Genomic DNA, 65,047 nt, shown 5'->3' with positions numbered 1-65,047 from the left:
CATATGACCCAGCAATCCCACTCCTGGGCATACACACTGAGGAAACCAGACCTGAACGAGACACGTGTACCCCAATGTTCATCGCAGCACTGTTTATAATAGCCAGGACATGGAAGAAACCTGGATGCCCAACAGCAGATGAATGGCTAAGAAAGCTGTGGTACATATACACCATGGAATATTACTCAGCCATTAAAAAGAATACATTTTAATCAGTTCTAATGAGATGGATGAAACTGGAGCCCATTATACAGAGTGAAGTAAGCCAGAAAGATAAAGACCAATACATTATACTAATGCATATATATGGAATTTAGAAAGATGGTAACGATAACCCTATATGCAAAACAGAAAAAGAGACACAGATGTATAGAACAGACTTTTGGACTCTATGGGAGAAGGCGAGGGTGGGATGATCTGAGAGAACAGCATCGAAACATGTATATTCCAGTATCCCAAGTTGTGAAATAGATCACGCAGTCCGGTGGGTGCCAGTCCAGGTTGGATGCATGAGACAAGTGCTCAGGGCTGGTGCACTGGGATGACCCAGAGGGATGGGATGGGGAGGGAGGTGGGAGGAGGGTTCAGGATGGGGAACACATGTAAATCCATGGCTGATTCATGTCAGTGTATGGCAAAAACCACTACAATATTGTAAAGTAATTAGCCTCCAACTAATAAAAATAAATGAAAAAAAGAATAATTCAGCTATTAGGAAGCTATTATATGGACTATTTTCTTCATCTCTGCTTTTTTTTCCCCCCCTCAAGAAAAGGTGTAAAACTGCTTTAATTAAAAAGAATCCAAAAACTTAGGGATAGCTATAATCACTGTTTTCAATATTACTTTTTATTTTAATAAGCACAAATTTATACTGATGTGAAAAGGCAGTATGTTATGAGTCAAGTGATTTATTTTCAGTATTTTTAATATCAGTGCATTATTTTCTTTCACTACTTTTATGTTTATATACCACTGCTATTACTCAGGTAAACAGGACATTGTAAAGGAGTAGGTATTTAAGTTAAACCAATGGCTGTTTCATATACCTTTATTTGCAAGTAAAATTATTATGTTTTTATAATTAAACCAATGTTAAAAAGAAGAGAATATATCTATTCTTGGTCTCACATTGTTCAGATTTCATGATCAATCATTTCTAATACTCTTGACATATTTTACTCTATTCCTATTCAAAAATAAAAATAAAAAACTAAAAAAAGAAAAAAAAAAAAGCACCCTAAGGCCTTGTATAAATACAGGGAAGGAGGGAAATAAAAGAGGCAGGGGACAAAGGGTCCAGGAGACTCCCTAAATTAATCCACAAGTGAATATCCAGCCAGCAATTACTAAGCCATTTTGAATTTCCATGTTATCTTGAAAAATCAAAAGCTGTGGTAAAACTGAATCATGCATTTCCACAAGGCCACATTTAACAAGCATCAAATAGAAGGGCCTCTCTTTAGAACCTCGCTCCCCAGTTTGCAGTCCCCATGACTCTCAGTCATCACTCCTGGCTGGCTCTGAATTGCCTATCTGTAGTTTCCTGGAGGCATTTGGCTTGACCAATCCTCATCTAGTTCAACTTCTCCAACCCCCATTCAGAAAAGTAACCTTAGTATCAGAGAGTTTAAGTGAAATCAGGTTGCAATTTAGGAACAGAATAATGTATCATATAAATGGTAGCTACTATTATAATATTATTCATTAAAAGAAAAAATAATTTGGGCCAGGATGTTAGTTTTTGAGATGCTTTCTGTATTATGGTTCTGCATATTTTTTCTTTTGTGACTATCCTTGATATGCATTTTTATCAGATTCCTCTCATATCAGAATGCTCTTTGGAAAAGGGAGACACAATGTGATTTGCTGAGTTTCACAGTGAACAATCAAAAAGGCCAACAATTATGCTCTAGCGCTAACTGCATTCCATCTTGGTATTAGATAGTCAGAGCATCTCCTTTCTAACAAATACCATGAAATTACACTTGTAAATGGTGTGCTTATGTCTGTGCAGAAAGACAAGATGTTTCTAATGTATTTGTAATGTGGATATTTAAAGTTTCCCAGGTGATTCCATGTATGCAAGCAGTTTTAGGAAACACTGATTTGTGAAGCCCCAACATAATCCAAGTATCCTCCCTCTGACACCCCTAACAGATGACATGGCCATTTTTTTAATGTCCTGAAACTAATCTAATTATTGGAAAATCCTTGCTTATGGAATTGAAATCCACTACCTGCAGTGACTGTTTTCTACCTGTTTCCCTTTGAAAGCTCTTTGGGGACATTTTACACATCCCACTCAATAGTACCTCAACTGACCTTTGAATTATCTTGTTTCTGAATTGAGATCTATTGTGGCCACCATCCTTAGCAGTTATATAAGATTCATCACTTATGAAACCCTTACTCTGTGTCAGACATAGGACTAAGAACTTTGGATCCTTACTTTCAAATTCTCAACAAACCAGAAAACTGGATTCTGTCACCTACTCTTCAAGTGGCAAAGCCAGAACTGGGACCAAGGCAGCCATGCTAGTGAAAGCTTTGTCACTGTTCATCCACTAAGTCAAGTCCAGCTCTCAGCAACCCCATGGACTGCAGCTCACTAGGCTCCGCTGTCCTGCACTGTCTCCTTGAGTTAGCAAACTCATGTCCATTGAGTGGGTGATGCTATCCAGCCATCTCATCATCTGCTGTCCCCATCTCCTCCTGTCCTCAATCTTTCCTTTACAGGCCTGGAAACTTTCAGTGGCCACTAGTGGTGCTGGTTTAGACTCTTAGTCATGTTCGACTCTTGTGAGCCCGTGGACTGTAGACCGCCAGGCTCCTCTGTCCACGGGATTTTCCAAGCAAGAATACTGGAGTGGTTTGACATTTCATTGGCCAGATCTGGGCATAATATTTTTTTTAATTGGGAGATTCTTGGTCTAAAATGCTATATTTTCATGTCTAAGGTTAATAAGTAAAGCATTGCATAATCTGGTTTAGACTCAGTCTTTTATCTGACTGGTTGAAGATGCACCTTGGGAGATGCCAGGAGCAGCTTGCTAAAGGTATAATCCACTGCACACATCCCCTGAAAACACAGGTGTTGGGAGATTACCTTGTCAGATTTTTAAACACAAGAGTCCTAGCAGAATAGGGGGAATGACAGCCTTCAAGAGGAGCTGGTAGCAGACACTACACATGAGCTTTGATCATTAAAATGAGGGTTGCATTTGGGAATATTAAAAAAAAAAAAAAGTAGGGGGAGGGAAAAGAGCCTAGATTATTCTGTTTGTTATTTTTGGTTTAGGCTTCAATTTTGTTTTGTTTTTGCTAGTCCCTGTGTTCCAGCCATTCTTCATCCATCTTTGTTCTAAATATAGTGATAACCAAATGTAATTTCAATTTTAAACAGAACATAGCCCATAATTCCAATGAGTACCCCTCAAAATAAAGGATGAGAATTATAGGGTGGTCTGGTGTGTTCAACTAGTTTTCATCTTCTTTTTGAATCTTATCTTATATGAGAGGGGCTTCCCAGGTGGCGCTAGTGGTAAAGAACCCAGCTGCCAATGCAGGAGATGTAAGAGATGTGGGTTTGGTCCCTGGGTCAGGAAGATCCCCTGGAGGAGGGCGTGGCAACCTACTCCAGTGTTCTTGCCTGGAGAACCCCATGGACAGAGGAGCCGGGTGGGCTGCAGTCCATAGGATCACAAGAGTCAGACATGACTGAAGTGACTTGGCACATCTTATAATTGAGACGTTGTGAGACCTTATTCACTCCGGATATGCGTTTGGAGTTCTGTGTCTCTTTGTCAATGTACAGACAAGTTAGCCTCAGAGACCTCACAGATTTCTGCATCTTTGGGGAGTGTAATTTTATTGGAAAAGGATTTCTGAGATGTGAATTTTCACTATTTGGAGAAAAGAGTCAAGCTTGTTGAGCACTTGCCTTCCATTGTAGATACTATTTAAAATTCTGTCCAATGACTGAAGAGAAAATTAAATATGAACTCCAATTTGTGGTTTTATTTTTAAATAGCTTACACAAATTGATTCCTTTTTAATTGAAAGTTATTTGGTTTGATTATGCAACCTCCATAACAATAACAAAGTCAGTTTGCAATCACTTGTTTTAGTTCATGTTTTGCCACTCTGCCATTATTGAATTAATTCACCTTCTAATAAAAGTAATTCCTAATGTTGAGAAAATACAGACAAGTACAGAAAAGCTTTATTAAGATCATTGTATTAAAACTAAATCCTTTTTTCTCATTAAAGAAGTTACAGTCAATTTAATTAATTCACATTAATCCCTAGTTGACACTAAATTCATCTAAAAATATACACTCATATAGATTATTAACACTAAGGCATAAAAATGTTTTAAGTGATTAATATATAGAAGAAATACATTTCTAAAGATTCAAGTGATTATATTTTAAAATGTTCCATAGCTGAACTAATCTTTTGAGGCCATATTTTCAGTTTTCCAAATATTTTTGATTTAGAAAAATAAGAAACCAGAAAGATACCTTTCCCAAAGAGAAAAATTAGAAAAATTTTACTAAGATGTTGGTTTAGAACTTATATTTCCTCCTAAATTAATGTAAAGTGATCACAGCCTAAAAATTGAGCCCCCAATTATCTTTATATTCACATCATTAAAATTCTTATTTTGAGAAATAGCTCTATTTTGTGAAACTTCCTGATATTTTATTCCTTTACTCTTCTAGAAAAGGGAAATTATTATAAGGCAATCAATAGTCCACCTCCAGCATTTTTAATCATTCTAGATTGTAAAGCTATTTTACTTTAAAACATCATTATGTATGAACTTATTTTAATTGAAGTTTTACTTAATTATAAGTACTGGATGTCAGAAAGCATATTTTTATTCTGGCTTTATCAATCTGTTTTCAGGCTCTAGGTCACTTCATAAAGAAAGTCATCATGCTATGTTAACACTAATTTCAGACTGAGTTCTCATCTCAAGTCTATGCAGATCAACCTTCTAAAAGTTTAACTTCAATTCATCAACTCCTTTATACAGAGCTCAAAATTTCTACCAGGGCAAGGCAAGCCAAGCAAAATAACTGTCCTTCCAAAGTACACTTGACTTAAAGAACTGAACTTTCACATCAAATAACAACAACAAGAAATAGACTTGTATTTTATCCAGCTTTTCAATTTAATGATAAGCTCTAGACCTAATTAATAGACTACAAGATGCCAATTTTCTTTATTTACCTTTTTTGTCTCGATAAACATGAGTGTGCTTGAATGGACACCTCTATTTTCCTTGGGGTTTTAAAGCTTCCTTTCATGTGTGTGAAAAATGGCTAAACATGTCAGGGTTTATCAAACAGAGCCCTGCTTTTTTGGCTGGTCCCCTTCGCCTTATCTAGCAAACACATTACCCTCTCCATCAAAATGTGGCCGTGCAAACACTGCAGTAGGCCGGCACACAGAACCAGAGCTACCTTTAAACAGCCTCCAGGCTCTTTAAACTCAGCTAGAAAGCTGATTAGGTCCCAGATCTTGGGCATTATCTTATTTTTGATAGCTGTGCTATGAAACACCAATAAAGAAAAAGCTGTCTAATAGGAAGGCAAGTTAAAGTGTCTGCTTACTTAAGAGCTGCACTTAAAAGGAAGGCTAAAAAAAGGAGAACTGTGCAAACTAGTTTAACTATTTGCAAATCTCAAAGGGAGCAATGTTTAAAATAGAACGTATATTTTCCCTTAAATTTCAGCATTCACATACAGGAAATCACAGATCACTGTGATGTGTTTTCCTTTCTGGGGACATTCTAATATCTTTGCTTAGTACCTTTTAGGCAACTTTGAAGCTATTATTAGTCCAAATGTGAGAAAACCAAAGTATCCTTCTAGCCCTGTAGAATGGTCATGAAAAGAGATATTGGAAGTTATGTTTATTTCACTAAAGTTACCTTTCTCTGACCTAAGAGAGTAAACTAATTAAAATGTGAAGATGCTTAACACTGAAGCTGAGTTTAAACATGTGAGATTCATTATTTTAATTAAATAGGTCGATGACACATGCCATTTAAGAGTAAATATTTTAGTGGATGAGCAAAGTACATACCTGTTTATTGGACTCTTCGTGAAAAGTTCGGCTGCCGGAATTTCATGGATTCTCAGTGTGTATAGGGTGGGAAAAGACTGTCTTACACTATGGAAAAGGTTGAAAAGAAAAGATATGAAAGGGATGTGGAACGGTGATTTAGGGAATTGAGGGGTGTGGTTCTAAGTGGCAAGGTCAATGTTAACATATGTAAGAAAACATTAGCTCCTGTCTGCCTTGTTTGCATGATTTAGTTTGGGGAGTGACATAAATGAAAACTATTCATATCTGAGGTTCTGTGATCTAACAGTAACAAAGGCCAGTCATATTCTGTCTCCATGTGGGGTAACCTAAAGAGTAGGTGGGGGGGCATGCTGTTAGCAGCCTTTCAAGCACTCTGGTTTCACTTTAGCTCTGATCTCAAGTTACTCTCTGAAGCGGCAATAGATTAACTCAAAACCAAAAAGTCAGATATTCCACAATGCAGGTAATGTTGATGCTATTCCCCATTGAAATTGGTTTTGTCTAAATTTCAGAAGTTGACGTGGATAAATTCACCACCACCCCCCGCCCCCGCCCCGGAATTTTATTATTTAATTCCATTCACCTTCTTGATCAAGATTCTAGTTTTTAATCAGTATCCTAACCTAGTATGGGGAAACATCACTTTCTGTTTGTCTTCCACAGTCAAACGGAGGACAGTGACCCACACGTACAAAAACCATATCCTGAAACCCAGAGGATATTAACATATGTTATGAAGGGCTTAGATATGTAAGATAAAATGAGGAAGGGCATGCTGACAGCCTTAGCAGGGTAGCTGGAGAGATGTTTTCCTTTTTACAGACTTTTGGTGGAATCTTCTTGTTATTCGATGTACAAACACTTCAGTGGCTGTACCCACCATGCCCTGGAGTGGCACTTTAGCTTGGCATTTGTGTGAAAGGCTACTAAGTATGTTTGGGGCCTAGGGAGACAGGGAGAAACACAGTAATCAATTTGCTCATTCTGGGACCATTTTGCACTTCAGTACAATGCAGATTTGAACACAATGCCTTAGAAGAACCACTTTAAATGTGGAGGAGAGTCAAAACAATCCAGGTGACCATGAGTAAAACTATTGTTTTCAGTAATGATGTTAGTAAGACACTAACACATACTATGGGCTATAATAATAGCAGATGCAAATCTAGATATAAGTATGTGGGGGGTACTGCTTTTAAGAGCTTCTTCACACATGTCAACACACTCCTTACAGCAATCCCTCAGGCAGGTACTATTATAATTTCTCCAGATGAGGAAACTGAGGGACAGAGAAATGAAGTGACTTGTCTGGTGCTACAGAGCTAAGAAGTGACTAAACTTCAAAGAAATTCTTTTGTACTAATATATGTGTCTGTCTGTGAGTGTGTGAGCATGGTTAAAAGGGCCCCTTGAAAAGAAATAGGACCCAATTTATTTGAGTCCCCAGGAGACAGCCAACATGTGAAAGTAGTTTCTTCCTTGTTAGGAGTAATGTACCCTCTATTAAAGAAACATGGTGGTAGATGGCTTTAAAAGATTTATTTTCAATGCAAAACAAACATTTTGGAAACATGGCTCCAAGCTGATTCACAAGGTATCTCAAAACTCCTTAGCTCAAGTGATTAAAATGTGTAGATTTGGTTCATCACAAACAAATTGGCCTTTTCTTCACCTTGCTTGATCTGCCTTCCTACCCCCTGGCTGCCGCTGAGTCAGAGATTAATATTTCTTTATCAGCCTGCCCTTTCTCCTACTCTCCGGATATTGTGTCTGTACTGACTTTTGATAACGGCTGTTTTTCTCAGCAGAAAGATGCATCTCCTGGAGTTTTGTAAATATTTTGGTTTTTGTCATCAAGCGTCAACTAAGGATAAATAGCAACATCTAGGGATAAAAATACATTGCTGAATATGATGCTATCAGCAAGGATGATTTACCATTAGGGTCTCCTAAACCTGTTCCAAATAAAAGGGACATTCGATAAAAGAAAATACTAACTGGAATGGGAAGTGTGGATCACACTGGTTAATTTCTTTACCATCATTATAAAGTATACAATCAAGCCAAAAGGTACACTTTGTGAATAATCATATTTAAGAATGAGGAAAACTGAAGGATGGATGCATGCATGATGGATGGATAGATGGATGGGGAAGAAAGTGTTAATTATAAATGTTGGAATCCCTGCCATCACCAGATACATAATTTTTCCCCAATGTTAACCTAAGAGCTGAAGGGGAAAAACACTTTAAATGCATTGCGTTATTGAGGGGCAACTATCCACTTGACATCTTTTTTAAATCCTACCCCCACCCCAGCAGTGCAGCAGTATGTAAATATGCAGTAAACCACTTTGGTAAAAATCTTCTCATCTGATCTAGAACAACAAAATGAGACTCTAAAGGACAAAGAGATACAGTGCTAAGATTGCCTTTCCAGGCTTTGGGAGTAATTCCAAGAGTTTCTAAAGGACAAATGTAAAAATAGCAAGCATAACAAACAACATCTCTATTACTAGAAAATAGCACACATTTTGAAATTTTGCTTTTACATATACACACAAAACCATTGCTAACCAGAATATAAAAATCCAAGAAGATGCACAAAAAATATGTCCCATTTCATTGTAGCAAAACATATACATTGTTTTTCAAGGTTAGTTTAGTTAGTACACATATACGTGTGCTCTGTTGCTGTTAGTTTAAAAAGAAGTCAAGGGGAAGTCTCCTTTTTATAAGAAACCACATAGGAAGTAATTATTCATGTGTCCTTCAATAGGCAATGCTAACTTCAGATCAAAAATTTCAGAACCACTAGGATGTACCCAGATCATTGGGATTATTTATTTGAAAAGACACAAATACTAAGAAGTTTATTCCATACATTGAACAGGACATCACTTATTTAAAAATCTTGCCTTAACCACAGGGTACAACGGGGGCATTTAGAGGTAGTCTACTGCCAAAAGATGCTATGAACTCATTCCCAAAGCAGCCTCAGGAGACTGTGCAAAAGAGCCACTTCGTCTGTCTTTCTACTGCTTCCACATCTCAAACCTGTTATTGAAAGAAAGAGAGCCAAAGAGAAGAAAAGAAAAGCCCACACTCTCTGACATTTCCACAACCACCACCCCACTTCCCGTGCCACCCACAGTTAAGGAAATGTTGGTCCAGCTACAAATTAAAATGAATAATCTGATCACACTTAGGGAACCAGGGTAAATAAAGGTTGTGTGCCCTGTAATTATACCAACTGAACCATCTCAGGAGGTATTTAAAATATTTGGGGGTTGCAGGTGGAGAAAGGTTTCTTGGCGGTAGTTGTTCATTGAAATCTCTTACAGGATTTTTTGTTGTTGTTGAAACCTAGTCTGTGATGCAAAACCTGCTGTGCTAAATTATGAACCAAAGGCTTTGGGGTGGGAACAATCAATCAAAATACCTGGAGTAGTGTGTAATGTGCATGCTCTTGTCAGCGTGAACAGGCGGCCCCTGAACACAGCCCCCAGCAGGTTAAATAAATATGATACTATAGACAAACCGACAGGATCATAGGGCTGCATCAATCAGCTGCTGATAAAATACAATCTTCCTTTAATACACGCTGAGAAAGTTATTTAACACTTACAAAACCTATATCCATTTCTGGTCTTTTTTTTTTTTTTTTTTAATCTTCTTTTAAAGTGCAACTCTTTTAAGGGCAAGAGGGAAAAGATGTACTATCCTGGAGGAAGGAAGAAGATTTAAGAAGAGAAACAGGCAAGGCTATTTAACTTGGTGGGGTAGGGGTGAGGGGGAGCGGGGGTGATACAAGGAACAGCGGTTGAGGGTGGGAGGACTGTTCCGAGGCTCGGTGAGAATGCAAACCCCACCTGAAGCTTTTCGATGAATCTGGAAAACGCGGATGCCTTGTTGAAACTATTCCCGCAGTGAAACCCCTGGTGCAAAACCAACCCACGCTATGTCAATTCCGTTCTTATTTCAGTTCATTTCATCTCTGCAGTTTGTTGCATCTGGAGCGCAGGAGAAACTATCCTGGATTAACTGGGGCGGGGCGGGGCGGGGGGGGGGGTGTGGGGAGGATAACTGGAAAGGAAATCATTTAAAAAGGGGGAACGGGAGAGAAACGTGATCCCATAGGGCTGATGGTAAGGGGGGAGGTGATGGAAGACTCCACAGCGATGACACCTGGGGGTCAGTCGAAGGAAAATAGAAAGACAGTTGCCCGGAGTTCTTCGCAGCCAGGGGGTCTCGCCTGCGTGCTTGGTGACTTGAGAACAAACTCCCTGCTCTGATCAAGTCCTCCCCTCTCCCCACTCGCAAACAGGCAAAAAATGATGGGGGTGAAGGTGCCAGGACCCAGGCTCCGCTGTCATTTAAGTCGATTTTGACTTGAACCTTCTTGGGGGCGTCTCGCCCTGCCCCCGTTTAGCCCCGACGTGGACCGGCCACCCCGGGCGCCCGTGTCGGACCCGGCGAGGAGTGTCGGTATTCCGGGGGGGAAGGATGGGGAGTGGTCTTCAGAGAGAGGGAAAGGCCCCGGGCCGACGCTGACAGGCTATCTCTTAACAAGATTAATGTCCCATCTAAAACTAAGCTCTCCGAAGTGCTGTCGGTACACCACAAATACCGGGAGTGAGGAAAGGCGTCGCCTGCCACTCAAAGTACCGATCTCTCCCAGCCTGTTGAAACAACTCGCCGGGGCAGCGGAGGTGTTGACCACGTTTGTCAGCAAGTCGCGCCTCCCCCGACCCTCCTCGGCGGCGACGGCAGCTCGGAACTGATCCAACCCGGGCGCCGGAGGCCGCCGCGATCTCGCCGCTGCTCCGGCGTCCACGCTCTCCCTCCCCGCCGGTTTGCCCAAGGCCCACGCTCGAACCCGGGGGGCAGCACTGGCGACCCAGCTCCTGGAGTCCGAGCGCCCGTAGATCACTACCAACCGCCCCCCTGCACCCCTCGCCCCACCTCGTCGCCGGATCTCCCGGGCGGCCTTTGCCACTCGAGCGCACGTGGGGACACGTCGAGACCCCGGGAACGCGTGGGACCCGAACGCGCGGCCTGGACTGGCTTCCCCGAGTCCCTTTCCAGACGCCCTACCGAGCCCCGGTTCCCTTGCTGAGCCGGGTCCTCTGGGTGGGAGGCGGGGAGGGAACGGGGATGAGGATAGGAGGTGCGGATCCGGCCAACCTTGACCGTGATTTCCATCCCCCCAAACTTGCTTGGGTTCCCTCCATCTCCGGGCGAGGACCTGTCCTGCACTGGCTGCACCCGGGGCTGCCCCTGCTAGAGGAGGCGCTGGGATCCAGTAATCTTTGGGGGTGGCGGGGTGGGGGGGGGCGGCTTGGTGCTTTCCAGAGCTCTTTACCTGAAAAGGACACCCGCAAGCACTCTCCCGGGGCCTGTGGGGCAGACAGGAGTGGCAGGGCCGGGCGGGGGCCTGTTGACGAGACACGGGGACATTTGTCAAGGGTGACCCAGCACCTCGGCTTCTGAGGCCGCGCCGGCGCGGGAAGCCCCGCGCTAATGTCATAAAACGAGCGCGACAAGAGGAAAGGCCCCTCTCGCCCCGGGGCCGCCACTTGCTCGCGGGTTTTACTGCCAGGGCTGGTCGAGGCTGTGGCTTCATTTCATATTCCATTAATATTTACAGCAGCTATTGAATTTCCCATTACAAAGTTCACCATACACACTGCTAATATGAAATTTTAATAGTAGTGCGCCGATTATGAAAAGGCCCACCATTAAGAAGGGAGGTGGGAGGGTCCTAAGAAGTTACCCTGAGAAGTTACCGCCCGCAGAAGCCAGGAAACGCCCCCCCTCCCTCAAGTCGTTAAATGTATTCATTTGCAGCTATTCCCAGAAAGACGTGAACGCGCGGGTATTTTATCAATATCGAAGTCAACAGTGAGGGAGGGAATGGACTGGGTAAAAAGCTCGCTGGTTAAATCGAGTCTGCAAAGTTTTGTGTGTGTGGGTGGGTGTGTCTGTGTGTGTGTCTGTGTGTGTCTGTGTGTGTTGGTGCTCTGCCTTGGCTGGAAGACGCCTCTGTCCAGGTTGGGGAGCAGGGGAGGGAGTTATCAGCAGGAGCCTCCGGGTGATTGCATTGGGTTCTGGCTGCAGCCAGTCCTAGGCGGAGGATGTAGGGTTGGCCCGGGTGTATCTGGGGGGCTCTCTGCTCCTAGCTTGCCCTCCCCACGAGCCCAAAGCCCCAGGCCTTCCCAAAGCTGCAGCGGTGGGGGTGCGGTGGCCCCAGAGAATTAAAAGTCCCGGCAAAGAGCTGAGAGAGTCGCCTGTCTGAGACTTCTCAGGATTGCCACCCTTAAGGTCAGTGGTTTTCCCACTGGCCTGGGAACCGAGCTTCCTTTTCCTCGTGTTTGTGTGTGACCAGGCTGGGGAGGACAAATGCTAATATGGACTGACGAGAGGAAGACAGAAAGGCAGAGGGAGAGGGAGTTTGGCCTGGGCCGTTGGATGTGCTGGTGCACAAACCTGACCCCGGGTCCAGCCGCCTGCAGTGGTCCCGAGAGGCGCCAACCCGAGGCCCGGGCGGCCGCACTGCCTCGCGGGCCGGTTCCGTCCCCGCCCCTGCAGGGCCGCGCGGTGGAGCGGCGGGGGCAGGCGGGCGACAGCGACTGCGCCTTCCACCACCTGCGCGCCTTGCGACCCAGCATCTTCTCCCGCATCCGGGCCCAGTCCCGCCTCGTGGGGCGCCTGGGGCGGGGGTGTGGCGTGGGATATATGCCCACCCCGCCTTGGCCGATTAACCGTAGGTGCCCCAGTGACATCCGCTGAGATTCCCGCTTTATACAACTGCGAGGATAGTCAACTTCCTGGAAGACCCAACTGGTCTCCAAACCTCTGGCCTTTTGCACTTAACATTTGTCCTAGGGTGGATCGTAAAAATGGAAGGGAAAGCATGCCTACTTTTTTAGTTGTGGAGTGGGGCGTGCGATGCAGTTTCCCCAGCCTGCACGGGGCTTTCGCACCCCCGCCCCCCCCCCCACACACACACATACACACACCATCCTCTCCACATACCCCTGGGGTGTAAATTAAGACACTACTTTGAGAGCCAGGGTGGTGCTTAATAAGCTTCATTTCTGCAAAGAGAAGACAATTTCTGAATCTTTAGGTTGCTTTTCAGCTAAAGGAAAATGATAGTGCCAAGAGGTAAAGATGGGTGACATTTCCGCAGGAAGATCTGATGTTGATTTTCCTCCCTGGTTTTAAAAATTATGACCATTATGAGTATCCCCCCCATTTTGTCTGTGTGTGTGTGTTTTTTTACAGCCCCTAAATGTGTCCTGCTTTGTCACATCCTGTGTGTGTGTGTTTAGAGAACATTTGAATAAAAGGCTGGATGCCAGGTATTGGTGACACAGGGGGTGGAATTTTCAGCCGCTCCACAAAGCGTGGGCCGCCTCAATTTGCATAAGGTCAGAGTAGTGCTTCTGATAGAACTTTAGCAGCATCCCTGTCTCTTAGCAACACCCTTGCACTCTTGGTCCCTGCATTAAATTGACTGGTCCCTTCCTTTTCTTCCTTTCACTGGGAGGCTTACAATAAAATGTCACCCTTCCAACCTGTGCCTGTCACCCAGTAGGTCATCTGTATCTCCCCTCCCCCTCCCCTTCACCTCCCCTCCTTTCCCCTCCTCTCCCCTCCTCCTCCCCTTTTCTCTCCAGCTCCAATTAGAGGAGGAGGTGATTCCTTTGGTGGATTCTCCAAACTGTTTCATTTTATTGTGTTAATTAATATTAATACCATCTCTCCCTTTGTTATTAATAAAAAGCCCTCATAAACAGAGGCGAGATAAGGAGCAACTTGCCAGCACCTGCTGAACAATGGGCCTGGAGAGGGGTAATAAGGCGAGTTGGAGAGAGAGAGAGCAAGGTTTGGGTCAGTCTCCCCATCCATTTAGTTGATGCGGGGTTGACCGCAGCCTGCAAGCCCTTGAAGCGCTAGGAATGTGCCAGGCAGCCCTCTTGGCTCTGGGATGGGACACAGTGACAGGATCCAGATGCTGATAGGTGGTGTTAATGGAGGGTCACGTTTGGACAATAGTATCCATCACTTGCCTCCTGGCTCTTCTGTCACGTGGAGTCATTTCTGACTACTCCATCACTCAGATTTGGGATAGATTCAATTATTGCCTTTACCCTGGCAACAGGATACACAAATCTATGCCCAAAGCACTAAGCAATCATTATTATTATTATTTTGACTCCAACTCTCCTCTTGTTCATTTTGAAAGAAGACACCCCTAAGTGTTCAAAAATCCCTTCCTGTTTTAGCCTAACAACAGCTGGCGAGTTACTCAAGCCCCTCAGAATAATGGTTGCCTAATTAGTACAGAGAAACTTTTGTTTGAATGCCTGAAAGATTATTGCTGATTTTTGTAATATCAGTTGCCTAAATTAGATAGTCTCTGGATGTTTTCTAAAGTTTTGAAAGAGTTCAATTCAGGGTCTTTGAGCTATCTTTAAAAGCATATAGAACAATGTTGCTTCCCTTTTGAGAAGTGTTTGCAACAGAGCAAAAACAGGAGTTGTATCCAAAGGGGAGGGGGAGGAGGAAGAAGATTCAGAGGAGAGCTGGTTATGTGATTACTGTTCATAAAGTTAAGACTTCATTTAAATCAGGTTAAATGTAACAAAAATTAAAGTTCTGGGAAGCTCGGCCAGAAGGAACTGAGAACAGAGGGATATAAGGAGGGGCGATGCTGGATTCTTTAAATTTTGTCTTTTTCAGGTTCAGAGAAATTGACTTCTTTTTTGGACTAGGAGTGGTTTGTTGCCTGTAACATAGTACTCATCCCTTAAAGTGACATAAATAGGAAGGTAAAGCATTCTGCTTTTCCCTGATATTTGCACAAAATCCCAGCTTTGCTTCCTCCTCTTTCCCCCCTGCCTGGCACGCCCTGTAATTCTGGCAGTATATGGCTAGATAAACTTGCAGGTAATGGCGTCTGAGAAAGGTAATCAGGGTTAAAAGTCAACTAGCTCCTCTTTAATAATTCACATGTCATATTTCTTCCACTATGTCAGGTTTGCTAAAGAAGATGGACAGGAGCGGAGGCGCGGCCACTTGAATTTATGATTCCAGCCTCAGAAGTGAGGAAAACTGTAGAAAGAGACGCCCCTGCACTTCTCACAAAGGGGCTAAAGCCGCGCCAGCCTCCCTCCGAGTTCCTCATCTCACCTTGCTCGCCTCGCTTTCCAGATCTTCTCCAAGCTGCTAGGGGGATACAAAAAAATATCCCTAGGTAACCTCTTTTTACAAATTTGTCCTCTGTCCCCCATCCCCAGTAACTTCATTCTTATTCACTCCCAAGGAGCGATTCCTCTCTGTTTTCTCCCGACCCCTGGTCACAACACAGAAAACCTCTGCAGGGCAGTTTCACTTACAGGTGACAGCTCTGGTTTTAACTTACTTACAGATGACCTTTCTTATTTTTATAATTTTTTTTTCTGGGGTGTTGCTAGAGACATCTTAATGTTTCTTCTACTTGAATCTCTCTATCCTCTTTCTTTTCAGCAGGGTGTACGGGAAAGTTTGAGATGTGCAGTTTTTCTTTATACCCTCAACAATTTGCTATTTTCAGAAAGGGGGCAGGGGACAGAGCATACAAAAAAGACGAGAACATGTAAAAATCCATGAAGTTTTAAGCATATCTGAGTTTGATTCTGAAAGATGAATTGATATATAACCCCATTCCAGAAAGCAGGAAAGAAGAAAAAAAAGAAACAAGGAGTGATCCTTATCTGTTAAAACTTTGCCAAATGCCAAGAATGGGTGTTGAGCTCAGTTTGCGTTTTTCCTCTCCCTCCAGCATTTTTGTAAGGATTCCTAAATTACATGGACCAAGCCAGGGGGGTGATTTCGTTTACAATTTCTCTTTCCCAATCTTTTTAAAACCAAAACACTAGAGGAAGGTTTTCCATTGTGAGGGCTAAAGTTTTTTTGATATGTTAATATTTTACCAAAAGAGTCCTACAATTCCACAAAACATGTAATTGATGAGTTGCCAATGGACAGTCATTTGAAAAACAAAAATTCTGTTTTTTTTTGTTTTTTTTTTTTTAGTTCTGAAGTTTAAAACAAAAATAGCACAAATAAACAGATCTCTGGGGAAATATGGTTTTATCTTCAAGGTAACTATTATGGCTCATGATGACAGAAAAATGACTAGCATCTCTCATTCTATTAATCTTGTGACTTCATGTCACACAAATTTTCTCTTTTCCAGGGGCCTTTTCCACTCATTTTCAAGGCTCTTTACACTTGATGTAAGTTCTGCATCAGTTCCTCTGCACATGATGAGCACCCAGGGCTTGTTCTGCATGCTCAGCTGTTTTCATATGGACTTTCTCCAACTTCTGTCACAAATTTAAGGTAGAGGTCTGTCTGTGCATCTGAAACAAGTTGTTGGGGGGTGGGGAGGCTTTACTGAGAGTTCCGGGGGAGAGTCAAGAAGCAAAGTCTCTAAAAATCAGGCACACTGACATAAGGAGGAAAAATAGTTCTGCAAGAAACTTCTGGTAAAAGATTGGATCGAGGTGAGAAAAACGAAGTTGGGTTTGCGTGGGTCTGTGGCACAGGGTGGGTACTGGGGCGGGGAGGAGGCATGTATGTTCAAGACCATCACCCCAAGAAACTGCCTCTCCACAATTTTAAGAGATTGTTACATTTATCAGATTGGACCATCAGGCAAGCACTTGAGCTACTTTTCATACAGTTGAGGGGATCCAGCCCTCCATCAGGGGATGGGAAATGGTGACGGATACCAGCTACATATTTGGTATGTATTTATGGTTTATCTGCTCCCTCACCTCCTCAATAACAGAGGTTCAGAGGGTCGTCCACTTCTTATTTCCTTAGATTTTTTTTTTTTTAAGCAGGAGGGGGAAAGGGGAAGAAAAAGATCTGTAAGTTTGTTCATTTTAAATAACTGCCATAGTGTGCTACGTATTTCTGCCAGAAAGTTTCTTGTTTCTGGCTTTGAGTTCAAATCCTGCAAATTACCGCACTTTGTAGGGAGGCTTGCTTCTGAAACTACTAACCACGTCTTCTTTAGATTTGAGTGCTAGAGACGGAATTTAGATAAACTTCTCTCCCATCTGGGAATACCTTGCGCCCCCCCCCCCCACCACTCTTTCCCTCCTGCGATTCTCTAGATAGCTGCCCCTCCTGGAGATCAACCGTCACCCTCAGACCGACCCACATCTGGCAAGCGCCACTTCCATTTGGGGCGCTAGCTTTCTGTTCTGATGGAGGTCCTCCATTCCACGGCGAGTTCAGACCCGGACAAGGCTCTGCACGTCTGAGCACTCGCGGAGACAGAACTATTTTCCACGGGCGATGGCTGATGAAAAGCATCTGAAAGGCGGCCGGGGAGAAAGGGGTTGTGTTCCTCATTCTGCAGAATCAGCTCGGGTCAGCGGGACCCTGAGCAGCAGTTAGGACTGGAGGGCTGACATAAGCAGAAACCCCAAAAGGCGCATCTCCCAGCTGGCAGAAAAAAATAGAACTCTCCGCTTGAGGTCCTTTATTTCTGTTTTAACTAGGTGGGAAGAGAGAAACTCCGAGAAAAACCGAAAGTGGAAGTGTGTATGGAGCATCACACCGGTTCTCAGAGGAACATCCCTGTTCTCCCAGAGGTTCAGAGAGAAACAGAACCCGGGGAGGAGGGGAAAGTGCAGATTTCCCTGCGTGGAGTCGGAAAACGCAAAGTAGCCAAGTTGGGCGGAGCGGCTGGCGCGAACCTCCTGGGAAGGTCGGTCGCAGCAGTCGCTGGACTCCGGGAAGAGGCGGAGGGAGGTCGCAGGGGTCTTGGGCGGCGCGGGAGGCGGGGACCCCGACCTCCCCATCCCCGCGCCGCCCCTCCCGCCCGCCGGCCCCGCAGATTCCATCTCGAGCCCTGCTAACACCTATCATTTGAAGCCATCTCCGCTCTGTCTCCCAAACATCTCTAGCATCTTTGATGCCGCTCGCCGCTCCTCCTTATTGAGTTCTGCGTGTCTCTCGGCAACTTGTCATAACCTGTAATAAAATGCCCTTTCTGGCGGGAGTTAAAGTCCAGAGGGCAGCCGTTCTATTTTCAACTGAGAGCCGAGAGGAGGAACCGCGGCCGCCTCCCTTTTGTCTGCCTCCGGGTTTAACTCCTGCGGGACCGGCCCCGGGACATGGGGCCCCTCGCGGATGCTCCCCGACGACCCGGGTCCCGGGGACCCGCCTTCCCAGCTCCCGGGCTAGGCCCCCCGCGCCTCTGCCGGAAAGTTCTGGATCTGGGGGCTGCGCGCTCACGTGCTGCGAAGGCGTGTTCCTCAAAATGAGAAGAGCCCTGTTGCACTTTGGGGTTCATTTTTTCATGGGAAGGGGGCTTTGCCGAGAGGAACAGAACAGGATGGGAACAGATAGAAGAATGGTACCCAGGTCACTTCAGTCAGCATCCCATGAGCTGTTCACGAGGCTGGTTATGTAACTAGTTGAAATCATATCTCTAATTAGTCAGTCTCCTCTTATAACTGTTTTCAGAAGCCTGAAATCAAAATGGAAAGATTTATTCGAGATTCCCTCTCCAGCCGGTGAACCTGAAGAGTTCACACGCATTGCCATTTCATCTCAGCCATCTCAGCGGAAATGAGGAGCTCCCTAGGACCCAGTTCTGCACCACCCGCCCCCAGCCGCCGCCTCCTGCAAAGGACGGGGGAGTTGGCGTCTCCTGTGTCCCACGCAGGCCCGAGGTCCGTGGAGTTCCAAGCGAGGATGAGCGCCCCTGAAGGAGACCTCTGGCTTCCCATCCTTCCCACATCTCTGGAACAGCCCTCTTTGCCACCATTGTGTGTTTAGAAAGAGCACCTGCCTACCCCCGGAAAGTCACCTGGGAATACCCTCACATGCCGATAGCAGCCAGGGTGTCTTTGAACGTTTTTCATTTCGTCCTGGGAGAAGCAATGGCTGTGATGGCACCCAGGAGGAAAGCCAGTGTGGGGAGGGGGCAGGTACCTGGGAAAGGAGGACGGAACCAGAAACCCAGCAGCTGTCTTCCTGGTGTCTTATTTTGTCCCCAAAGTGTTAGTCACTCTGTCGTGTCTGACTCTTTGTGACCCCATGGACCCTTAGGCTCCTCTGTCTACGGGATTCTCCAGGCACCTCTGCCCATGGAACTCTCCAAGCAAGAACACTGGAGTGGGTTGCTCCAGGGGCTCTTCCCAACCCAGGGATCGAACCTGGGTCTCCTGCATTGCAGGCAGATTCTTCACCAGCTGAGCCACCAGGGAAGCCGTCTTGCCCAGAGTTTGTTTAAACCAGGAAGTAAGGAGTTTCCTCATGGAGATGGCCTCCCCTGTGACCTCTGGGCCCCATGTCCAACCCCAGAACTCCTCTTCAAAGACCCACAACTGGAAAGGGGCTATGAGATTATTCTCGTCCAGTTGTCGAGCAGAAACAACCTATACTTAACTTACCCCAGGTGTGGTACCCTACCTCCTCAGAGCATCCCCAAGAGACTGATACCTTGATTCTCTTGTGTGACTGGGATTCCAGACTTCCTGTGTCCATCTCTCTCCAACTCACGCCCTCTCTGCTAATTTTTTTCTGCACTGAGGATCTAGTAAAACCTTAGAAACAATATCTTAAAACCCAAACCACATTCTGTTCCCTAAAGGAAACCTATGGAAATTGACCAGCTGAACTCTACAAGTGAGCTCCCATTTTTTCCCCTTGGGGTGGAGGTAATGGTGGAGAGTTTGTGTCATCAACTGTGATAAGAGAGGGAAAGTAGAAATATTTGATCTGAGAGTCTGTGTTATTTGATATTCCTCCACACAGAACATTCTGTTCAGTTAAGAAAAAAGAAAAAACAAAATGCATTCCAGTCTTCTGCATCAGAACTTACCGGTGGGACATAGTGGGGAGAAGTTTAATACACATAGGAAAACTTACGCAGTGGCAGCCCTTTATCCCCCAAAGAATAAAAGTTAAGAAAAAAATAGCAAAAATATAGACAAATGCACTTGTTTAGCAATCATTTTAGGAATACTCCAGTGCACTGTTTATTGCAATCTCCCATTTCTCTTTATTTCTCAAGGTTGATCTGTGGGTCTCTCGTATAACCTTTGACACAAACATGTTCAAGTGGTAGTTTGCCGTCAGCCATGCAGGAGCTGTTGCTTTAAGAAGGTGATGATTACTGTCCTTTTTAGTCTCTGGACAGGGCCAGACTCCTTTTCCTTGCATGTCCTACTTTTACAGAGACTATGAGGCCATAGATCCTAGAAACAGTATGGGTTTAAAACCCTGTTCTGAAATCCTCAGGACATATTTGAAGATGCTGACAATTATAGTCCCATTCTCCCCAGTTAGCTCGTGGACTCTATTCAGAAGGAAGCTATTTGAGGGCATGTAAAAGCCAGTAAATTTCCCGATGCACAAAAGAAAATGGTGCTTTCTGCCTACTGCCTCTTTCCACTCGAAAGTGAATAATGCCCCAGTTACCACCAGGCCTGACTTGATTTATCTTGGTTAATAGGATTAACGTGTCAGCCCCTCTCAAGAATTTCCAAATGCAGATCTGGAGTGTCACTGACTCGCTGGTGTCTTTTTTCCTCTCTGATGGGCGTAATGACGTACCTACAAGCAGAGGGCCTTTGTCCAGTGGGAGCAGACAGATTATCTGTCTCCAGTGAAATAAGGCGTGTTGTGGCCACCTCTGCCAAGACTCAAAGCCAGAACCCAGTCACTATAAAATAATTGTGTCACTATCTCACCAGTGCGCTGTTCGTGTTTCATTTATCTTTTGACTGTAATTGAATGGTTGAAAAGCAAAAATGTAGACAAATTCCAGCTGTATTGAGATCTATTTCTTCCTCCAGTACCTCGGCCCATCATTAGATACTTTCCCTCTCTGCACAGGAGGTCAGAGTGTATAAATATAAATTGCATTTTGCATTACTTCTAGATGAGTGAAGCTGTCAAAGCAATAATATGAGCTTTCAGTCCCACATTCTACCACTTCTTTCCCATTTTTTGGCCAGGAGGTCATGTGCAAATTGAACGTGACAACCCAGAAGACATGTCCAACAGACTCGTATTGTTACCCCGCTCAGCCGCCTGGCTCATAACAGCATTAAACCCACATTAGTCTCCAGCCTCCGCCAGGGGAGGAGCTCGTAAACTCGGGACCCAGGCTCCTCCAAAAGTTCACTTCAGTAGTGACATTTCATCTGAAAATCGTAGGCAGCACTAACTGAAAATATTCTGCATCCAGGATTCATGAGGGTGTCGTCCTTAGAGACACCAAGCCAGTGTCTTACAAACTGATAAAGATAAAGATACAAACTGATAAAGAACAAGATAAAGAGCTGAGAGCCCTCCAACACACACACACACACACACACACACACACACACACACACAGGGAAATGTCCATGCTTGTATTTGAAATTATGCAAAATTTCCAGAGTCCAATAGCCATATGGTTAAAAATCACTTTTTTTGTTGTTTGAACAATGAAGATGCCATCATTCAGGCAGTTACCTTAAAATACAGATTGGCCTTTTACCCTTATTTGCAAGTTCTGCTTAGCAGTGTTTTAAAAAGTCTATTGCCCAAGAGAAATTCAAGTTTTAGCAGCTTAGTATCACAGTGATTAAAAGAGAACCCTCTTCAAACTATATTGCAGTGAAGGAATCAGGAACTTTCAGCAATCTGAAGGAAGCTGAATGGCTCAGAGGATTGGTAATTGGCTATCGACGTGACCCATTCATGTCTTGCCCAGATTGCAGTTAGCGGAGAGCTGTTGTTCCCTGACAGGGTGTTTGATGGTTTCTAGGAAATGAGTGGCTGTTTTCATTCCTGTTCCAAATGGACAGGTGTCTACATTAGAATTGGCAACCTGGTTGGCACGCTCAAAGAGTGGCCAAAGAGCGAATTGTTTATGGAGAATAAACTTCCCTCCCGCCTGTGATGCCTGCACTTGCGTGGGTGGGGAGGGGGCAAAATGGAGATGATGGAGGCGGAAAGGTTGATTCAAGTCTGTGAACGTAAGCTGGCTGAAGCCCTTTGGTTCCTAGTGGCGCCATATGCAACGGCGTCTCTTCTGCAGCTTTATCTTGGGCTTTACCGCAGTGTGCTCTAAATGCACAAATAAAAACCCATGAAAGATGCTTAGGATGCTCTTGTCAGTCTCAACAAGTAAAACGAGCCAAGAGTTGTGTTTTTTCACACTGTGTTAAGTAAGCATTACTTTCACATATATTTCTTTTCTCAACAAAACGGATCTTTTTTTTTCACCCCCTCCTCTGTAGGTCAGATGACTTGCATGTGTTTGATACCGAATGTGAGGTAATAGAAACTGCAAGAATCATACCTGGTGATACCTGGTTCAAAGTAGGAAGTATTGCTCTTGTCCTTAGTGGATAATATCATATTTTATTGTATTATACCTAAGTGAAGACTATCAGGCCTATAAAAGTATTTCTGTCTCCTTTCACTTTCACACATAATCCCTACAACCCCAAGCTATTGTTCATGCAAATAATTTCTACTTCCTGAGTGTTATTATAAAATAGTACATGAGTCATATTCTTGAAGAAAAAAACAATCATTGTAATACTTCGAACTCTGATGTTTTTATTGTTTAACCTTTAATTTCACAAATATGAAAGTTAAGGTTTGGTATAAGATTTTTAAAAAAGAAAACAAAAAATAAAATAAAAAAGAAAACAAAAGGTAAAAGACCTCAGACTATGAGACTAAAACAGTCACTGTTGTTGATACTGGAGATTTACATTTAATTTGGGGTAATTTTTATTAGTAAGAATGTTTAATTGTTCCAAACTTTAAAATTTAGGTTTCCAGTTGGAAGATTCTTTAATTCTTTTCCTTGGTTCTAACTTTTCCCTTCTCTTCTTAATGAACTATTTCTGCAAATCTGACATTAATTTTTAGTTCATTTTGACCCATTGCTTTGGGGACAAATTGTACTTGAACTCAAGTCCACCTCTTCTGACTAAGAAAGTGGATGAAATAAAACTCAGGGAAGCTGCCTCACTGATCCAAAATGAGTCTCAAAATCTGAAAGAGATTGTAGAGTTGGAACATATTATTTACTTATGGTTATTATTAATCCACTTCTAGAAATAGAATCAAACCTTTCTGGAGCTTGCACATAAGGATAGACCAGGTGCCATTTAAAGATTTATCTTGAAATAACCCAAAGGAACTCTGAAGCCAGCAGCCTCTAGCAGCTGCAGAAAGAGTCAGGCAGTTCTCAGAAAACTGCCTGAGAAGGAGTCATCAATCCTGGTTTTCTGGGAATATCACATTGAGTCAACGAGTGTTTATGTGCTCAATCGCCCAGTCCTGTCTGACTCTTTGTGACCCCAGGGACTGCAACCTGCCAGGCTCCTCTGTCCATGGGATTCTCCAGGCAAGAATACTGGAGTGGTTGTCATTTCCTCCTCCAGGGGATCTTCCAGACACAGGGATCAAACCTGTGTCTGCTGCATCTCCTGCATTGGCAGGCGGATTCTTTACCACTGGGCCACCTGGGAAGCCCATTGAGTCAATAATTCAATTCTATTAGGGTTTTGGGGGACCCATATATTGAAATAAAATTTCATGTTGGAAATAATATTCCATAGCTTGGGAGATTCCCTTACACCTCAGAGTTCATTGGTATAATCTCCCAGAAAGATGAGGAGTTGGTAAGAATTGGAAATTTCCAATCATAAGTCATTTACCTGTAACACAACTAAATAAAATCCTTGTCCTAGCTGATTCTATATATAAAACCAAACATTCCTTAAATGATTCTATAGAAAACCAGTTTGTTCAGATAGCCCCTATACTTGAATCCTTATATGAGATGTGTGTGTGTGTTTCTACTGTATCAACTGCCCAGTGATATTTAAAACCTCTCATGCCGTTAGTTCAGCAAGGAGCCAAATGGAGTTGGGTTCATTCCATTCTCTCCAAACATAACTGCCTCCTTCTGGAAAGCAAATGACAAAATGTAATGAATAATGAAAATTAAAATGTAGGCAGAGGGAAGTGAGTTCTCCACCCAGAGTCGCCACTGAACACCCACACAAGCAAGAGTTTGGCATTTGCCTGTCATCTGCTTTTCTGACCACAGGGAGCAGCTTGAGTGACAGGCACCCAGATGGATGCCTTGTGTGATTAATGGCATCAACCAGGCCTGGTGGTGAGGATGCTGGAGATGGCGACAGACATGAGCTTTTTGGTTTAACAGTCCTTCCAAGGTTTGAAGTTGAGAGGGATTAGGAAAAATTCCAGCCCCATTCTTTTTTACTAGAAAAACCTGAAGGCACACCTCCTTCTTTCTCCAGCGTCACTTGCCAAGACCAGACCTTTAGTAGGAAGGTATACCAGCCTTCAGAATGGCCCACCAAAATTACATTCTCCTTCCACTTCCTTCCTTAATTTGCTCCTTCCTCTCTCTCTTTGTTTTTTTCTCCTCCCATCCCACTTTTTTTTTTTCCTGCCTCTTTCTCCCATGCATTGTCTCATTTCACCAAGCTCAGGATACAAACTAGCCCAGCAGAATGGGCTCTCCAAAATCTCTGATGAACGTGCAGATTTGAGCAGGGCCAGAGTGGGCGGCATGAAGCCCTATCGTCACTCCCAACCTAAGACCTTCTGACTCTACCCCAGCCACCTTTGGTCCAAGCAGGTGGTTCCAGAGCATGGCTCCTCTGTTGCATCAATAATACAGGAGACCAAGACTCCACCATTCAAAATAGGCCATAGCCCCAGGGTCATACCTAAAGTTGAGAATTCTTTCCTTAGTCACTCAAATGTGTCCAATTCTTTGTGACCCCATGAACTGTAGCCTGCTAGGCTCCTCTGTCCATGGGATTCTCCAGCCCAGTTAGTGGAGTGGGTAGTGATTCCCTTCTCCCCAGGATCTTCCCAACCCGGGAATCGAACCCAGGTCTCCAACATTACAAGTAGGTTCTTTACTGGCTAAGCCACCAGGGAATCCCCTATTCTTTCCTTTACTGGCTTTTAACTTTTGATTTACCTTGAATAGACATGCAAAAGGTAGGACAGGGAAAAACACTCCCTCCTGTCTCCCCGACCCTCCCATCCAAACTCACCACAGTCTTTTGTTTAAATTAGTACATTTTTGGAGGAATTTTAGATTTATAGAAAATTTGAGTGAACTGTATAAAGAGTTTCTGTATATCCCTTCATATCCCTTCCCAACCTTGCCCTCCTATTCCCGTCTTGCTTTGGTGTGGTTCATATGTTGCAACTGACACTCCAACACTGATTCATTATTATTAGCTAAAGATCATGGTTTACATAAGGCTTCACTCAGTGTTGTATGTTCTGTGGGTTTTGGCAAATGCATAAAGACATGTATCCACCATTAGGCATCATAGGGAATAGTCTCACTGCCCTAAATACCCCCTGTGTTTGGACCTCAGTGTTCATTGCAGCACTCCTTACCATAGCTAGGGCATGGAAGCAGCCTAAATGTCCAGCGACAGATGGATAAAGATGCCATGACACATATACACAATGGAATATTACTCAGCCATAAAAAGGGACACATGTGAGTCAGTTCTAGTGAGGTGGGTGAAGCTAGAGCCTATTATACAGAGTGAAGTAAGAGAGACAAATATTGCCTATTAACACATGCATATGGAATCTAGAAAGATGGTACTGATGAACCTATTTGCAGGGCAGTAGTGGAGACGCAGACACAGAGAACAGACTTATGGACATGGGAGGCGGGAAGGAAGGAGAGGGTGGGAGGAATGGAGATGTTGCCATGGAAACATACACATTACCACGTGTGAAATAGATGTCTAGCGGGAATTTGCTCTATGACTCAGGGAACTCAAACCTAGGCTCTGCAACAACCTAGAGGGGTGGGAAGGATGGGAAGAGGGAGGGGACGTATGTCTACCTATGACTGACTTCTGTGGATGTGTGGCAGAAACCAATGCAATATTGCAAAGCAATTATCCTTCAGTTAAAATTAATAAATTTAAAAGTGAGAAAAAATTAAAAAAAAAACAAACAAACTGTGTTCTACCTATTCGCCTTTCTCTCCCCATGAAGCCTCTAGCAACATCTGGGGTTTTTTTTACTGTCTCTGTAGTTTTGCCTTTTCCAGAATGTCATATAGTTGGAATTGTATACAGTACATGTAAGTTTCCTCCATGTCTGTCTACGAGCGCATTTCTTTTTATTGTCTCATGACATTCCACTGTCTGGTTGTGCCATGGTTTGTTTATCCAGTCACTTACTAGGACAACTTGAAAAGTACCAAGTCTTGCCAACGATGAATAAAGTGGCTATATACGCTCATATGCAAAGTTTGGTGTGAACATAAATCTTCAACTCATATGAATAAACATCATTGCTAGATAATACGAGAAGAGTGTGTTTAGTGTTATAAGAAATTGCCAGACTGTCTTTCAACCCATGTGTCTCTTGTAGTTTTAAATGGTATATTAGTTAGGTCCTGTTACATAATAGGTCCTTAAGTAAATACGGAGACCTAGGCACTGCCAACAACTCCTGGTGGACCCGAAGGAAGACGGGTCATCCCCATTTGGAGGAACAAAGAGTCTCTCTTAAGACCATTAACAAAACAAAACAAAAAAAAGATCATGAACTTGATCAAGCTACAGGGCTGTGTGTCTTGCCTTTGTGACTTACTTGCTCTGTGACCTCAGGTAAATTACTTAACCTTTCCAAGCATCTGTTACCTCAACTGAAATTAACTTGGTAATAGTACCCAAATGCTAGGTTCAGAGGATTACCTGAGCTATCTCACGCATGTCTTAGTATCATTTGGTAAAAGTGCTCAATAAATGTTCGTTATTCCTATATCTTATTAGGAAACATAGGGTCTCTTCCATCACTACCACCACCCCCCAGTGTATAGCCAGTATATTCTTTAGTGATGGATTTGTGTAACACTTCAGTCAGGTACACCAAAGACAGAACAGTGAAATCTGGTGAGGGAAAAAAAATGCAGCAGCTAAAATAAAAGGAAACCAAAACTAGAAAGGAAATATCTCTAAGTGCAGAGGTTTTGGTCCACAGAATAAATCCGCTCATTCTTCCCTAGCCCTTGACTCCCAACACTGTCTTGTTGGCTCAGAATCCTCTGGGGTAAGTTCTTGATTATGAAATACCCTTTCTCTGGTGGCCTGCCAAAGCCTGCTCTGCAGACTCCCAGGCTACCCTGGCACTGCTGGTGGTGAGAAGCCTTCTAACCCCGAGGGCCTGACTAATGTGTGTGCATGTTCCTTTCTCAGACAGTTCTGCAGGCAGGCAGGAGGAGGGCCATTAAGCAATCCACGTGGTAATTTCTTTTTTCTATTTCTTTGGGCAGTTCTTCCAGGATGACATAATGATATGTGCTAACAATGAAAAATAAAGGCACTGCAGCTGTATCTCTTCATACTTGGGTTTACTTTGGAAATCAACAAACAAACAAAAAAGAAATTCTCTCCTCTGCTTTCTTGATGAATAATCCATGGCTCCCACAATGCCCTCACACCAGTGGAAATGGAAACATCTGAGGACTTCTACAAGCTGATTTGCCTTCATGATATCAGATAACTAGTTTTCTTGTTTTAACTGCATGAGCAGGGTTTAGGTCGGAGAGCATGGAATTTTTTTTTAAACTTAGGGTAAACAATGAAACCCGATAACTTATTCAGGGCATATGGCTGAAGAACAAGCAGTCACTAATACGAGTCATATCGCATTAATAAAGCATGACTCTAAGGGCATATTTGGATCAAAATATTTCAGAGAAACTGTAAAACTGAAATATGACAACAGAGCTCAGACTCCTACTTAGGAATTACAAAGAGGCAGGTTTGAAAAGTTGAACCGTAGGACATGTGGGTCTGCTGGAGTCTTCCACAGGGATGCCTACAGCCAAGCATTAAGTCTGTTTAGCCCATCAGTCCTGTGGGAAGAACAGGAAGAAGGCAGAAGATCAGAACGCACAGAGTCTTTCTCAGTCGGCCCTCCCACACCCACTCAAGTGTCTTGCAGCACCTGGCAGAGCTTAATAGAGTCATGAGAAAAAGGAAGAACAAAGAAAGAAGGAAAGAATTGGCCCCAAGGAGTGCTCTCCCACTCTAAATTTGCTTTGGATGTTCTGAGGCACAGGGAAATCTTTCTAGATTTTCTAGAACCTTCTGTGCTTTAAGGTCTGGCCTGGTGAGTTTGGAAAATGATTAACAGCATGGTATCAAGAATCACACCATAGAAAACAACTTGAAGTTCTGGTTCCACCCTGCACTAGTCCCATGACACTGAGCCATTCCTCTCTAAGCCTGGGCTTTCTTGGTTGTGAAACAGAAATAATCATTGCAACGTACCTCCTCCAGCTGCTGTAAGGATCACAGAAAATCACAGTGCATGGCACAGTCTCTGATGCATAGTGAGTGCTCAATCTAGGTCATTACTGCTCTGTTGTTGTCATCATTGTTATTTTGAGTCAGCTACCCCAGTTATGGATACTTTTATATCTGGAACAGGAAATAGGCAGGAAAGAAGTTAGTAGTAGCAGGGTTCAGGCATGGACACACGCGCTAAGCATTTCAGCATCCTTAGATGCCACCAGCTGTGCTTGCTCCATTATTTAATTCGGTTCAGCAAGTGTGTTTTGAGTTCCTTCTCTGTAGAAGATTCAGGAAAAAGTTCTAGGAGTATTCTGGGATCCAGGGGACATGGTAATGTTCCTGCCTCACAAAGGGGTATTTCACAAATGTTCAGTTAGTGATGAAATTGGACATAGTCTTTCAAAATATCAGATTGGCCTTTTTGAATCTGAATTAACACACACATGATCCTGACCCCTATCCTCCTTCTCCCCCAAATATAGATAGATAGATATAGATATAGATATAGACATAGTATTAGTATGAAAAGTGAAAGTGTTAGTTGCTCAGTCTTGTCTGACTCTTTGCGACCCCATGGACTATAGCCCCACCCCCAGGCTCCTCTGTCCATGGAATTCTCCAGGCAAGACTACTGGGGTGGGTTGCTGTTCCCTTCTCCAGGGGATCCTCTCAACCCAGAGATCAAACCTGGATCTCCTGCATTGCAGGCAGATTCTTTACCGTTTGCGCCACCAGGAAAGTCCATTAGTATAGTATTAGAATCATAAGTATAGTAGAGTAGGGTATTATAGCTAGTATTAGTATAGTATAAAACAATTTCAGTTTAAAATCCCTTTTAAGTTAAAATTTAAATATCAACTACCTGCATTAAATATGTCTAAGCAAAAGAGTTTTTTTTCCTAAATATCCTTTGAGAAAAACACGGTTCCAAATGTTTAAACACTATATCAACCTAAAGTTTCCCTGGTGGCTCAGACGGTAAAGTGTCTGCCTACAATGTGGGAGACCTGGGTTGGGAAGATCTCCTGGAAAAGGAAATGGCAACCCACTCTAGTACTCTTGCCTGGAAAATACCATGGATGGAGGAGCCTGGTAGGCTACAGTCCATGGGGTCACAAAGAGTCAGACATGACTGAGCGACTTCACTTTCAACCTAAAGCATGAAGACCCTAGTCCAGTTCTGCTTGTCTCTGTACCCAAAGCATTTGTCAGCCTCAGTGAGAACATGGATGAATCATGCCTCTTTAATGATTTGGCATATAACTTCTGCTTCAATTTTTAATTTTTTTGATATGAAAATTTTGGCTTTAATTTTTTTGATATAAAAGAATATTAAGGTCAGAAACTGAATGGTGGTCTAGGACCCTACACTGAGTCTCCCAACCAAATTTCAGAATATATTCTTACATTTGCAGACTAGAACCTGTATCTTAGATATCTCTCCTAACCACTTGCCTTCATTAGGCCAAACAAAAACAAAATTACGGGATCAACTAAGATCAACAAGCAGGTCGGTAAACTGAGATGTTGAACTCATTCATGAAGAGTATATGGAAGATGACGGGGGCTCAAATTGCCTTCCTGATGTCCAGTGAGTCACAATGCCACATGGCAGAACTGTGCTGGGCTCCAAAGAGGCCTAGTCTAGCAAGCTGTCTTTTCCACTTGAAGCTGAATGGCCCTTGGTCTCCTGTCAGTCATGGGGACATGGATGGATGGATGGAGATGCACTGGGCCTTTTTGTCTGCAGGTGCAGTCAGAGCAATTATTTTCTGCACCAATGTGTAGATGGGCAGGGGGATCTTGACTCTGACCTCTATTTTTTAAACTTTATCTTTAATTGGAGGATAATTACAATATTTTGATGGTTTCTGCCACACATCAACATGAATCAGCCACAGGTGTACACACATTCCCTCCCCCCTTGAACCTTCCCCCCCCCACCTCCCTCCCCATCCCACATCTCTAGGTTGTCACAGAGCACCAGCTTCGGGTTCTCAGCAAATTCCCACTGGCTCTCTGTTTTGCATATGGTCGTGTATATGTTTCAGTGCTGCTCCCTCAAATCATCCCACCCTACCCTTCCCCCACTGTGTCCAAAAATCTGCCCTTTATGTCTGCATCTCCTTTGCTGCCTTGCAAGTTGGATCATCAGGGCCATCCTTCTAGATTTTATATATATGTGTTAATATACAATATTGGTCTTTCTCTTTCTGACTTAACGTCACCTGTATGATAGGCTATAGGCTCATCCACCTCATTAGAACTGATTCAAATATGCTACTGACTCTGATCATTAATTTCCACTCATCAAAAGACTGATCCTCCCCCTGTGTGGGAAAGCGAAAACATTAATTTTTATGACTGCTGTGGCTTTTACCAGCAAAAAAAAAAAACAAAAGGTTTGCAAGTTAGAATGAAAAGTACTACATACCTGGAAAGGTGTTTTCTGTGGTATCTCTCAGCTGTATGGGCCTGATGCTGAAAGGAGTGCCTTTAAAGAAAAAAAAAAAATCTCTGCACCAAATGAACCTCTGCTAGTTTCCAGAGAGAGTAAAGTCCATTACACCCAGCTAGTCTGCCCATATCCCATATTGTGGTCCCTATCTAGGGAGGGGGATGCATGGATATAAATGTTTGGTATATTCTTGAATCTCTAATGTCCTCTTTTCTTAAGTTCTGAAGCTACTTCAAAAGACTATTGTAATTATTTGAACTCAAACTAATCTTGATGAGATTTAGGGAAAAGAACACCTTTTCCCCAAATAGCTTCCCAGGTACTGTCTTTCCTTTGTTTCCAAAGCAACAGCTGGCCCCCTGAGCCCTGGTGTCCTTCCTCAGGAGTGAACTCTTCCCTGGAGCTCTGCCCCCCAGCCCTCCCTGCCCTGCAGCACCCCAGCCCTCCTGCCCGCCTGGACTTCCCTCAGCCTGTCTGCCACGCGCTCCGTCTGTTTCACAGATGACCTTTTCTCTTCCAAACTCTGTTTTCTTCCGGCTCGCTTCTGCACATCCCTTGAGCATCAATTTAAAAATGGCTCCCCACAGGAAGTCTTCACATCGTGGACGGTGGCTCTTTACCCATGCTCCCAATTCCTGGACGATGACTTCTCAGGCACTTCATGCAATTGCTCTGTGACTGCAGTTTTCCTGCTCTGTTCAGAGACTATTTCTGTTTTACTATTGCATCCCAGAACCCAGCACCATGTGTACACACGATAGGTGCTCAATAATCTTTGATGGAAATAAAAGAGAGAGAAGATAGGAAGAGAGAGAGAGAGAAAGGAAGGGAAGGAAGAATGTGAGAGAAAGGGCAAAAGAGCATCACTGCAGAGGCATTCCTGCTTTGTCATACCTCTTCTTCTCTCATCTCCTCCTCACGGAACAGCCATTAAGTAAAGCAAAATTAAAATCATCCTTGCCTCAGTATGTACGCCAATTTGATGTTTATTTATTTATTTTTTGACCCTTCTGGGTCTTGCCTCCACGATTTAAATATACAATTTCAAAGCCAATTTACTCAACAAGCACAAAGCATTTTGTCTCTTTCATATACACCTCAGTAAATAAATGACAAAATATGTTTTGTTACGATACAGTTTTTTCACTTAAGGTTTGAAAGTCTTACACAAGTTTTCTTGTCATCAGGTAAGTCCAGCTTGACAGTGGCATTACAAAACTAAGACACTAGAAATAATATTATTTGGGGGTGCAGGTGGAGATGATGTGTATCCTGGCAAAAATCTAGAGAAAAACGTGGAGTTTGAGTAGTTATACATTGTATTATCATTTGATTTGACTAGTAACTAATGCTTGAGGTCTCCATTTATTTAAAGAAATAGATGCCTAGTGTTTTAAACAAAAAGAAAGCTTGGCACCGCCCCCCTCCCTGGCATGGGATGTAGAAATTAGAGCAAAGATGTGTCAAAGTCCCTATAGATCATTCTCTATAGGATTAAAAAAAAAAATCCCAGGGTGTATAATGCTATAAAAGAGAATATTGCACTGTCTGTGGATATGAACTAGATAAAAATTCTTCAAAGCAACTTTTTGTTGTCTTCCATGAATTTCCCTTTTTTGTGTGCAGAGAAGATAGATATGAGCGAGCACAGTGCCACAGCATTGTGGAGGAGAATCATACACGGCCATCTGTGATATTGTCTCTATTTCTCACTTTCTCATCTGCAGGCATGTAGTTCAGGGAAGGCAGAGCGCCAGAGCAGGGCAAGAAACTCAGTGCAGGGTGGATTCACTCATGACGAGAGATTTCAGAAGTTAAAATTACAGAGTCAGGACTGGAAAGTAAGAGAGATTTACTTAGGCATTAAAGATAGGTGCTGGGCAATAAAACTGATAGATCCTTATTACATTGTCCCATAAGAGACTGGGCCACTCGGAGAAGTTAATGCTAAGGAAATTTAAAGCAAGTTAGAGGAAATACTTCTTCACCTTGTAGAATTCATTCTGAGGAATTTGCTGCCAGGGGCAGTCATAAAATCAATCACTGGGTTGCATTTTCCCAAAGGGTAGAATAATATATGGCCCACTCTTCTGACTAGTTGGGGAAGATAAAAGCAATCAATTCACCTGCTTCTAGAAGATCACAGTTGATTACAAGTGGGGTCAGCAAAAAGATGTCCCCCACACTTGATCAGGATAATTAAAGAGTGTTTGCCCATGCTCACATGTCCTAGAAGAAATGTCGAAATAGGATGCAAAGCTCAAATGACCTGATCTAATATGACAAATGTTTGTTGACAGGGACAAAAAATTAAACAGTGAAAAAAAAAACTATTCCAGGAACTAATTATAGATAGTCCTAAAATATTTTTCATAAAAACATTTTTCTGATACTATAAATATGACATGATGTTTTTGTTTTTGAATCTGATTTGCTTGACTAGTACTCTCAGAATAAATCTGCCAAGTTTGAAAACAGTTAGCAAACATGACTTTCTTTTTCCCAATAGAGCATAGTTTAGTCAGAAGTTATACATGCACTGGAAATGTTAGCAAGGCAATGTTAATTCCGAGGTTGTCATGTAAAATATCAATAACAAATCCCCTGGATAAAGGCATCTCAGTTTAAAATTAGCTTCTTTTTTATGGAATCTGCTCCATTTTTTAAACTCTTTTTTTTCCTTGAAATTGTAGTGTATTCTCTAGAAATTCACTTTTTGCTACAACCCATGTATCAAAAGTCGTATTGTACCTTTGACATCCTAACATATGAACTTCTGAACAAGACACCCCAAAAGGCATTGTTGGAAGTATGGCTGGAGCCTGCATTTTCATTTGGGGACAAAAGTGTGTAATAAAATCTAAAAAAAAAAAAAGAGAGAGAGAGAAATTGTGCTAAAAACTGCAAAGTAAAAGAAAATCCTGAATATGTCATAATAAAAGCAGATCTTGAATTTCAACAAAGTGTAGCCATGCTGAAAAGGCAAAGAAAAGTCATCATTGTCACCTCCTGGAAACCAGGAAATGTTACTGACTTTAACAGACAGTGACCTGTCTAGTTTCATTACTCATGTTAAAAAAAAAAAAGCAAAAGTAAAGATAAAAGGTGTCTGGAAGTTCTTTCATGATAAACCTCCATAACTTGCAATAATAGTTATAAGTTGAGCTTAAAAACATCATTATTTTCATAACCAGGTCTTATTAAAACATTGTCCTGACCAAAAATTTCAACAATGAAAGAGTAAATGCTGTATATGAATTTCAGGAGAGCTTTCTAGAGTGGCCATGGCACTGCTGGAAGCTCTAGAGGAATTCCTGAATCAGCTCACGGGACAGCTTACTGCTACAAGCGCTCCTTGTGGAAGGGACATTCCCTGGCGCCAGCCTCCCTCGGATTCAGTCCCAAGGAAGCCTTCAGGTGAGTGCCTTGGGCAGGTCATTTCTCTCCCCTTGTCTCAATATCCTCATCTATAAAGTGGGGACCACAGTAATGCCTGTGCCACAGGATTGTTTAAATAATCTAAAGTAACATGGGGAATTCCATGGACTGCATGGGGTCGCAAACAGGCGGATATGACTGAGCGACTTTGACTTCACTATCTTTCCTCTGGGAGAGAATGGGACATCAGAGGTAATTTCTTCCTTTGTGGAGTTAGGTGTAGGAATGGGGGAAGTTTCCAAGGTTACACTCTCTCCTCATTCTGGTCCCTACCCTTTTTTCTGCCTTCTCTCCTGCCAGTGTGAAAAGTGAAAGTGTTAGTCACTCGGTCCTGTCTGACTCTTTGTGACCCCCACGGACCGTAGCTTGCCAAGTTCCTCTGCCCATGGAATTCTCCAGGCAAGAATACTGGAGTGGGTAGCCACTCCATTCTCCGAGGGATCTTCCTGATGCAGGGATCAAACGTGGGTCTTCTGCATTGCAGGCAGATGCTTTACCCTCTGAGCTGCCAGAGAAGCCAGCTTGCTCCTTAAATTCTGAGCTCCTTAATCCTGATAGATTTGCTCACTCCTCACAGTCCTTGCATCTCCTCTTGGCCCAGAATAGTTGCCTCTTTCCTCCTCCCACCAAATCCTGATGTGGCGGATCCACACTCATCCTCCAGCCCTCTCCTTGGATGTCATCACCCTGGAGAGTCCCCCCCACACCAAATCTGCGCTCGGCGCTCCCGTCCACATGCTCACAGCCCTGCTCTCTTAGTCACCGCCTCTTATTTTCTGCTGACTCTCTGCCTCCACCATTAGACTAGAAACTCCCCTTGGCAGAAAGTTGGCCCCGCCATGGACCAGTGCTCCCGTCACTGAGCTCCAGTTCTGACACCTTGAGATGAAAGAAAGCATCAGGACCAGCAGGAAAGCCTGCCTGCTTCCAAGAACACACTTCCTATTTCCCTTCGCGTTTACTCGACAAAATCACTCGCTGATGAGGCTCTGCTCAAAAGAAATGGATGTTTTGGCTATCATACTCAAAGCCAGGTTACAGAAGAACTATGTTGGGGCTGCATGGAAATAATTGGCCTACCTTTATAAAACAAACACTGGGGAAATCTATAATGCTGCCTGAATTGGGACAAGTTCAAAACAAAGTAAAAGGGGAGAAATGGAGAAATAACTTTCTTTGAGGTTTATTTAGTCTGAAAAACAGGACTCCAATGGGTGGTAGTGTTGTTTACATTAGTCTAAATTGTTTGATCATATTGTAGAATTTATATTTATCTCCTAGAATATGCAGGATAGTATTAACCTTATAATCTGTTGAGTACAAATAACAGATACTTGGCTTTATAGTGGATGATCAGAAAGGCAAAAAAGATAGATCAAGCAATTAGATGCAAGCATGGTGAGAGGGTAAAGCATCTGCCTGCAATGAAGGAGACCCGGGTTCAATCCCTGGGTCGGGAAGATCCCTGGGAGAAGGAAATGGCAACCCACTCCAGTACTCTTGCCTGGAGAATTCCATGGAGGGAGGAGCCTGGTAGGCTCCAGTCCATGGGGTCGCAAAGAGTCCGACATGATTGAGCGACTTCACTATGTCACTATGTCACTATGGTGAGGTAAAAGACTGATTCAGGCAATTTGCTCTCCCGTTTTAGGCATACCTAAAAGATGCAGTTAACAGAGGCATAAGCATGGAGCAATCCAGATGAATGAGTCAAATCTTCACTTCTCTTTGTGAATGAAGGTTAAATAAGCATTTAGAGATATAAGATGAGAACAATACCTGGAATATTGAAGCATGAATTTACATACAGAACCTTTGCTAAGCACTGTCCACGTAATATTTTATTTAATCATCACAAGAATCCTATGAGGTATGGAATTGTTAAAACAATACAGTTGAATAATTTGAGGCTAAATGATTAAGAAACTTGCCCAAAGTCATACAACAATCAGCGGTCAGTCTTAAAACACTTGTTCACTTGACTCCTGAGTTTTTTCTTGAACCTTTCAATGAACACTACAGCCTTCACCCAAATTCAGATGCAAGATGTAGTGGGAAAAACCTGAGATCTGGACTCCAAACCTCACAGTAGTCATCAGTTTGAGCAGATCACTCCATCTCTGTTTCATTAGTTTTGATGGGAGAAAAGTAATATTCTTATCTGTCCTTCCTGCCTTCCAGAGCTCTCATGATGATCAAGTGAGATGGTGTACATGCAAGAACTTAAGAAGCAGGAGTGTGCTATACAAGTATCAGTTGATAGAGTTTATTTACAAGCATAGCCTGTTGATGGATTTGTATCAATTTACTTGGTATTTAAGGAATATTTTATGTATGATGGTTGCAAATGAGTTCCACCAAAACTAGATATGACAGGTAGATGAAAATGATGGACTTTGCCCACAGAGATAAATGGACATGATTTGTAGAAGGAAGTGGTTGTCCCATAACTGCACTCCAGGCTTGGGGCACCAGTAACTGGCATTTTTAGAAAGTTAGAACATCAAAGATAAGCTTCCTCTTCTGAAGGCAGTTGTATTTGGGATCAGCACTGCTTACCAATTAAGCAAAGGTAAATCCAATTGAATAACAGGGAGCCTGGGGATTGAAAAGCTATCTTATCTAAAGAGTAGACCAGCATCTCCAAGTTTATTTACCTGAAGAAGACTGATCACTTACAAACTTTTATTTTTTTTTTCCATTTATTTTTATTAGTTGGAGGCCAATTACTTTACAATATTGTTGTGGTTTTTGCCATACATTGACATGAATCAGCCATGGATTTACATCTTACAAACTTTCAAAATTTTGTTTTATAGCTTATAGACCTTCCCTCCCCCCAAAATATTTTTCTATTAAAAAAATTGTGAAAATTATTATCAACTTCTATTACATGTGTAAAGCTCTGGGAAACTGTAGTGTTAAAGAGAAGAAGGTGACTTGAGACCTGACTTCATCTATCAGATTTTTCCACCTGTCCTTAGCATCCCAGCTCTCTTTGCTTTCAACATAAAATAACACCCTTGGCGGTAATAATCTATGTTTCTCTCCTACATTTGTTGAGTACTCGAGAATATAGTTGAGTACTGGAATAGATATCTGTAATTTTTCTCTGCGCAGCATCCATTCCTTCTTTATGTAATAGAAGCTGGATTTTCTGTTAAGATAACACCTCCTTTCTGTATCTCAGTCCTTAAGGTTTAAATAGAGCTGACTCCACCAACTGGGTGCCGTTGACAGATAACTGAGACCTGACCAATCAAAACGATGGTGACTTTTCCAACACTGGGCATGAGACTCAATCAAACCTATGGTTATTAACCCTGAAATGTTTGATGCAACTACCAAGACAAAAAAAAAGCTAAATTACAAAACTATAATCTTTGAGGTACTAGTGGCCATCTTTGCTGCCACTTCAAAAGAATCTACTTGAGAATGACGTCAACACGAAGAAAAGCAGAATCAAAAGATAAAAAATCATTTCCTAGGGGTATTATTTGCACACTTAGCTTTTCCCTCCTCTTTTCCATTACTGGAGGTAATATATTCTTTTTTTGATCAAGCCAGTTTCTACCCTGGTTCTATTATCTGCAACTGGAAGCAAGCATTATTATTTCTATTAGTTGCAACCATTAGCCCAATGTTCTATTCAGTTCAGTTCAGTCACTCAGTTGTGTCTGACTCTTTTCGACCCCATGAACCACAGCACGCCAGGCCTCCCTGTCCATCACCAACTCCCAGAGTCCACCCAAACCCATGTCCATTGAGTCAGTGATGCCATCCAACCATCTCATCCTCTGTCATCCCCTTCTCCTCTTGCCCTCAATCTTTCAGGGTCTTTTCAAATGAGTCAGCTCTTCGCAGCAGGTGGCCAAAGTATTGGAGTTTCAAGGTTCTATTAGTTTGCAACCTTATTAGCCCAAGGAGATGTATCAGTTGTACAAAATGTCTACGTATGACATATACTGTCTATCAGTACTCTGAAAGCTTCTAAGGAATAGAAAGTAGATATAGAAAGGGAATTTGTAGAGCTGAGTTTACTTCGTTTGTTTCATATTCCTTCTTTTCTCTTGATTATCCCAGAATATTGAGTAATAAGTAACAGCAAACATGCGTATAGTATATGGAATATGAGAGGCATTCTTTTAATCCCATGTCTTAGTTATATTATTATTCCCAGCTAAGGTAAACAGAGCAAAAACAGTCTTTGTATTTCAGAAGAGTATTGGAGACATAAGTTGAGCCTCAATGTAACACCCTCCAGATGTCAGGGTGTGTTATATTTTTCTCAACATAAGAATCTAGAAGAAGCATCCGAGGTTAAGAGTCAAATTATGCTCCTCTTCCTACCACGGAAAAGCTGTTGAAGCTTGGAGAAAGTAACCTATTTATTTTACACCAGGAAATCCACAATGCTAGGAGAAAGGATGGAAGCAAACCAGCTTGTGCTTCAGTGCCAGTTTTGAAAATCACAGCTTTGAATTCTAGTCCCAGGGTCACCACTCACTGGCTGTGTGAGCTTGTATGCGTATTCTCATTGCCTTGGGTATCTGTAAAATTAAGTAAGTGACATGCAACCTCCTTATTTCTCGTACATTATGTGTAAAGCACGTGAGAAAAGATACTTGAAAATGACTTCAGAAGTTTCTGTCTAAGTACATACAGGATATTGTTACTACTTGAGTGTAAAAAAAAAAAAAATCGTTTTTGCTTAAGAAAAAGAAAACTCTCTGCTAGTGAGATATGGCCTGGAACTCCTCTAAGCCACAACAAGAGAATAAGCTTTGCCTGGCATATGATAGAAAAGGATCATTTAGAAAAATCACAGCAAGGTCATCATTCTCCATTCACACCTGATGATTTACTCTACATGCGCTACGTGCTAAGTCACTTCAGTCATGTCTAAATCTTTGCAACCCCACGGACTGTTATCCACCGGGCTCCTCTGTCCATGGAATTCTCCTCCTCCAGGGGCATCCTGAGGGTACCCCTGGATCCTGCCGAGGCTGGACCCCGGCAGAACCCGTGTCTCCTGCGTTGGCAGGCAGGTTCTTTACCAACAGTGCCACCTATCCGTGTGCCATTATTTCCCACAGAGGAAGGAGTTAACTGCTGCAAAAATAACAGCAGAAATAATAGCCGGTACCAAAAGAGCTGAGTTCTAGTACTGACTCTGTCCCTGGATTATTTTGTGACCTAGGACACAGCCCCTGCTAGTCCTTGGTTTTCTTGAAGGGATTAAATTTGTAATGTGGTAGACAACACGGGCACTCACCAATATCTGGCTTTCTGCTGCTTTCCAAAAATAAAAGACTATATTTTCCAGACTCCTGGCAGTTATGCTTAGCCAGACGACTAGTTCTGGTCAACAGGGTATGAGAAGAAAGACCAAATGCTACTTCTGGTCATGAAGCCTTTCAGTAATGTCTTCCCCTGCTGCAGCCACAGAGGATGCCATTGATTCAAGTGAAAGTGTTAGTCGCTCAGTTGTGTCCAATTTTTTACGATCCCATGGACCGTAGCCCGCCAGACTCTTCTGTCCACGGGATTCTCCAGGCAAGAACACTGGAGTGGGTTGCCATTCCCTTCTCCAGGGATTAATTCAGGGTGGTCCAGCAATAGATAGTAAAGCGTCCATCATCTTGGGCTCTGTGTAGGTACGTGGAACAGAATCCCCTTGCCAACCTGCCACTGATATGTAGAAAAAAGTCTTTGTTCTGTTAGATCACTAATACTTTAGTGCTAATTTGTTACAGCAGCATAATCTAGTTTATCCTTACAAATAAAATTATTTCCATGTTTTCTCTAAACTCTCATTGATACAATTGCCATGCCATATGTTTTTAATGCTGAGATAATGGATTTAGAGCAAAAAGAAGCTATGAATCCCACAGATCTTCTAGGATATTTTTCTTTATAAGTTGCAAGGAGAGATAGATTTATAAAGATAAGGAAAGGCTCCATGGAGTTTCTCTACCCCTAGGAGGGGGCATTCTACAGAATTTTCTCGATTATGCTTTCCAATTCCTCCCACCAGGACTTTCAAAAAGTTAAAAGGTGTGTTTTATCTTGCTAAATATCTAAAACAAATGGGAGTCAAACTTGGAAGACACATGTTAATATAAAAGTGAACAGAACAAAAAAACAAACAAAAAATAATGAACAGAACAGAAATGTAGCTTTAATATCATTAGACGTTACATTTAATTTGTTCATCATATTTATTTGCAGATGTGTCCCAAAGGGCTTGAATAATATTCTAGTGGGATCTACCTATAAACTCACTTGTTGGGCAAATTCCAAAGTGCCTCTGCAGCGGAAGCACATAACAGGAGTAAGAAGAGAAGAGAGGAGGAAGCAGCATAGCTCCAGGCCCATTCTGGGTTTCCTTCTCTCCTCCCGGCATTGTCTCTCACTAAAGAGCCTTGAAATCTTCTGGCTGAACTATTTTTGCAATGGCCCAGGTAGCTCAAACCTCAGAATGACCGCTTAGAGATATGCAAGACCAACCATCAAGGTCACACTGATGGTCCAGGAGGAGCCTCCAAATGCATTGGGTCTCTTCAAGAAACCAGTTAAAAGCTAGAACCTAAGAGGAAAGAACACCTAAGCAGAAAGCCACATGGAGCAGAAAGAACAGTAGCACGCGAGTTCAGCATCTTCTGTAGTGTCCATCCTTAAAGACTGTAGATGTGTCCAGGCTCCCATTATCTCATCTTACCAGGCTCCTCCTAGAGTAGCAGATGAATCCAACCATGTCCTAATTATACTCCGTGACGCCACATTTTCAGATGACTTCAACATGTCACACATAGTAAAGAACCTCATAGGGAGGATCATGTGAGCAGGAAAGAGGCCTAACCATGCAGGAGACATGACAATTCATCATAAGAAAAGGAAATAACAATTCTTGAAGGATTTACTACATGCCAGGAAGTAGACTAAACCTTTCACCTGTTTCATCTGTTTTAAAATCCTGCATCATACTCTTTGCTTGCTTAATGTGTGGATGAGATTTCAAAGGATTGAATGAGTTCCTTAAGTTCTCACAACTGGTAAATGGAAGAGGTGGGGTTCTGAGCCAGGTCATCTGACCCAAAAGGCAGCTCAGGGCACACCACACCCCCCTCACTGTCCACACTCACTGTTGAATGTCTCACACTATTTATATCCCTCCGTTCACTGACGGTCTCATTCTCACCTATGAATACCTTGAGTTTGTCAGTGTAGAGATAAATGTTGTCCTCCTCCTAATCCTTCACTTTTCTTGGTGACTTGTGTCTCCCCAACCCCAAACCTAGTTTTCAACTGTTTTAAACAGAGAGCTTCCACAACCACTTCTTTTTAAAAGCTTGGCAGATGCTCCAATGGGCTCACAATATTTCACAGTGAAAGAGTTGTTCATTGACAAACAGTAACAGCCATGAATATTTGTTGAGTGGCTGAACTTTTAATAATTGAAGAGACCCTTCTTAGAAACACTCTGGAGCTAGTTAAAAGGTTGTTAAATAATAGGGAATGCAAGGAAGGATCTAAATTCAACTTTTCATTTATTCATTTTAATTCATGCACTCCACAAATATTTTTTAGGCTCCTAGACAGCACCAGACACTGTGCAAGTTACTTCTGAGTGATGTACAAGCTATCTATTGTTGTATAAAATTAGCCCCAAACTTGGCAAGTTGCACAAACACTTGTGATCTCACACAGTTTCCAAGACTCAGGAATCTGAGAATGGCTTAGTGAAGTGGTTTTGCTTCTGGATCTCTTGTGAGGTTGCAGTCAAGCTATTGGCTGGAGCTCAGGTCATCTTAAGACTGACTGGAGCTGCAGAATCTGGCTCCAAGTTCACTCTCCTACTTGTTGGCAGGCTCAGTGGTTCACTGGCTCTTGGCAGAGACTTCAGTTCCTACCCTTGTAGACCTTTTTGTAAGGCTTCCCAGAGCCAGAGATCCAAAAGAGAGAGAAGCCTGCACCCAAATCAGAAGCCACGATTGCTTTTTATTACCTAATTTCCAAAGCAGTTCTATGTCATTTCTGGGAAATAGGTTCCATCCTTCAAAGACAAGCATCAAAGAATCCATGTATACAATTTGAAAACCATGGAGGGGAGTTGATTAGAAAAGAAATTATTAAAAAGAATTTTTTCATAACTTTTTAATTTTTCTGATTAATTACAATTAACAGATGCTATTTTGTAACTTCAGTTCAGTTTAGTTCAGTCGCTCAGTCATGTCTGACTCTTTGTGACCCCATGGACTGCAGCACGCCAGGCCTCCCTGTCCATCACCAACTCCCGGAGCTTTCTCAAACTCATGTCCATTGAGTCAGTGACGCCACCCAACCATCTCATCCTCTGTCTTCCCTTCTCCTCCTGCCCTCAATCTTTCCCAACATCAGGGTCTTTTCAAATGAGTCAGCTAATTTTCTACTAATAAACTAGATAAAGCCATTAATTTCAACTTTTTCATAGGAGACCAAGAAAGTATCAATCCCACAAGATATCTGGTATCTTCAGATAAGGAATATCATTTTCCATTCATGTGTCAGGAATTACACAGACCCAAAGTTCTAGTTCCTGGAGGATGGCATGGCAACCCACTCCAGTACTCTTGCCAGGAAAATCCCACGAACAGAGGAGCCTGGTGGGCCACAGTCCATGGGTGGCAAAGAGTCAGACGTGTCTGCAGCTACTCAGCATACATGCATGCATCTAAAGTTCTAGTCAGGCACCTCAATAGCTCAAAGAGAATGAGGAAAACTTAAGATGACATAGAAAAAGCTATCAGAAAGATCATCAGGGAACCTAGAAGCTGCCATCTAAATGTATTTCCCAGTGAAATTCATTTAACTTTTCAATGGTCTGATTGTATTTTGACCCACTGCACTCTTTCAAAGATTCAAATTTTCACCATTATCTTCCACGTCAAATAATGAATTCTGAAGCAGAATTTCCATCTGTCGGTTTACAGAATGCTGCATCTCATCTCATCTCTGCATTGAAATCAAGTTCCCCTCACCTTTCAACAGCCAAAGCACCACTTCATCGTCAGCAGTGGGGAAAGCCACAAATCAATTAAACTCACCGTGGATTTGAGAGTACCCATGAATTGCACTTACAGTGGTCGTACAAAAAAAGATGGCAGCACAGGGTTCTCAGCAAAAGCACGCAAGTCAGGCAATGGCACATTTGGGGTCAGTGACACTTTCCCTCTTTGTCCTGTCTGTCACTCGAGCAGAGTTCTTCATTTTTTTTTCCTAGGGCCCACTGCCACATCAACATTGCAACAGTCCACATCGCTTTATTTAAATCTAAGAAGCAAACCACATGCAGGTTTCTGAAGAGCCGCGTGTGGCTAAGAAAGCCTGGTGTTGGAAGGCAGCGCCCGTAATCCCCTCCCAGAGCTAGAGAGGAAGCTACTCCAGAGAGGGTTCCAAACACAACAAATGCCCCTTCGAGCTCAATTTTGCATTTCGTTTTCTTTTAAAATCTCTATTGGCTGCACATCTGAGAAGGCTTAAGAACATAATTTATTCCATATAAAGTTCCCAGTAATTTATGCTCACTAAGTTGGCAGCATGGGAAGAAATTTTTCATTGGCTACCATAGAAGATTATTACAGACCTTCTCGTGGAAGTACAGACAGCACCGGCAGCCATACTTTATTATTTGTCTTCATTTACTTTTTTATTGAAGTTTAGTTGATTTACAGTGCTGTGTTAATTCCTGCCAGACAGCAAAGTGACTTAGTTTTGCACATATATACATTCTTTTTTATGTCATTTCCCATTATGGTTTATCCCGGGATACTGAATATAGTTCCCTGTGCTATCCAGTGAGTTCTCGGTCATTTCAGTTGCATTGGATTCCTTGTGACCCTATGGACTCTAGCCCGTCAGGATCTTGTGCCCATGGGATTCTCTAGGCAAGAATACTGGAGTGGGTTGCCATGCCTTCCTCCAGGAGATCTTCCTGATGCAGAGATGGAACCCAGGCCTCCTGTGTCTTTTGCATTGCAGGCCGATTCTTTACCACTGAGCTACCCAGCACCACTGTGCTATACAGTAGGACCATTCTACATGTAATAGTTTGCACCTTCCGACCCCAAATTCTCAGCCCTTCCTTCCCCCACCCCCCTGCCTTGGCAATCACAAGTCTGCTCTCTATGTCTGTGAGACATAGGTTCACTTGAGGCAGCCATAATTTAAACAAAAGGAAATGTGCTAGCATCTCAAGTTTTAATCAAATGATTTTTATGTTTTTAATCTATAAATTTATAATTTCCCTCCTTATTAGTTCTTAGGAATGCACATTGAGAATAATAAATTGATATGTTAGTTGTAATAATTACTTAGATTCCTCTCTGTAGGGATACGGATGTGAACACAGTTCTCCAAGATGGAAGAGGTTACTATAACATATTGGCTTTCTATCAGAATCTCAGAAGTGAAGTTTCTACTTTCTATAATCTTCACAGAGCCACCAGAATGCCAAGGGCTGGCAACTGATCTAAAATTGAATTTCCCATCCTTTGCATTTGTATCATATAATCCCATCTGAATCTCTCATCATGGGTTCTCTGGAATCATATTTTGATATTGCTAATAGGAGAGTTTGACACTCTCCTTGCCCTGAGAGGTCCACAGCCCTCAAAATTTTGCCTTTGTACGCACAATGTAATCAAGGTTGGATGATACTTGTATTGTACCTCAGCTGACTGGGTACCAAGACACGGTATCACTGAGATGATTATCAAGGATTACATAGCCTCCTCAACTCACAGCAAAACAAAACAAAACAAAACTATAAACTTCTTTACTGAAATATTCTACTGCTCCATTGAGCTAGGAACAACAATGAACATAGTGCTCAAAAATGTATTCTATTTCACTTATGAATTTCTTTGCACTTTGAATTCTAAAAAGAGAATTCACAAGAGAGAAGGTGGTGGGGAGGAATTTTTTTTTTAAAGGAAGAGTGTATTTAGAAAAGAATGAGAAGATGTCTTGCCACTAAGCCAGTGGGAATTTGAAATTACTCCAAGCCAAGGAGCCAATAGACTGGCTAAAACATAAGGTAGAATTCAGAGGGAGCTGATCATGTTTTGATCTCATTTTATGCTTTTCTTCATGCTTGTTTCCAAGATCTAATATGTTGGAAAATGTTAACACAGAGCAGCAGTGCAAAAGAAAGACATCCAAACATCGTATATTAATGCCTCTTCCAACATAGATCTTGCCCTCTCCCTGAGTAAGTGGCCATAAGATATTGACTTTTAAGAACCCAGATGACTGCCATTCCTTGGGTCCTCTAAAAGTTATACAGAAACCTTGGGAAGAAGACGGTATCTTAACCTTTCTTTAGTCCAGCTATGAAAGTATCTTGGCCAATGTACAAGTCATACATGAAATGACAAAAACAACAACAGCAAAACCTATGCCAAAAGTGAGTTTTGGTTGTATAAAAGTTCACCATGACTCTGAATGGTAGGAAGACCAGCTCAGAGAGAACAGTTAAGTCAAACCATCATGCTGAGAATAAGGAGAGCAACAGATTGGACAACGCTGATGTGAAGCCTCTAGTACAGTGGTTTTTCAATTTGTGGCTCTTGAGTGTCTTGTAAGTGAGTGTCCAAGGTCAAGGCAGGGGGTACAGTTTAATAACTATTGTGCTCAAATCTTTTACTTCAACAGACTAGTTCCACCATGAATAAAAACAAGTTATTATCAGAACTAGTTGTTCCAGTGATTACTCTGTGCAATCACAATTAAAAACCCAAAATGATAAACCTAAAAAGATATTCAGAGTCTCCATCATGAACACCAACTAAAAGCCAACATCCTTACACTTGCAGCATTCATTCATTCAGAATGGACTGAGCTCTTTTTATGTGCCTGGCGCTGTGCCAGGAGCTGGGAACGTAAGTGAAACAGTTCTACTCCCAGCCTCCGAGGGGCTTCCAGCCCCAGGGGAGAGAGAGACACACAGAGCTAACCAAAACAGCATGTTTCATCTGTTCCGAGAGAAGTGGAAGCACTGAAGAGGAAGCCGATGGTACCCACACTTCTGGCACTCAATGCAAAGTTAGGAATTCATTCTGGCAGGATTTTTTTTTTTTGTCACTATCCTCCTTATACTAATCTCCTCTGATATTTCCACAACCTTGTCCATGTCTCTGTGTCCTTCTCTCTGTCTTAAACCTTCAGGTAAATGCCCAAGGGACAAGGAGTTCAACTTATTCACTCAATTTATTCACTCCAGAAGGATGTGGCTCATCAGTTAGACTAAAAAGAAAATCATCTCAAATCCACTCCTTTCCTCATGGAAATGAAAGGGAGGCAGAAGACCCACTCTACTTAAGAACTATGGGAGAAACCTCCAGCTTCTTTACACAAGCCCCAGTAATCCAAGGAACAGTACACCTGATTGTCCCCCAGAGAAATAAGAACCCTGGTCTGACCTTCCCTACCTTTACTCTGTGCCTCTTTCCAGCTGAAGTTCCCGTTTCTCTCTCCTCCTTCTCCTTGCTCTGCCCTGCCTCCCATACTTTTTGAATACCAAATGAAATCACCTACACTGGACATCTGTCCCAAGCAGTTATCTTTCAAACTTCCAAAGCTCCTTGTTCACATTGTCAGAGAGTATTATGCCCTGTTCGCTTGCCTCGCTGCCTGCCGCAAACTTAAAACCTCCTCCAGGCCAGGGCCCATGACTTACTAATCTTTGTGTCCACAAGTGCCTCATACCACGCTGGGAACATCCTACCTGCTTAATAAGTGGGTGTTAAGTAAATGCAAAAGTGAGAAAGTTTCCATGGTGAGAAGATAATCACTCTTCCTCCTCCTCCAGGATTCCTGTATTTTCCATGCTACACTCACAGCCCACCCATGCTCCCACCTCCTCCCGACACTCATGACCCACTTCCCAAGGCAGGAAGCACTAAATTCAGGAAACTGTAAATGCAGAAGCCTGCAGTGTCATCACAGAGGCACAGCTGATCCTGACTTAACAATATTCCCCCAGGACTGGCTGACCCAAGCTGACCACCTCCTTCCAAGTAAGTAACACACACGCGGTGGTTCCTTCCTACAAGCTGAAGACGTGAATATTATCTGTCATTTTTCTGTTTTGAATTTTTAAAAAATGACTACCTCAGTACACTGATTTTTTTTCCCACATCGACCTTAAAACTATTGGATGCTTAGACTCATGGAGATGTAACCTGTATATGTGTATGGAAGGAGAGAGAGAGACATTATGGAGAGCATTTCCTTAAATTCACTTCACCCTCATGAGAAAACTGAGAAACAAAAAAAACTGAAAAAAGAAAAGGTGAAGTCAAATACTACCTACACCAATTTGACAGGAAAGTTTACGGTTCTCTATCAACACTACTATGTAAGTTTGTTGTGGTTATGCTTAAAGCATAGTATGCTTTCCTAGATGAAAAAAAATAATCAGTTCTAAAGTCTGATTCCTCATGAAATGCGTGAAAAGAGCATGGAAATAGACTAAAAAGAAAACCAGGGAAGATGCTTTCCTTAGTGACCTGCAGTTGTTCAGTCACTAAATTGTGTGGACTCTGTGACCCCGTGGACTGCAGCACGCCAGGCTTCCCTGTTCTTCACCGTCTCCTGGAGTTTGCCCAAACTCATGTTCATTGAGTCTTAGACAACTCTCTGCTCTACCCTGACAACATTTTCCTGGGATCCCAAGAGGAAATGGGACTTTTTAGTCAGAGGGAAGTTCTCGTGACTGTGTTCACATCACTGTCTTTCCCCATCAGAACAGGGAGCGTATCAGAAAGTTTGAAATGAAACTGTTTATTCTGATGTTGCAAATCGTATTGTTTCCTGCCACCAACCTGTACTCCAACTCCCAAGATGAATATGCCCAAGTACCACAGAGGTTTTTTTTTTTTTTTTCCCTTTTCTCCCCTCCCCGCTCCCCTGACAAATCCAAGTGCTCTTTTAATAAGCTCTTTAAAAGGGATAACGATCCCAAGCTTCTTTTGTGGGCACACATAACATAGCAAGCACCTTTGAAATACAGAAAGTGCTGGGGGCATACTGTCTCCCGTCGCAGGAAGCAGCAGGCTGTGCCTTGAAGGGGAATCGCTGGCCCACCTGCTTGCTACCTCTCAGCTGAGTGGTCCACGGGCTGGAGCCTGCTAGAAAACCCTTTCCTGGCCCCCTGGGCAAGGATACATCACTGGGGGAAGCAGGGCTTTGTCCCGAGAGAAGCTCCATCTACCCTCCAAGTGAGCAGCTTTCTCTCCTAAATCCAGTGTGGAATGGAAGCTGGCTTCCAACAAGTTGGCCCGGTTCGATCCAGGCCTGGTCTGTTGCTAGTGGGCTCAACCTAAGGTTCTTAACTTCCCTGAAGCTCAGTTTCTTTAGCAGCAGAGAGGAGACAAGGGCAGTTCCTAAGTCCGTGGGGAGGTGGGGTGGGGCGGCTTGTGGGAGTGTTAAGGTGGGATGCCTAGCCGCGGGCAGGGCTCAGGGTTTGCTTCAGTCTTATTTCTTCTTCTTCTTCTTCTTTTTTTTTTTTTGGTCCATGACTTTCCCTAAAGAATCTTTCTAGCCGTTGGCAATCGACTTTATTGCGCAAAGGTCAATATCCGGCGAAAATCACTCCTGAGCAATGTCTAGAGATGGGAGGATCAAACCTGTAAAGTAGATGGATTTCAACTGGGCTTCGAGAGCAGATGGAACTGAACAACGCAGCGGAACTCAGTCGCTCACCAGCCCAGCCTTGGCTGCGCTCCCAGGTGAAGGGCAGTCTCGTACCAGCCAGACCACCCCCTTCCCCCGACCTTGCTACCCACCCTGGGCGAGCGGAACGAGCGCCCTTGACGCGCACCCTCTTCCGGCTCGCCTCGAAGCGGAAGGAGGCAGGGGCGCACCTCTTCCGTCTCCAAGATGCGAAGCGCAAACCTAAGAGCCCGTGGCTTTCGGCAGAGAAAAGCGGGTACCGGTTACAGACACAGGAGGTACCCGCTTTTCTCTCCTGCCCTCAACTGAAGCTTGAGTCCATTTACTCCCAACACTCCCGAGCCTCCCCCTCAAGTCACTTTACCGAGTTCTTGCAGATTTTTATCCCTTCCCCAACTCCACCCCAAACTGTGTTCAGCTTCAGGAGGCCATGGAGGACCAAGAGGCAGGGATTCACCCCACCCCATCTCCTGCCCACGCAGGAAAGCCAGAGAACTTGGTTCTGCAGAAAAGCAGAGGTAGGCGGCTAAGGGTTGTGTGTGGCTGGGGGCAGGGTCATGCGAATGCGCCCGCACCTTGCAGGACCACAGAGCACATTCCTGCTTCCAAGGCTGGATGCCTCCAGGAGCAATAGACTTTTGGTTCTGGAGGGAACATTGAGTCTAGCAAGCCCGGGAGGGAGCTGAAGATTTCCCAGGAAAAGAGAAGGTTAACTGGAGCCACAGTGATAAGTGGCCCCTCCCCGACCATGAGTACCTGTCACCATTACACACACACACACACACACACACACACCTGTTCAGTGAATCCCAAACTAAGGCCATAAGGCTTTCCCCACCCAGTGGCTCAGGGCCAGACCCCACAGCATTGCTCCTCCCCGGCAGGAGCAGTTTCTCCTTCTACACTGTTCTGCCCACTGGTTTCAGTCCCGATTCCTCCTGGACAGTTCGTTCAGCCTGATTCCCACCCTGCACAGCACTGGGTGGTTGGGGGGGGGCTAGCGTGACCACTGGCATCTCAGTTTCTCTGGCTGACCTGGGTAGACGAGGCTCAGACCCCTGGGTTAGCAGCCCCGTGCGCTAGTCCCACCCAGCCGCACTGGGCTTACCTCCCAGGGCCTGCTGAAACACAGCCCAGCCTCTAGTTCACGCCTTTCTCTTCTCCTAGTTTCTTTAAGCTAGCCATACAAGTCTTACACGGTGGGTAAGGGTGAGGAGATCCCCTTGCACTCCTTCTACACACACACATACTTAGGCACACTTCTGTCAACCTGTTGCTGCCCAGACCACCGAGCCAAAGGCTGTCCTGGAGCAGAAAGGGGTGGGGAGGAGGAGAGAGGGAAAAACCAATGAATCAAGTTTGCTCTCTCCACCTAGAAAGTTGTGTAGCGTTCAAGAGAGGAGTCAGCCTGGAGGGAAGGGTACCAGGGGAAAGAGTTGGCTGGCCCCGAGGTTTCAGCAAGGCCACTGCTGCGGGGTAGGAGAGATAGGAGAAGGGCTGGAGGGATCCACCTCGGAAGAGGAAGGAGGCCAGGGCTGTTGCCAAGAGACTAGAGGGGGGTGATGAATCCTGGGGCCTCCCAGGCTTTGCCGCAGCCTCACTTGGCCAAAATCGGAGGCTGGGGAGGTCATGGGAGTAGGGTTGGGGGAAACACATGACAGGCTGTCTCAGCACAGGCCCCCAAACTCGGGTGCCTAGCCCTGGACAGGAGATTTTCCTCTTTCTCAAGGCAATCAGGTACCCAGAGATGCCAGGCCAAGGCTGGGGGAAGGGCAGAGGGCAAAGGAGCGCTGTCTGAACCACCCTTAGCTGCAGGCAGCGCCGGGAATCCGAATCCAGTGGAAGAGTGAGGGCAGAGGTCTTGGTGGCGCCCGGATTTCTCTGGATCGCAGGTTGCTTTCACTAGTTTCTACACTTCCAGGTCGTGTCCTCATCTTTTATTCAGACTAGGCTTCGGGCTCTGGCCTCTCGGGGTCCCCGGCAACCTCAGAGTGCTTGCCGGACTGGGGACGTGCCCGCCCTGGGCTGGAGTCATCAGGGCCGGTGTCCCCAGTCCCCGAGGGGCAGCTCTGCCCAACGGGCGGCTGGTGGTAGCAAGAGCAGGAAAGGCAGCCGCAGGCCGTGCACAACTTTTTTTGAAACGCATTGCTGTTCCCCTGAAAGGTGTTATAACAGCAATTCAATTACTGTAAATGGCGCACAGCGTCCTTGCAGCTGGAAAGTCGGTAACGAACTGCGGCCGACCGGTGCAAAGGAATGGGGCTAAACGCACGCTGTTTATTTCCCTCTCCTCTTTCTAATATCCCCTCTTCCAGCCTTTTCTTCGCTGTGTACTAATCATAGCTGGACCACAGGTTAATTAACTACAAAGAGCTTAGTCTATCTGGACAGAAACACACTGAGAAATTGGCAGGCGATCCTAAAAACTGGAGGTGTGATCAAAAAGATCACCTGAAATTCCCTGCGTTTCCCTACAGGTCTGCAGCCTTGCCTTCAAGGAACAGACTTCCAGGCTCTAGTGGCAAACCGCCGGGAGTGTGGTCACCTGGGCGTGTGTGGAGTAAAAACATTCATGTCTGGGCTTAGATGGATGAGCCGTGGGCACCAGGAGAGGGTGCCCACGAAATCCCACGTGGCCTGGTCTGCAGGCACCCAAGGGGACCTGGGGTCTGTTGCTGGTGTGTCGCCACTTACAGGCCTCTGGAGACAACCCACACACTGGCCATTTGTGTCCTGGCCCCGTGCATTTCCGGCTAAACTTTAAGGAGCGGTCCATGATATTAACAATATCAACAAAAATGAGGCAAAGTGTTGGGGGAGGCAGGAGGCAGGTGGGAAGAGCTGCCTGCTTTCCGGAGTGGCGCTAAATCATTACAGTACTCCATATGTTAAAATCTAGAGGGAGGGCCGGAGGAGGGGGAGAACCCCTCACGAGTCAGCCTGGCAACCATTTAAATAAAGGTAAAATTAACATTTGCTCCTTTGAAGTTAGAGAACAGACAGCTTAAAAGCGGATTTTATTTAGTGGATGTCATATCAAAAGAGGAAGAAAGGCGTTGCCTCGCCTGGAGTTTTTAGTTTCTTTTTTTTTTTTTAAATCATTTTTAGAAAAGGCCAAGACGGCAACGCGGGAATTCGAGTACTTTCTCGCCGCCCCGCGGGGCCGTCCTCTCCCAGCCACCACGGGAGGTTTCCAACAGTGGAAACGCTGAGCTTTCCGAGCTCGTGGTAACACAGCCAGAAGATGCCTCTGGTTGCTCCCCTTTCCCCACCCAGCTCTCGGGAAGGTTTGCATGTTTCACTCCTGGAGAGGGCAAGAGCGTGCAGCCTGGCAGAGGGGTTGAAATGGGGCCCCGCCGTGCGCGCCAGCCTCCAGCGCCGCTGGGCTCCCCCTCTGAGCCCCGAGCCCTCCCTGCCCTGGGCAGCGACCCCCAGAGCCACCCTGTCCGGAGGGGTCCAGCAGCTGCGAACAGGGGTGCACTCTCAGGGTCTCCTGACTCGAGGCAGGACAGGCCGAGGCGCACGCGGGGCCCAGCCCAGGGTTTGCCCGGGGATGATCCTGGAGCAGGGTGCTCCGCACACGCGCTACCCTGGACGTCCCGAGCTCTGGCTCTGGGGTGGTTTTCGGCTTTGTTTGCTTTAAAACCTAGAGGCGCGGGTTCCTTTCCCGCTCCCTGCAGCCTCTGACCTGCACTTTGCAGTTCTCCGCTGTGTCGCCCTTTTTTTCTCCCCCAAGGCGAGGCCAGGACGGGTTACTCCTATCCACAGCTCCCAGGGCTGGAGACCTCAGAACGTGGGGACCCGGAGGTCACCCGCAGCCCGTGGTTTGGAGCGACCACCCTCTTCCCCATTCCTGAAGTTCCTGTTTAATAGGTTGCGGAAGGGGCAGTCCGCGCGGGTCCTTGGCGGGGCCGACACTCGGGAGTTTCACCTCCCTTCCAGGCCCTCTGTGGTGGGCAGGGCGGGCAGTCCTCAAAACCGCGTCCTCGTGGCGTCTCTTGATGGAGCCTCCTGCCAGCTCTGCATACTGCAGGGAAGACCCCCGACGTCCCGGTGAAGGCGCCCCAAGCCCTCTCCGGCCCTGGTGCAGCGGGGATGGCGGGCACTCGGCGCGCCCGCCGTGGCCTTGATCCCCGCCTAACCCTCGTCCCGCCGGGCCGTCTCCCCGCTGGGGCCCGGGCGCGGCTCCGGCTCGGAGGCGGCGCCGTTTCCTTTCGGCCGAGGGTGTTCTCCAGCCTCCCCGGCTTTCTGTCCGTTAGCCCGCCGGCCCTTTTTCCAGCGCTCCTCCTGGAAGCCAGGACAGGGCCCCGCCGTATTCAAGGACAAAAGCCCGGCTTTTAAAGCCCGGCTGGGAGCCTCGGTCCCTCGTAGGAGACAGAGAAAGGGCGAGATTGCGAACCCAGGGGGTCGCCCTCTTGCAAAGAGAAGGCTCCCCTTCGTTTGCATCTCTGGTCAAGTGTTTAGAAGTTATACTCAGGGCTGCTGTCTATTCCTTTCCTGTGGGTCTGGAAAATAGATCCAGACATATATATATAGGACATGCCGATTTAGAAGAGCCGCCGCCCTGTAGATATAGGGCCGCTGACTCCCAAACCTCCGGGGCGGGAGGTTCTGCCCTGATAACCTGAGGTTATGCCAAGGGTCTGGATGTGAGATTTGAGGGGCACTCTGCTTTTCCTCCGCCTTTCTTCCGGAATCCCAAATCCAGGGGGTCCGAAGCCGAGTCGCCCCCCTCGGGCTGGTACAGGGGAGACTGCCTGCAGCGGAGGCCTGTCCCCCTCCCCAACCGCGACCGGGGTTCAGCCCCTGCTCCCCAACTAGGAGGGGCCGGCAGCGGCCGCTCGGGTGGACAGAACCTAGAGCAGTCAAGGATTTGAACTTGTAAAACCAGTTAGAGCAACTCTTAACACTTTTCCCTTTCTGCCCACCTGTTAAAGAACACATGTTTTTAAACGGTTTGACTTGGTAATTCAGAGAACAGGAGACATTCTTTACTCTGGCCTCCTCCTCCCCTGTGAGGTCACCGCTCTTAACACATGCACTTAAGAGAAGTTCTTAGGAATCTAACTTCTGCTCATCTTGGTCTCAGACTTAATGAAACCCAACGATAATTTAGATTATTTCCCCAAAGTACCTTGTTGTTTGTCTATGCTAGCTAGGTAAATAGGAAAACTGGCAAAATTATGATGAATTAGCTGTTCTATTTTATCTTCCTAAAGTTGGCTAAACTAAGAGAAATTCACTTTAGATGACTCCCATTTTAGCATAGCTGGCATTACTTCTGCTTGTTCACAAAGTCTTTTACAGCCCGGACTGTCAAACCAGCTTCTTTGCGTCTACTCAGCCTGGTCCCATCTCAGGGTGGGTTCTCACAGGACCCACCCTCCCTGTTCCTTTATTTTCTCCCTGCACCAGCCATGGATCAATCAGAGAGACAATTGATTTTCCTGTGTCCTGTTTGAACCAGAAAATGCTGACATCTTGAGGGGTTGGATGCAATTTGAGTGGGCACGAAATCCCACAAAATATGAAGTAGCCAGGCCAATCTCCAGGTTTAACAAAGTTGTGTGTGCATATACATGTATATGTGTAAGTGTGTACTTATGTTTATCTACCTGAACTTGTATAAGATTGACAGTGGGAAGAAATTTAAATGTAATGTAGGGGCACAAGTTGAATGAGAAATCATCTTAATAATCTGGATAAATGAAGAGGAGACGAAGACCTAAATGTCTAGGAGTAAATCGCTAATTATGAAACCCAAAACTCTTTTGAGCTAGGGTCCTATGCTTGCCAGAAAATGGTCATTTTTTCTCTCTTTTATTGGAAATAAGATCCTAAATTCCTTTTGACTGAAAAGAAGTTACGAGACAAGATGCAATTTTCTCTTTCTTTTCTGACAACTCTGTCATCCAAAGGATCACAGCCATGTCAGGGTGTCTGTCTTGGAAAGAAAAAAGGGAGGGGGAGGAGAGAAAGAGTGAGCTAGTGAGAGAAACGCTGCAGCCCATGGCCATCTTTGCATCAAATTTTTCCAGACCTCTATTTTTGATTGTGATCCCACTGATCTGAGTTTGAAATGCAAGCACAGTGAAGCCCCTAAGCCTTCAATCGTGTGAAATTTTCAAAAGATCTCTAGAAGCAATCTCAGGCTGCCTGACCCCTGACAGGCGCCGATCTCTTTATTCCTCTCTCTGCCGGCACTTCATTTGTTGGAATATCTTTCAGATTTGCACCTCCAGATGACAAACCTGAGTGTTTATTATGTGTACATGAATCGGAAATCTTCAAGCCCGCACAAAAGCACCATCTTAAACATAATATTTAATTTCCCGGCCTAAGTGCCTGCTTCTTTATTTGCTTTTCATTAGCTTAAATATTTTTTCCAGGTCTCCCCATGTGTCACTTTGATATTTAGATGATTCTCTCTTTTAATCATCATTTCCCCCTTGGAAAAAAAAAAAAAAATCCCCTGTCGCCTGTGTCTGCGGAACTCACACTGCCACGTCACTGCGCAGCGGGCAGGGAGGCCGCGGAGCTGGACGCAGAGCGGATCTGAGTCTGGGGGGCGCCTCTCCGGGCGGGGTGGGGGGCAACGGTGCTACAGAGAAACGCTTGCTTTGTAGCCGGCGGCTGGGACGGCTGACCACCTCGTGTCTCATTCCACCTCTTCTCCAAGCTTTTTTAGAGTCGTCTTCTCCTTTTTTAAGAACAAAACAGAACCTCAGGTGGCACGGAAAGGTGCTGCTTTCAGCCGCCGGGAGTCGGGCCCGCAACTATGTCTTGAGCCAGAGCGCCGAGTTTAGACATCTCACCCCAATCCTGCGGGCACTCCTTCCGGCCCCGCATCCCCTCCCACCAGGCCTTCTGTGGGCCCCAGATCCTGGGGGTTTGAGGGCGCTAGAGGCGGAGGGAGTGTGGGGGAGGGCTTCCTGGGAGACGACTGCTTTGTTAAACTTCCCTCTGTCGAATAATTCCGCGGACAAGATTTTGGGGTGGGGACGTTGCCCACCCTTCCCCCAATCTCAGCCCCAGAGTGAGCTTGAGAGCCCAGCCCGGCACCCAGGTGGACCGAGACGGCACGGAGCCTCACCCTCCTCTGCCTAAGCGGGAGGGTGAATCGCCACCCACAAGCCCAGTCCCAGGTCGCGGAGGTGGTGGGCTGAAGCCTGAACGCCCCTCCCTCTGTGTTTGGATAGGCCGTGTTGCTATGATTAACTTATTAAACCCCCTCGTAATTATTTTAATTCGACTCGAAAAAATACTTTGGGCGGCAGTTGCGATGTGTTTGTATTTATCCATCCCCCCCATAAAACCTGTGTTAAAACAAATGTTACTTTTCTCTCTCTGTACATAGACCCTCCCTATTTGAAATAGACCGCAGGGACTGCCATTAGATCGAATGGCAAGTCTTTATGGAAAGTGTTTTGCATAATTACATACCAAAGCCAGAACAGTCACCTCCACATTTTATGGGTCACAAACCATCAACAATTGCCACATTATTGTCCACGAAACCTTAGTCCCTTCATTGATGGAGCGGACTCCACTGCTAATCTAGAACGGGAAAGGATGGAAATTTCTTCTAATAAGAACCCGAGAAGATTATGTGCCCACTGACAACGTGTTTACATATAGTTATAAAGTTCAGAGGACCGACGGGGGAGAGGAAGGGAAATCGGGGGAAGCCTGATTAAGAGCCACGCATTGGTCTAATATAGATAGCGCATCAAAAGGAGTGTCTGAATGTCCTCCCCTTTTCAGATCCGACCCCTTCCTACCTTTGTCATGCAGTAATTAAGATATTCTTATTTAGACAGACAGCGTCTCTAGTAACTGAATAATATTAGCTCCTTTGATGTCAAACTTTTGACAGTTATCACACGAGCACTGGGCAATTTAGCACAAATTCCCTCCTTAAACACACACACACACATACACAGAAAACCCCCATTGGCTTTGAAGAAATCTAATAAGTGTGATCCTTATCACCAAAAGATCTAAATCGCTGCCGACAGGCCGCCCAGCTATAAATTACATTTGGTGTTACATAATGAAGCCGAATTTGGGTTTTAGCTCATTGAGGCAGTGTTGGTGGGAACTGGGACGGCCGCCCCCGCCCCGGAATTCCTGTGTCCCCATTCCCGACTCCCAGAGCCTCTGTCCACTGTAAGAGCAAAACCTCACAAAATCGAGGGGTCAGGGCAGGGATGGGGGATCAGCCAAGGTGCGGGCAGCTGCGGGCGCGGAACTCAGCACCCTCGTTTCGGCTCCAGAGCGCAGGGCAGGTTCAGCCAGCCACCTACTCCCTGATGCCACTTCGCCGTGGCTTTCAGAGCTTGGGCGCCAAATTTGGGATTTGCCAGATGGCAGGATTATCTTCGCGTCTGTTATATTGTGTGTGCGCGCGCGTGTGCTTGTGGAGTGTCTCGGGGTCGGGGCGAGGATGGGGATGGAGAGCAGACACCGATCGGCCTTTGCCGGAGCTGCCTCTCGCAGCCTCGACCCGTCCCGGGGCTCGGGGCATCTCCGGGCCGCCCCGCCGCAGGCACCAGGCGGAGTCCCGCCACCCCGCCCGTACAGACCGAGGCCCCGAGGCCCAGACGCGAGGAGCTAGGGGAGGGGTGGAGAGAGCGCTTCCCTCGGAGGAGAAACGGGGCGGGAGGAGGGGGGGGGACGGCGGCAGGCGCGTTGGAAGTGAAGGGGGCAGAGAGGGCGGGTGGGGAGGGCTGAGTCGGCGATGATGACACCTGGAAGGCATTGTCCTTGCGAGCGACACCTGTCAATCTCCGCTCCGGGGTCCCGGGGCCGGGGGCGGGGAGGCTGATGTCATCGCAGAGTCCCTTCCCGGCCGAGGGCGGGGAGGACTGGGGGGGGAGGCGGGGGCGAGCGGAGCCAGGCGGCCTGGGAGACGGGTGGGGGAGGAAAGAGAGAAAATAAACAGCGGTTGCTCTCTCGCCGCGTGCTCTGCTCTGAATTTACACGGCCATCAATATTCCAACTTTAGTTATTATTTCTCATCTCGAAGGGCCTGCCTTGCCTTGTCGCTGGGGGAGGGGGAACAGGTCCAAGGCCACACAGCGTCCTCCATACCTGGGAGCATCCCGCCATCCCAAAAGCCTGGAGGGGGGCTGGCCCTCCTTCCAGACCCACCTCCCTCTTTGCCCGGCGGCTGTTCCCGCCGGAGGCTGCGGGCTTAAGGAGGAAACACTCGGGATGAGTTGTGAAAAGTCTTGCGAGATTGTAGGGGGTGAGGGGAGAGAGAATTAACGCGGGGCTGGCTCAGCGAGTGGGAGAGCGGGCGGCGGCGTGGGTGGGCGGGCCGGGTCGAACGCGGGGATGCGCTCGGTGCGGGGGGCTTGTGATCTGGGGGCCCAGCTTGGAGGCCTCGGCTGGAGGGGGGTGTGGGGGGCGGGAGGAGCGATGTGAGGGGTCCTCCGCGGGGGCTGCTGGCGTGCCCCGCGGAGCCTCCGGTTGGTCCCGGGGAAATTCTGATCTCCCACCTACCGAGCTGGCACCCCCACCCCCCTCAGCGCTCCTGGACTCTCCCTCTGCCTATTCTTTTCGGCCCGAGCTAATTAGCAGCCTGCCAGCGGCCTGATTTATGGAAACGCTCGGGCGGGCGGAGACGCGCGGCGAGCCGCGGTCGGGTGCCTCGGGGCGGAGAGGAGGAGGAGTCTCAGCGGCCCCCTCCGCCCGGCCGGAAACTGGGAGTTGCTCTCCCCGCTACCCACCCTCCAACCCCGGCGGGCCGGGCGCCCCCGCGCCCCCCGAAGCCCCAGCCTGGGACGCTGGGAACCCTGGCGCCAGAGGGGCGGGCAGGGGGCGGTGGCCGCCCGGCGGCTGGCGGGATCCCCGCCGCCGGGTTCCAGCTCGGCTGACCCGGAGGGCGGGCCGAGCGCGCGGAGAGTGGGAGACCTGTGCGCCCGGGTGGGGCACCTCCTTCACCACGGCGTGGTCTGCAGAGAAGGAAAAGGGACAGGAAGGGGGGAGAGGCCGCTGCACCGGGTGGGCAGCAGGCCCCCTGGCCGCGGGGGAGGGGGAAGCGTCTCAGGCCCGGGTGGGCAGCGTGGAGCCACCAGCCCAGCGTGGCCCCTACGTCGCTAGTGACTGTCCCCGGGAAGGGCGTGGTTCCTTTCCTTTCCCTTTCCCCGGGTCTCATCTTCAAAGTCGAGCGAGTCGGAGCCTCCAGACTAGAATCGGAATTTGGAGCTGGGCGAAGGCTGGGGAGGGGAGAAGCACAGGAGAGGTCTAAGAGCCGCCCCCCCCGCCCCCCCGGGGCACTTGCCTGCAAACTCGGGCTCTGTCTCCTCGCTGGCCTTGAGTTTTGCATTGGCCCCGAGAGAGAAGACGGGAGAGGTGCTCCCAGGCTTCCCAGGTGCCCCCAGAAGTCAGGATGGAGAGAGCAAGGGGAGGAGGGTTCGGGGGACCAAGTGCAGGGACCTGTTGCTGGCGCTCCAGCAGAGTGGTGCCTCTCCCCGGGGGACAGGCTTCTCCAAGAAGCAGCATCGCACACGGGCAGAGGGAACGGGGGAAGCCTCTGGGCCCTCCTCGCCCGGGAGAATTGTTGGAGGCAAGAGACCTGGCAGACCTAGAAGGCTGGAAGCCCCTGGCATGCCCCTTCAGAGTTTGCGGGGCGGAGGTGCGGGGGGTGGGGGTGGGGTGGCAGGGAAGGGACTGGGGGTTGAAGTCCCTGGGAAGGGGACCAGTCCCCCCAAGCCTGGGCCCAAAGTTGCTGTTGTGGGGAGCTTGAGATCTCCAAGAAAATGTGTCAACTTTCTTTTAAAACACCCTACCAGTTCACCTTCCTTAGAACTGTATCTCCGACCCTCTAACTCGGGGAGATGCAGAATTAAGACCTTTCTCCCCATAGCAAGACCTCCGGATGCCTGTCCCGGGGGTCACTGTCTTTTCCAGGTTCCCTCCTAGACAAGGCGATTTGATGTCAGTGAGAACCGGAAGGGCTCCCAGCGCCACCCACCCAGAGCCCCCGGGGAAATTTAGTTTTCTGCTCTTCTACACCTTCCAACTTCTGCTACCAGTTCCAAAGGGGTCCAGCAGGTCCTAGTCTTTCTACACCTTGGCTGGAGGAAGTTGACACCCTCAGCTGGGTGGGGAGCTGGGTTGAGCTCCCATCTCTCTCATACATAGCGGTTAGTCTCCTGGGTGGGGGTCCCTCTGAATTTCTAACCGTGCTGAGGGCTGAAGTCACCTGCCCAGACAAACCGCGGTGGCCGAAATCTGCCCAAGTCTAAGCGGAAAGAGAGACCCATCCCTGTCAAAGTGTTGCCTTCAGGCAGCGCGGGTGCCAGGACTGCTGGGTCACCCAAGGGCCAAGTTTCAGTCTCAGGGCCTCACCAGGCCACGGCTCCCAGGGCAATCGCAGGCCGATTTCAGAATCTGCAGCCTGCCCAGCAAACGCTGGTGGTTAGGCGCCCAAGTAATATTCTTCATTCGTCTTTTTCAAAGTTGATTTATCGCAATCGACAGGTTAAAGCCTCATCTGACTTCATTACTTTTAAAAGCTGTCTATTTCACAACTGTCACTTTTCATCGCTTAACTCAAATAAATACTTGAAGAGATGAATTGGAAGAGACTTTTAGATCATGTTTATAATTCTTGGTCGCCACGTTAACATTCTAATGACCTGACCCTCTGAGTTTCTGTAGACTTCTAAATCGGACTGAAATTTCCTGCATTTATACCAGAAAATGCCAGGGAGGGTGAGGGAGCCGGAAATACGGACTAAAAGAAGTGCACCTGGTGACAAGTTGGCAGCCGGGTGCAGCTTCAACAGAGTCTCCCCGATGGGGGCCAGGGCCCAGGCCAGGTACCCAAAGCCCCTAGGTAAGGGGGCAACTCTCCGGGCAGGGCTCCGGGAATCGAAATGCTGAAAAGAGGGCCCAGCCTACTGTCTGCGCCTGGAGCCCGGGTCCCAGAGAGCCCGGGGCAATCCTCAGAGGAAGTTCAGGCAGGATAGAATTTCTGTTCACCATGACTATTTATGACTATGATCATTTCTGACATTGTTTCCAAACTGGTTCTAATGGGCCCCACAACCGCAGGTTGAGAGTGACAGGGTGAAACGCATTTCCTGCCGGTCGCCTTTGACTTAGAGCTGCGAGATACCCACAGAAGGCAAGTGTGGAAACGAAATCTTGTGGATGGGAATAGTTAAATAATTTGAAATAGTTTCTTCTTCCATTTTGCTATCATTTGCCCAATGCTGGGTCTTCTGGAGCTAGTGTTAATCTCTCTCTCACCCACCAACCCACAAGGAACCAGCTCTCAGAAGTATAATAGGTTGGGGGAAAAAAGAAGGGAAAACAGAAAGGGGGTGGGGGACACCAAAGGCGAGAAAAGTTTTCTTAAAAAGAGAAGGAAAAGAAAGAAAAAAGAAAAACTATCAAACTGGAAAACTGCCTAGTTTGGGGACAAACCAATAAGGAGAACATTAGATTTTCTTTCCTGTATTTTTTTTTCCTTAAAATATATGTATATGCGTAAATGAAGAAGGAAAAGAAAAAAAGGAAGGCTCCCGAGCCCGGGGAGGAGCTGCCTAACCCTCCAGAGTGTCCGGGCCGGGGCTGACCCCGCGCGCGCTCACCGGGCCAGCGGACCCTGCGCCGCCGCGCCGGCCCCGCCCGGGTCCCGCTGCGAATACGAACTTCGCGGGCTCCCGGGACCACGGCGCCCTCAACGCGCCCCGGCGGGGCCCCGCGGCGCTCCCCGACCCAGCCAGCTTCGCGGTCGCGGCCCTGGGCCTCTGCCCACCCCGAGAACCCGCAGGCCGAGCGGGTCTGAGCGCTCCCCGCCTTTTGGCGCCGAGGCAAAAGGGAGCCGGCGGGAGTGACGCTCGCAGGCCGCCGTCTCTGCCGGAGCGAGGCCGCGGCGCTCGGCGCGGACGGCCGGGCGCTCTGCCGCGCCCTGGAGCGCCACCTCGCTGCGGAAACGGGAACTCCTCGGCCGCCCCGCGCAGCCTCCCGCCTCACTGGACCGTCAAGAGTTTTCCCTGCATCATCTAAACTTGAAGACAAGCCGAAACGCACAGGCCGCCTTCCCACCGATCTGTGACCGACATACCCCGCAATGTCTGCACTGGGTGAAAGGGAAAATCATAGGAGAAAGAGGAGCAAATATACAGCTACAGCATCACCGAGTCTAAGTGGTGATGTTGCTTTCATAGAAAACATGAAATAAATGAGCGGTGTCTTCTCGGAGGCCACGGATTTGGGCCGTCGTGTGTTCCAGGGCCACTCAGCTGTGGCGGCTGCGAATATCTCCCAGGAGGCGGGTGCTTATGAAGTCAGACCTTCCCAATTACGATTTCCACCCATATCCACTCATTCTCATCAGATGGACATAAAGAGGGGCTGTGCCATGCCTGTGGCCAGCCTACTGGGACCCTGTCCCTCACCAACCCTCGTCTCTGCTGACAAAATAACCACAAAATGCCGCCCCTGACTTGCACACCTGTAGGTCAGTGAAAACAGGAAAGGCAAGAAGTGCAAATCACAGCATTTCTCTTCAAGGTGCAAGTTTGACCCTATTTTATCCGGTTGGTAACTTAAGAGTTTTGTCCTACCCTTCAGCTCACACGACTAAAAACACACAGAAAATTTAACTCACTTACATGTGTATTTGTTCAATTTGGTGTTTCAAAGCGCACTGCCCCAGACACAGGGTGATTAGTAAAATATTTCACAACACAAGATTTTTTTCCTGTTAAAAGTAGAGAGTATTTACTTTAGGGGCCCGTGAAGATTTGTGTGGTTTCTTTGTTTTGAGGCAGGTACAGAACCTGTCTCTAATTGAGTTTTGACTGCAAGTTTGTTTTTGTTGAAAGGAACTTGGTGGGTCCCACATAGAATGATGGCTGGTCTGGGGACTGCGGGTGGGGGGAGACTGTGCTTGTGGTGGTGGGTAAGCCCTGGCATTTTCCTGCCCAGGCAAAGGCAACATGGAGAGTCTTTCCCGGAAACTCTGCCCTCCCTGAGTTGGCAGGGTGAGTTCTCAAAGGGCTGGAGGGAAAGGAGGGAATGCTCCTTCTCCCTGTAAGCAGCACTCCTCAGTGAAGATTAGGGGGCTCTCTGAGGGCCCTTGCTCGCAAATTACAGGGCTGCATCAGGAAAATAGCCACGTTGGCTTGCTGGGTGGTTGTTCCTTCTCCATCAAGCCAGGAAAGATTCCTGAGAGACCCGATGGGAAAGAGGCCCCAGTTTCCTAACAGGACTTGAATGAGGATTCCTCACCCCAGCCAGCTGAGAAGGGGTGGCCCAGCCCCTGGGAGTTCTGGGGCTTTCTCACCAGAAGGGATGCTACGTTGGGGTCGAAGGGAATGGCTGAGAGACCCTGGGAACTAGGAGACAATTCCTATCAGGGTTCAGGGGTCCACCGAGGGAGAAGGATGAAAACAGAGGAGAGGAAAGCAGAGAAAATGATAGGCTTGAATCTATGTGCCTCTAGTTCTGAGAAGTCTCTAAATTGGAAAGCTTTTTCTTCTTTCTCCTTCCCTCCTTTTATCTTCTCTTTCTTCATTTCTCTCTCCACCCCCTCGGCTTCTCACATTCAGATTTTCTGTTTTTTTTTTTTTCCCACTGAATAATGCCTGGAGATGAAAAATGATTTTTATTGCTATTACACTTCCTACCGCAAGATGCAGTGCAAGGCGGCAGAGTTTGTATTACAACTATGTCACAATGTTTCACTGATGCAAAACATGTAGCCAGAGGGTGTTGCTAATGACTCCTGGATTAGAGAGAGATTGAGACTGGGAGAAGGAGAAAGAGAGAACAAGAGAGAGAGGAAGGCAGGAGAGAGAAGAATTTCATTAAAGGAAAGGGGAGGGGGATGTCACCATATAATCAAGTCTAATAATCTCATCAGGATATTTTCAGATTTCGAGGTTTTAAGAGTGTGAACTAGAGAGAGAGAGCAATATCCTTTTAAACATCATAAAGGTTGCCTTTTTTTTTCTTTGCATGTTAAATAACTATTAATTATGTTTATAGTCAGTTAAGTGAAGAACTCTCCTTTGGAAAGAATCAAACTTCGGAAAACCCTTAATATCAGATTAAAGGCTTTTCCAGGAGCCGCCCCGCTTGGAGGGAGGTGGGGACCCGGTAGTCACCCCGCAGTGTGCGGACCGCCGCGGGGCCTGCGGAGGCTCACCGCCCTCGCCCGCGATCGTGCACACACTTGAGCACCTGCCCCGGACGGCCCGCCCGGGCCCGGGGCTCAGCCTCCGCTCGGTCTTGGCCAAACAGTCCCTCCGGGCTCGGAACTCCCCGGCGCCCTCCCCCGACACCCGCTCTATTTGGGGAAGCGGGAGGTTTCGAGGTTCCTACCGTGGCCCGGGCCGGTCCCACCGCCCTGCGGTCCGCTTCTGCCCCCCGGGGCACAGCGAGGAGGGCATCCCCTCGGGGCCGCGGCCCTTTGAACTCGTGAGCCCCGGGCTCCCGGCCGGCGGCGCGGAGCTCGCTCGGGGCCCGGCTGCGGAGCGGAGTGTGGGTGGCGGGCGGGGTGGAAGGGGAGTGGGGGAGGCGGAGGGGCGGGGGGCGGGGGCGGGAGCCGGGCGCTAAGCCTGGAAGCTTGGCTGTTTACCCAAACGATTTTCCTTTCAGGCCCGAGACACCAATGAGACAAGATCAAGCTCCCCTCTTCGGGGTGTGTGTGTGTGTGTTTGTGTCTGTGTGTGTGTGTATGTGTGTGTGTGTGTGTGTGGCCTCCTCCAAGCGGGGCTTTGTGAATGGGGGCTCCGGGGACGCCGACGGGGAGGGACCAGAGGCCGACCCGGGCGCCAGCGCCTCCTCCCGGGGGCTGGGGGAAGCCGGGAAGAGGGCGAGGGGTCTGAGCGCATCGCAGGCGTCCCTGACGCTCAGCGGTCCGGATCGAGGGAAGCGAGCGACGGGGACACAGGCCG

General features: G+C 46.0%; 1 long non-coding RNA gene across 2 annotated transcripts; it reads right to left on the bottom strand.

Moving 5' to 3' along the window:
• Window positions 1-27,547: 27,547 nt before the first annotated feature.
• On the bottom strand, window positions 27,548-64,624 carry LOC122419593. Of its 2 annotated transcripts, none has more exons than XR_006262934.1 (4): window positions 64,473-64,624; window positions 30,948-31,744; window positions 28,490-28,639; window positions 27,548-28,071 (listed from the first exon to the last, which is right to left on the bottom strand). It is a non-coding gene; the product is annotated as an uncharacterized LOC122419593 (long non-coding RNA). The 2 variants fall into 2 exon arrangements; XR_006262933.1 differs by having other exon boundaries at window positions 30,948-31,007.
• Window positions 64,625-65,047: the final 423 nt, after the last annotated feature.

This window comes from Cervus canadensis, chromosome 17 (assembly GCF_019320065.1).
Source record: "Cervus canadensis isolate Bull #8, Minnesota chromosome 17, ASM1932006v1, whole genome shotgun sequence".
Taxonomy (NCBI): domain Eukaryota; kingdom Metazoa; phylum Chordata; class Mammalia; order Artiodactyla; family Cervidae; genus Cervus; species Cervus canadensis.
The sequence above is the reverse complement of the archived record's forward strand: the minus strand, read 5'-3'. Positions and strand labels throughout refer to the sequence as shown.